The sequence below is a fragment of the Phragmites australis genome, chromosome 20 (assembly GCF_958298935.1).
Source record: "Phragmites australis chromosome 20, lpPhrAust1.1, whole genome shotgun sequence".
Classification (NCBI taxonomy): domain Eukaryota; kingdom Viridiplantae; phylum Streptophyta; class Magnoliopsida; order Poales; family Poaceae; genus Phragmites; species Phragmites australis.
This window is the reverse complement of record NC_084940.1, coordinates 15,709,885-15,781,973: the sequence shown is the minus strand read 5'-3', so window position 1 is coordinate 15,781,973 and position 72,089 is coordinate 15,709,885. Positions and strand designations below refer to the sequence as shown.

At 40.9% G+C, this 72,089-nt stretch overlaps 3 protein-coding genes and 1 long non-coding RNA gene across 4 annotated transcripts in view; 3 read left to right on the top strand and 1 right to left on the bottom strand.

Annotated features, from left to right (window-relative positions):
• The window catches only part of LOC133901504 (uncharacterized), an 8,484-nt gene extending 8,426 nt beyond the window's left edge, over positions 1–58 (bottom strand). The window contains exon 1 of the mRNA XM_062342856.1: positions 1–58. This exon is cut by the window's left edge and continues 62 nt beyond it. Within this exon, the coding sequence (XP_062198840.1) occupies positions 1–58 (58 nt within the window).
• Positions 59–33,212: 33,154 nt separating this feature from the next.
• LOC133901317 (uncharacterized) lies at positions 33,213–33,842 on the top strand. The gene is made up of 2 exons (XM_062342632.1): positions 33,213–33,416; positions 33,563–33,842. The coding sequence occupies exons 1-2, from the start codon at positions 33,218–33,220 to the stop codon at positions 33,748–33,750; spliced, it is 387 nt and encodes a 128-aa protein (XP_062198616.1). The 5' UTR covers positions 33,213–33,217; the 3' UTR covers positions 33,751–33,842.
• Positions 33,843–34,339: 497 nt separating this feature from the next.
• Positions 34,340–40,518, top strand: LOC133901503 (uncharacterized). The gene is made up of 10 exons (XM_062342855.1): positions 34,340–34,400; positions 34,484–34,618; positions 35,386–35,525; positions 37,039–37,119; positions 37,280–37,402; positions 38,419–38,571; positions 38,717–38,818; positions 39,370–39,540; positions 39,629–39,705; positions 40,137–40,518. The coding sequence occupies exons 1-9, from the start codon at positions 34,340–34,342 to the stop codon at positions 39,677–39,679; spliced, it is 1,017 nt and encodes a 338-aa protein (XP_062198839.1). The 3' UTR covers positions 39,680–39,705; positions 40,137–40,518.
• Positions 40,519–56,658: 16,140 nt separating this feature from the next.
• On the top strand, positions 56,659–58,303 carry LOC133901576 (uncharacterized). The gene is made up of 3 exons (XR_009906733.1): positions 56,659–56,791; positions 57,383–57,453; positions 58,007–58,303. It is a non-coding gene; the product is annotated as an uncharacterized LOC133901576 (long non-coding RNA).
• The last annotated feature ends 13,786 nt before the right edge of the window (positions 58,304–72,089 follow it).

Below are 72,089 nucleotides of genomic sequence, written 5' to 3'. Positions count from 1 at the left end.
GAGCAGCCGCCTTGGTGTTCTTGGCGTAACCCTCAGCGTCCTCGATGTAACCCGACATTGTCGCCTCTTGTGTAAACCTAAGTAACTTAAGAGTACACGATTTAGGCAGTATATAATTCTCATTAATATCAAGGTGTAATCGAGAGAGGAAAGTATGCATCTCTTGTTGGAGTAACTTTGCACGGCTGCGTGTAACGGGTCCTTCATAGGCTTGAGCGCGTGTATCCATGGTTTTGCTTGGTGTAACCGGTGTTGCACTTGTCTCTTGAAGTGTAACCTTAGTTGGACTTGGTGTAACTTGTGGCGTAACCGATGGTGTAAGTGACACAGCCGGCGTAACCGATGCACTCGGGTTACGGATGGCTGGGATGTCCTCATTAGCTTGGTTGGTGTGGGCATCTCATAGAGGAAAAGAGAGGGAGGGGTGCCGAGGGAGAGGGAGCGGCCAGAGGGAGTTGGAGGCGGCGCCAGGAGAGAGTGAGCGACCAGAGAAAGATGGCAGCTTGGCCATGGCTCAGATCTGAGTGAGCTCAGCAGCGCGCTGATGGGGGAGGAGAAAAGGGAGTTGGCCGGTGGGAAAGGGAGTCCGATAGGGGGAGAAATATGGGTACTGGCCTGGAGAGGAGGGAGCTGGAGAGGGTTGAGGCGGCGGGCTTCTTCGTGCGTGCATAGGAGAGAGGGAAGGGAGACCGACTGGGGCAGAGAGGATCACCGGTGATGGCTCCATAGTGGTGGAGGCCTGAGCCTTGAGCGAGCACGACGGTAGCACGCGCAAATGCGTGCACGGTGATGACATGCTAGCGACTGGCATGGTGCGATGGGACGGCACGAGCGACAGAGCAGAGGGAGATTGGCTCACGCGTGCTGGCCAGAACAACACCATGGTCTAAGGTGGCGCATGCGCGGGCAGGGGTGGCATGGCGCAGCATGGTGCGAGCGGTTGCATATGCGATGGGGTAGCAGCGGCATGCGCAAGAGGATGTGGAGGCGCGGCAACATTGTAGGCGCAGGAAAAGGCCACAACGCGAAGGCCGGGCGATTCGGTGGTGCTAAACGGAGGGGGAGGAAGGAGCAAAGGACAGGGTGCTCACCGTGGATAGCCAATGGTCCTGGTGACGGTATGCATTGCGATAGTGCGTTGAAGGGCTGGGACGGCACAACAGGAGGCGGTGCGACATAAGCGGGCGGCTGTGCAACCGAACGGTTGGCAGCACGACATGGTGGAGTGCAACCGAGTGGTGGTGCGTGCGGGACGGCATGCAGGCTCCGTTTCTCAGCTCACTAATGGCTACTCAGTGGAGCTCAATGGACAGGGAGCGAGATGGAGGGAGGGCTGCTACTGTTGTGTGGTGCTTGAGCCGTGTGTGCTGTGTGTATGCCCATGTGTAAGTATGGCTGTTCGGTGGTGTTCTAGTTGGCTTTCTGGTGAAGCAAGGGAAAAGAGGAGGAGAATTTGATTTCGGGCTCTCGATGGAAAGATCAGAGGCTGGCATGGGGAGTAGGTGACCGGTGCTGCTGCACGGAGAAAAGATCAGAGAGGGGAGTAAGGGCTTGTGTGAACGCAGGAGAGAAATTGGCGGCGGGGAGTTGATCTTCTGCTGCCTATGTGAGAGAGAGCAGAGGTTGATCGGAGAGATGGGAGAGTGAGAGAGGGGGGAAGGCACATCAGCACATGGGGTGGTGGTGGTATGGGCTTTTGCCAGTGAGGGAGAGAGAATAGTGAGGAAGGAGAGAGTGAAAGATGAAAGATCTCAACAGAGAGAGCATTTGAATGTAACTGAATTTGTAAACTGGATTTGTAATTATTCAAATGAATGTATTTGAAATGAAATGAGATGTGTGATGATTCAATTAAATGACTTAAATTTGAATTGGATTGTATTGAAACGAATTTGCGAAGCGGTTGAGCTGGAAATGAAATGAATATATCTCGTTGGTTCGATGCATTCGAATACATAATCGACGAGGATTTGAATGAGTCTGGATTGGAGCTAATTGGGATTAAATTAAAATAGGACTATTTGAATTTGGATTTGGCATTAATCCAAATAAAAGTATTTGAATTTAGGATTTGAAATTGGAGATTGGCACTAATTCAAATAGAGTATTTGAATTTGGAAAATGAATTCAGACTTGAAGCCTCAGGATTTGAGAGGGGTTTGAATTCAAAAGGATTTAATTGAATTTGGATTTGTGCTAAAAAGAATCTAAGAATCAGATTTGGAATTAAGCGAGGTTTAATTCTGTCACACCCGGTTTTAGCGGCCAAAACCAGATGCGGCTTATGTGTGTCCAGGATGTTCAACACACATAAGGACGTCACAGGTGAAGTAACAAAAGCAATACTTCTATTAAATAACGTTAAACTTTTACAGCAATTGACATATATTATCTTCTATGAAGATATCTGCAGCGGAACAGAAGCACTGGTGCCCAACAACACCGCAGGCAACCGACCGGGAGACACGCGCCTAGATCATCACAACCTCGTCTTGATAGTCTTCAACATCTTCACTCATTGAGCAGCAGCACACATGTCGCATGGGGTAGGGAAAATAGCAAGTGTGAGCACATAGAGTACTCAGCAAGTGTGGAAAAGATAATGATATGCAGGCTTATATCAAGAATAGGCTAACACATGGTATATTTGCGTAAATACGAGTAATGAAAACATATTTGGACTCAAAAGCATTAAGCAATTATTAAGTGAATGTAACCCATACAGTCCAACATGCAGCATACAAGGCTCCCCACCTTGCACACCATAACCGTCTAGTACTACCTGTACTATAACCAAAACCACAATTATCTAGTACTCCCTGTACTAGAACCATAACCACAACCATCTAGTACTCCCTGTACCAGAACCATAACCATAACCATAACCATCTAGTACTCCCTGTACTAGAACCATAACGACAACCAAATCCATAACCACAACCCATAATCACAACCCATTAATCATGTGAGGATCCAAGTCTCTCATAACCGTGAGCACGACAGTTATAACAGTTTTACACTCTACAGAGGTTGTCCATCTTTCCCCACGAGTCAGTGAATTCTATATTGCCGTGTTGCGCAAACACTTAACACACGGCAGTGGTGTGCCGTCAAGAATCACTGCATGATATTTTTCACCAACCAGAGACTAACCCAATATGTGTCTGCCCACTAGGTTTCACCGCCAAGCTTTACATGAGTTCAACTCCTACCCAGAAGCCCCCTTTTGTGCTGACACAACACACACTGGATAGACTCTAATCAGTATCTCACGTCTTACCCATATCAGCCTCGTGGTTGGTACGTTACTTTTTGGGTTATCGCTCCACGAACCGGTCCTTACTTAGGTTACTTGAGCAAACACTAAACCAACATCATAACCATGACAACTATCAAAACCACTTTGCTCAAGGCCTAAGGTTCCATGTTGCTAGACTATTAACACATTAACGACCATTGTTGCATATGTTCATTAGTCAAGATTATGACATTTCTCAACATCCCAAAAGCATGGCTAAGCAATCTACCCATAAAAGACACCTAACCATACACCATCTAGGTTCCAAGGGATGATAAGGGAAAATCTAGGAAAAACCCTAACATGGATGACTACCCATCATAATGACACTGCATGCAATTTGGTAAAATAAAACATTTAAAAATATAGGTTCAAGATGATCAAGGACACTTGCCTTTTTCCCAATACTGCTCAGTGTTGTCTAAATCTTGGTCTTGAAGTCCCTCGAACTGCTTCAGAACGTTATCGACTAATCGCGAGAACTACCGACAAACAACAAAAAGGAAAACACTAAGAACAACATACCAAACATCATTAAAATACTTTAAAAACACTATGGTTGGATAAGGATGATTTTAGAAACATTTAGACGTAAGAATCACCTAAATCAGAGTTAAGATGAAAAGAGAACAGCTTTCGGGAGATGGATTCGACTGAAAAGGAAAAACTAGTTTAGTGGAGTTATCTTCATATAGGAAAAGAGTTTATTGCACAATCACTGTGTTAGGCTTTACAACATTATTGCGCAAGATTCAAGAAGTGTAGGGCGGACCAGACTTCGCTGACTAGGTTAAGGAGAATGATATTGCGCTGACTTGGCATGCTATGCAAGTACCATCTTGGATTAAAGAAAGGATACGCTGAGATCTAGTATCGACCACCTATGATGGATCAAAAAGGTGGAAGGTTGCATTTCTAGGTTTATGATATTACTTGTGACTCTATGTAGCGGTGATGGTTCGGGTTTCGTCGAAGATGGTGATCGGGCATATGGCCACAGACATTGATGTCGAGCTTCAGTGGTGTTTCAGTGAAATGAGGGAAGCATGGCATAGAACGCGGAAAGACTAACTCAGCGGTATGGTTGCTTTTGGAAGGGGTCATCCAAGGTAGTGGCAAAACAGCGATGACTGCTTCTAGGTTTAGTGGTGACCGCGAACAGATGCAAGAACGAAGACGCTCATGTTACAGGAGATTGGCTATGAAATTTGATAAACCGTTTGATGTTCATATATACCAGAAATACAATGCTACATCATAGTTTTGGGTAGATCATCCACTGAGAGGAAGAACGATCAACGGAGATGAGACGGGTGATGGCTGCGACGTGTTGTGGTTGGCAATGGCGTCCTGGTCGTGTCGCTACACAAACGGGGATGGGCTCCTAGGGTCACATAGAAGACTTCATGGGACACGCCATGACGCGGTTGGTGCATCCATACGGCTTTCGGATTGACGGGGAACGTGAATGCAAATCCGGTGCACGCGCAGAACGCGTCTAGAAACCGGACATCGGGTATGTCGACCTTGATATCGATAGTTTGGCTGCTCTACTGGCCGAACTGGTTGGTGAGGGCGTGGGGAACATCATGGGACATGCACTGGTTGGTGAGCTTGGCAATTTGACCACTGGTTGGTCGGAAACGTCGATATCAATCGGCTATAGCGCGGCTATCCCGTGGCTATCCGCGATGGCGACGACCGTGGCGGTGTAGATCGGGCTTTGGCTGGGGCTAAGGCTTGGCTAGGGACTTAGTATGATGCTAAAACAATAGTAAGGGAGGAGAAGAAGAGGTCCTCACCTTGCTTTGATGGTCGAGGAAGGAGGATTCGTGGAGAAGACGACGTAGCGCCAAGGTTCACGTTACCGACCGGAGCTCGGTTACCGAACTCCGGCGGTAACCGAAAATACGCGATAACCGCGGTTACTGGTCAAAAATTCAAAAAAATTCGGAGAAAATTCATTTGGCAAAATTTGAATTTTGGAAAAAAAATCGCGATTTTAGCTGTTCGGTAACCGCTCGGTTTTGGTCGGTTACCGAGCGGTTTGGGTCGGTTACCGAGTGATTTTCTCACATTTTTGAATTGGTCGGTTACCGAGCGGTTTGGGTCGGTAACCGCTCGGTTTTCTCGATTTATCGAGCGGTTTTATCGAATTTCAGCGCAGTTCAACAAAAAACCTAAAAAAGGGCTCAACCTTGTAAAATCAATAACTAATTCATCTGCGCTTCAAATCAAGTGAAACAAATTTTGTTGGCTTCCTTGTAACATGATATACATGATAAAAGTATTTATACTCATAAAAAAGTTCAAAATTTTCTGTGAGAAATTTTATTTGTTAAACCAAGTTAAATGCATAGTTTACTCTTTGCTAATCCAAAAATCATGAAACTAATTTTGTTAGTCTTCTTACATGATCCTATATCTTTTAAAAATACATGAATGCATGAATTAGTTATTATAACATGCATGATTGTGTAAATGTGTTGTGACTAGATTAATTCATAACTGACCCATCACACCTCAAAAATTAGTGAAACCACTTTCATTAGCTTATTTATACTATGATTTATGTAGAAAAATAATAGTAGACATGAAAAAGTTAATTACAATGCTGTTTCTTAACATATTCACTTTATGCTTGTGAACTTTGTAAAAATCATAGAGAATTTAATAAAACTCTAAATAAAGTGAAATCAATTTTAAAGATTCTCTTAAAATACATTTTATACAAGAAAAATATGTGTTTGCATGTTACACTTTTTCTTAATGTGAGTTAATAACTGAGCCGCATGCTTCAATATTTTTCATTTTTTTTTCAAACTTTATCCCTATAGAATATGATGCAAATGACATTATTTTTGAAAACTTTTTTCACAGAAGGTCTTAGAATTGTGTCTAGTTTTTTTTTAAGATTTTGTTTTATTTTGTTTTGATTTTTTTGAATTTTTTGAATTCAAATTTCGGTTACCGTTCGGTTTCTGAAACCGGACCGGACCGAGAAGGTCGGTAACCGTGATTTTTGGGCGGTTACCGACGGTTTTTTGAACCCTGCGTAGTGCATCACGGGCGTCAACGGCGGCGGCGCTCCAGCAATGCACGGACATGGCAACAGTGACTTCTAGGGCTTAGGGGCATGTAATAGGGGTAGGAGAGGGCGTGCAACTCATATTTATAGGGCTAGGGGCAGCTGGTTGAGGTGGAGTCCAAGCCAAACACGAATCGGATTCGAGTTCGAGTCGGTTACGATTTCCTTTTTCGTAGCTCTCTATTCCGATGATGATATATCCCTTGTACGGACTCCAAATTGGACGTTTCTTGATTTTAAATTGTATTAATCGAAAAGATCTACAACTTTGGTAGTCATTGGAACTTCTGAAAACGGCATCTTGATTTCCAAAACTGTGTCATAAGATAAACTGTTTGAACTCGGACTTATCTGCGCAGCACTGATTTCGGGGGTCATAACTCCTAGCTCCATTATACAAAAGACAACTTCCATAGGTTCAAATCGAAGCTCTCGACAAGACCTACAACATTAATTTTGAAAAGATTTGAATTTGAGGCCGTTTTAAACTCCGAAATGTCATGCGAAGATGAGGCTATCCAGGACTTCGTGAAAATTTACAGATTTTGTGGATCCTTTGTTGAGCTATCTAGAAGACTCGACTAAGGGTTTTGACTTGAGCAAGATTGAGCCTAAATACACTTTAGGTATATCTAGGGTTTAGAAAAGAAACTTTTATAGAGAAATTTGAATAGGGTTTGAATTTGAATTGAGCTTGAAGTGAATTTGAGAGAAACCAAAAGATAAGGTTGAACAAGAATAGAAGTAGATGATGAATTTGAATTTAGATTTGGGTAGAATTTCAGAAAGAGAAGAGATTGAATTTAAACAAGGATTTGGATAATATTTGAATTGAACTAGAGAAGGATCAGGTATGATCCAGGATTGAATAGGTGATGAATTCAAAAACTTTGAATTCCAACCATTAAGATCCTTAACTAATTTACTACTGAGTTTTGTAAAAACCTTTTTAAAATCTTTTTCACCCAAAACACCAAAGAGAAAGAAAAAGAAAATGAGCTCTAATGCATTTACCTGGCTCCTAACAAAACTCAGCATGCAATGCACACAAAATAATAACATATATTGATTGATTGATTAAGAAAATAGGTTTTAAACCTATTCTACTGGTGAAGCTATTCAATAATCTTGGAAAATTTTAGAAATTTGAGAAATCTAAAAATCAGGGTGTTACAAAATTCAAAACTCCACTCAAAGAACCATAAAAACAATTAAACCAAAATACATATGATCAATTAATTGCAATGATTAATTTAGGAATTCATTTGGTGCTCTATGGAATACTTAGCCAAAATAATATATTTGAATACATATATACAACTATATACATATTCAAATATATATTTCCTTAATTTTATACGGGTTTAATAATTAAATGTTTTTAATTTAGAGTGAATTTTGCTATGTTTCTGAAATGCTAAAACTCAGGGTGTTACAGATAAGAATGGACAGCATAAGGTACTTCCGCTTAATGAATAGCCATGGAGGAAGGTTGTAGATGGCCAGTACCACTGGCCAAGTGCTATGTGAGGTACTCATGTCACCGAAAGATTCATTCCATCGGTACTCAACGTGAACCGTACATTCCTTGGTTCTTCAGCGAAATCTAGATACGTGTCATCGAACTTTCTCCATTGGCTAGCATCAGCGAGGTGTTACAGCTTAGTTCCATCCTTTTTGCGCTTATCGAAATGCCAATGCATTAGTTCAGAGCCCCTAAGATTTGAGTACAAACACTGCAAGCGAGAGATCACTGGTAGGTACCACATCACCATGGCAAGACTTTTTCTCTTCTTCTTCGCATTGGAAGAAGTGTCTTGTTTGTCACGACCGGCACTACTCTTCTTCTTCTTCTTCACATTGGTGAAAGCATCTTCATCCTCACAATCATCATTCCTCTTGTACCGAGTCACATTGCATATTGGGCATCTATCCATGGGTTCGTACTCTTTACGGTAGAGGATACAGTGGTTCGAACACGCATGTATTTTTTGCACATCCAATGATAACGGCTAGATAAGCTTCTTTGCCTGATAAGTGGTGGTGAGCAAGGAGTTAGGCTTCAGAAGCATGTTTACCAAGAGACTCAACAGATCCGAGAAACTCTTGTCAGACCATCCATTGCTGGCCTTCAACCTTAGAAGTTCAAGCACCGAATGTAACACCGTAAACTCCTTATCACGACCCTTCTATTCCTCATACAAAAGTTCCTTCGATGCCTTCTGTAACGCCTTGAACTTATCTAAACCTCTCGTGTCCCTTAAAATATGCAATTCTGCGTAGCGCAATATTTCCTCCAGATCGAAATCAGTATCATCATCCATCATAACATCAGTGTTGCCTTCGACTCCCTCATCATCACCATTCACTTGATCAGCAGTGATGTTGTCCTTTGGTTCGCTTGTACGTTGTTCACCGTGATTGGACCAACATGTGTAATTCTCGACAAAACCTCTCAAGATCAAGTGTGATTTGATTATGCTTGATTTGACCCATAATTTCTAGTTCTTGTAATCAGAACATGGACAATATATATCCTTTGTCTTCTTAATCAAAGCGTCATTTGCCGTGATGCATATTTCTCCATGTCTGGGCGCATCGTACATCCATGCTCTGTACATCTTTAACTTCAACCACAAAATTAGATTAATTAATTAATTAATTAGAAAATTAAAATAAAAAAGATTTTTTTTAAAAAAGGAACAAATGGTATAGTTATGATTATAATATGTCTACGCAATTGAATCTACATTGGCGCAAATTTATGGCTCAAAATAATGTGGATTCATTACTCTCTCTCTCTCCCTCTGCCTCTAGATCTAGATATATCCAAAAAAATCTCCATTCATGATAAAATATCCTAGAGGCTAAAAAACATCAAATTCTACGTACATTTTTGAAAATAATGCTAGAATCATGTGAATCTACACAATTGAATCAATATTGGCCATAAATTTTAGCTAATTCGATGATCTAAATGGCTAGAACCATGAGCATCTCTAGATCACATATAAACCCTAATTAAGCTGTAAATCTAAATCTAAACTTCAAAAAGATGCTAGCTTGGGATGAGATATCCTTATCTTAGATGGCTCCTCCAAGTAATTCAAAAAACAAAACATTCCCCCTCTATTTTCAAAATCCGCGACCGCCTTTGAGCTATGTTGTTCAAACAGTGAGTTCTTTGTCTGAATGGAGCTCCTTGCTGCGAGGTGCTATTTATGGAGAGATTATCACAGGTTGTTCACATAACGAACCGCTTCTGAAGACTAATTTTCACAGGCGGTTCCTTATGTGAACCGCCTGTGATAATGGACCCTATTTTCACAGGCAGTTCACCTGTGAAAATGGTATTATTTCCATAGACGGTTCACATAAGGAATCGCCTGCGGGACCACAGCCTATTACTCAAGCGGTTTGTCATATGAACCGCATGTAAAAATGATACCTAGGTGTCTCGAAAAATAGCTTTTGTAGTAGTGGTAGCCCACAACATTCAGCGATCACATTGGCCACAACATGATACTTTGCTTCTACACTTGACCGAGAGACTGTAGGCTATTGTTTTGAGGACCATGAAATGAGTGAATCGCCCAAGAACAGACAGAAGCCATAAATGGATCATCTTGTGTCGGGGCATCCCACCCAATCTGCATTGGAATAGGCAACTAACTCCATTGACATCGACTCCTTTTTAGAGGTCGTGGCACGAGCATAACAAAGAATGCACTTCATGAAGCTCCAGTGAACATTTCTCACCTCATGCATATGCAGGCAATTTTTTGCATTGCGTATGTTAGATTGGGCAAAATTAGTGTTAGATATTGCAACACCCCTGTAATGTTACGGTAGGAGGCATCACTCAACAAGCTACCAGTCAAAGAAAAAAAACTTTGGCTTGGTGTCCATTGGTGTTGGAGTAGATTTACAATTTTTCATGCCAGCTCGTTGAAGTACATCCTCTGCATATTGTTCTTGCATTAGAAAGAACCCTTGATGAGATCGGTGCACCTGAATTCCAAGAAAAAATGCAATGGGCCAAGATCTTTCAATGCGAATGCACTATGGAACATGGTGATGATGCGTTGAAGCAGTGTGATCGATGAAGAAGTCAGGACAATGTTGTCAATGTATGATAGCAAAAAAGTTGTCTTGTTGTCGTGTCGAAAGATGAACAGCGATGAATCTGACTTGGAGGAGATAAAGCCATTGCAATGCAGATGTTGAACAAAGCATTGGTACCACATGAGTGGTACTTATTTAAGCCTGTAGAGATAATTTGAGAGAAGGCATACATAGCCTGGATGACTCTTGTCGATGAAGCCCACCGGTTGCTAGCAATAAACTCGTTCAGGGAGCTCTCCATTTCAGTGCACAACCTACTGGAAAGGAAACACGCATTTGTCGATATAAACATGATAAGATGTTAGAACATGATGTGTTGTTGGGTCATAATATATGTATACTTTGGTGTAGGATGGATAACTAATGAAGACGCATGCGGCGGATCATGGTGCCAGTTTATGAGCAGCAGTGGTTGCGGTGTTGGGGTAGCAGAGGCACCCGAAAACACAAAGGTTCTCGTAGTGAGGCGGTTGATCGAGGAGCAAATTGGGAGGTGTGGAGTTTTGACGAGGATGACATGGATGCAGGTTCAAAAGATTGGTGGCCATGGTAAGAGCATCAGGCCAGATGTGGGTGGCGTTGATGCATGAAAAAGCAAAGAGCAAACACTATCATTCAGGGTATGAAGAACTCGTTTGGCTTGACTGTTTTGCTGAGATGTGTATGGACATGTTAGGCGTAGGATGATGCCTTGTGCGAGGAAGATGCAATGACAAACTGTGTTGTCGAATTCCTTTCCGTTGTTAGTTTGAAAATAGTGAATGGGATGCAGGAACTGATTTCCAACATACACATGAAATGCAATAAGTGTTGATAGAACATCATATTTGCATCGCAGAGGAAAGGTCCGTGTGAAACGTGAATAATTATCAAGTAGCACTAAATAATATTGCATCCTAGAATGGCTAATAATTGGATAAGTCCAAACATCACAATGCAAGAGCTCAAAAGGAAACTGAGAAATAGTATTTGAAGATGGAAAGGGAAGGCGTACATGCTTACTGAGATGACATTCATGACATGTGTGATTATTAGACTGTTTACAAGAGTAATTAAAAGAACTTAAAATGCTAGATAGAGAAGCACGACCAGGGTGACTGAGGCGAGCATGCTAAAGATCCACATTAGCAGAGGCATGGAGATTTTGAGCAGACCTGACAACAGATGTGGCATGCAGAGGGTAGAGGTCTCCCATGCTATTACTGCAGAGTATGTATTTCCTTTCGACTATAAAGATCCTTGATTGAAAAATCAAAAGGGTGAAACTCCATGGAAACAGAATTATCCTTTGTAAGGGCATGCATGGAGACCAAGTTCTTAATCAAGGAAGGAGAGATAAAAATTTTATTTAGATGCAAGGGTGATGTAGCAGTAGAAAGGGAAGCGTGACCAGTGTATTGAATAGGAAAAGGAGCTCCATTACCAAGAACAATGCAAGATGAGGAGGAACAGGGAGAGTAGGAAGACATGATACTGGGGGTGGATGCCATGTGCGACGTTGTTATGGGGTTGAGGAACCAGTCACCTACACCAGAGTATGGTGCCATTGCTGACATGCAGTGGTGGGCCGAGATAAGTGTCAAATCGAAAGAAGGCGTAGATGGTGAAGGCAAGAACATGGAACTATATGGCATGTACCTGACCGTCAGAGCTTGCTGATGAGGGGGTACACCAGGATGTGGCCCAAGCACTCTAGCGCCTGGTGGGCACATCTGTGGCATGGGACACGCTTGTACGACGCCAATCCAAGGGTTGTACCTAGGAACCCAGGGTGCCAGCATTACCAGTGGTGTAGCTTGTTGATGAGACGCACCATTGGTGTTGCCAGAGGTGTAGTTGTGCTAGTCCACTGCTTCTTCTTCTTCTTCTTTTTCTTCTTGTTGTGCGATCAAACCATTGGAAGAAGGCGTCGAGGTGGCAAGACCAGGCGATGCAGGAGTGTATCTGGCAGCGAGCAGAGAATCACATACAACATCTTTGTATGGGTGATGTGAGTTTCATCTTGGAGAAGGTAGGAATGTGCATGGATGAACGACATTGGAGGTACCTGTGCGGTGATCATGGAGATTGTGTGACTAAATTTGGCATTCAAACCATGCAAAGTGTTAATGACAAGGGCTTGATTGATGATCAAAGAGTAGACATCGTGCAAGGTGTCAGCGAGCCATTTGAGACAACTGCAACACTATAATTTTCAGATCATCTGTAAAGACTGTGGAATTCCTGTTGGGCGTAGACAGCGTGTTGTATGAGTTGTCCAGGAAGAGCCCAGTGATCATCGTCCAAACACAGTATGCCATGTCCTTTGGCTTGATAATGATGTCGAGAATTTCCTTGGACATGGTCATGTAGAGCTAGGAGATGATACAATAGTCGACTTGCATCCACTCTGCATCATTAAGCTTTTGCTAAGCATCAATAGAGTTGTTGGCGTGGTCACACTATGTAAGAAACCAACAAAGGTAACACATCATTAGTGATGGTTTCTCATTACATGTCATTAATGTCCTATTAGTGATAGGTCACTAATGTCCTATGAGGACACGTTACTAATGTGACCTCAGGGCAGGACCCGTCTCAGACCTGTTAGTAATGACAGCTCATTGGTGATGGGTGAGAAAATCACCCATCACCAATGATAATAGTGACAGGTAACTTTACAGACCATCACTAATGACTTGACAAAGTCATTAGTGACAGTTGTAATGACACCCCATCATTGATGTGTTGCAGCCCACTTTTTACTTTTCGGTCAAACACGCCCAACACCACCAAACCCTAACTGTATAAAAATCAGACCCACGCTGATGCCCAACAAGTCTCGCACGCCTCAACTTCATCCATCCCCGTCCCCTCCACACAGTCTCCACTGCTGAGCCCCTCCAAGCCGCCACCTTGATGCTTTGTCTGAGTGTGTGTGAGGTATGCCAGAGTGTTGCCTGCCTGCATCCTCTTCGGTCGCGGTTGGACCACACCGCCATTCCTGCTGACCGTAGCGCCACTGCTACCTAATCATCCTATCATCCTTCTCCCTTGTGCTCCTCTCCCTCGCCTACCTATCCTTCTCCTCCCACGTCAACCTCCCATTCCATGGTAAGAATCCCAAACAACCAGGCTAAAGATCAACGGTTTTCTCGTTGAGACCTATCTGTTTGCTTGCAAGTTGCAATGTAGTGGTAAATGTGGAACCATCGAGATATTGCAATCCACTCTCGCTATATGTGTGTGGTTGCATCCGCATATTTATCTTCACTCCTTTTAAAAATGATGTTACTATGATATTGTAGAATCGCTTGAGAATCCCCATATGTTTGTAGATGCGTCGTGGTGTTAAATGTATGGTCTATCACCTACAACTTGTAAGTTCCAATTATTAGAGATATAGGCAACGATACTGTCACTTGAAGGGAATAGGCGATTAGGTGCAAGAGAAATATATGTTAGGGAGGTATTTAGTTATAAGAGAACAAAAAAGTTTCCTTTTTTGAGAAAAAAATTCATGTGTTGATTATGTCTCCTATGTATGAAGTTTGATGTTATGCATTGCAGTGATGCGTCATGGCCTGGCTAATAGGGAGAACTATTTGAAGGGAAAGGATCAGGGATACAACCACGGTGATAGTAATATCTCTGTGTGAGTTCAAATCCACATGTATACATACATTCAGTTGCTTGTATTAGTAGATACCTTTGGCTGTCAATAATTATCAGTCATCAGATTTACTTCTTCTGTCAGGACTAAAGCTAAGCTGGAACCCTCCAAAAGTTGAAAGAAATCTCACAAGCGTTGCAAGAGATCTTCTCTTTACACTATCTACATACTGCAGTTCTTAACGATGGACATTTTTAATCTAATACAACAAATAACTTTGATCCAGTTTTTAACTGCAGCCTTCAAGTCTGATCTAGTCTTCTAGCTAATATTTCTACAAGCATAATCCCTTTTTTGTACCTAGGAACAATCATTGGCGTCTCTTTTTTTAGGGAATAGTAGCATGTGTTGTTTTATCAAAACTTAGTAAGTTAGTATCAAACTTGATCCTTAGAAGGCATTCACTAGTTTATTTATATGCTAGACAGTGCATTGCATATAAAGGTATGCAAGAGAAGTTTCTGTTGACTTACAGAATGAAACATTGCAGATGTAATGTGTGAAATTGAATTTTCACCATCAGTTGATGGTCTTGTGGACCTGCTCACTACAACAATTTTACACAGTTCCCTTTGAACTATATATTGAACGATGAAATACTGCATGGTAACGGCCTTTTTAAAGCATTGTTTGGTGGACACCAGAGTCTTCAGAAAAGAGAAGAGACATACCATACAAAAGACCAAACCCTCCACTATGGTTTTGTAAGAGGGCCAGAGGATTACCCTTCTACTAGATTTGATTTGGATGAAAATGATAGAAGGTATATGGCTACCTGTGGTGTTGTTGTGTCATCATGCATTTTGGAAGCTTTGATTATTTAAGGAGAGGACCAACTAAAATAAGGGTGGTTTTCTTATCTCTTTTGTATGCATGAGCTTGATTGTTCATGTGCTATAGCAACTACCTTGTTTTCTAGTAGCAAAATGGCCAAGTATATGGTTTATACTTCTATTTCAGTCTAGTCTCCCTCATTATAGTACATTATTTGTTGGCCTTTACTCCTTATCAGCCTTTTACTTTGACAAATATTTCTTGCTTTTCTTTTTAAACAACATATTGTAAGATAGTTTTGAGGTACTGAGTTCCTCTTTAACAGCATAAGTTGTTATGTTACTTTCTGAGTATATGTAACTAATGCATATTTGCTTGTAACCCATTTTATACTTTTTTGTTTTTCAAAAATACATTAGTGATGGGTCTAGACCCAACCCGTCACTTATCTATAGTCATTAGTGACAGGTCGGGATCTAGACTCGTCACTAATCTAGTGACGGTTCTGAATCCAGACCTATTACTGATGTATAGTCATTAGTAACAGGTAGGGATACAGATCAGCCACTAATCTATAGTCATTGTGATGGATCTAGACCCACCACTAATGTGTCCATATTAGTGACACGTTCGGAGTGATAGGGATTTTACTCATCACTAATGAGGGTTATCATCACTACTATAGAGAAGTGCATCACTACTGGCTCCAAAACCCCCTTCACTGCCGGTTTTGGAGCCAGTAGTGGATAACAGGTAGTGATAGTCCCCGACTATCACTACTGGTCAGGCAGACTAGCAGCGAAAGGGGTTATCACTGCCAACTGTAACCACCAGTCGACAATGATGCATGTGGTATCACTATCGGCTGGTGGTTTCGGCTGGCAGTGATGTCCAAAGCATCACTGCTGGCTGAAGCTTTTAGCCAACAGTGTTTTGCCTCTCCTCCCTCTCCTCTCTGTCCTCTCTATCTCTCTCCTCACTGCATCTCTCTCCCTCTCAATATCTCTATCTCTCTCCTCTCTATCCTCTCCCTCTCTCTTTTTGGTCTCTCCATCTCTCTCCCTCTCAATACATGCATACAATAAGACATATTTATTGTAAATCAATAATAAAGACACATTATTGATACATAATAATTCATGTCCTTCATTAATACATATGATGTCATTTGGTGATATATAAATAGTCTAAACCCCTAGTACACTTCCTCCTTATTGCATACTCTCTACTAGAAGGTACGATTTGATAACATGTTCCAGGAAGAACCCCGTGATCTGTTCTTGAAGGGTATGCATTTCTGCAAGTTATAACATACATGTGCGTAGTTTGGAGCACTGCATTTGAAGAATAGAAAGAATTAGTCCTTCAACAACTATAGAAATTGAAAAGAAGCATCGATATGTAATTTTATACCTCAAGATCATTGTATCTGACAATGTCTCCGTCTACGCTGAATGTGTACATGAAAGTAAGAACATAAAACCCGAAGAGATTTTTGCCGAGTGGCTGCCTCACACACTTCAAGAGGTAAGGATTCGTCAGTGGAATGAATTGAACATTTTTATTTAGTAGGAAATGCAAGTCATGAATATTCCCTAGATACTGAAAAGTTGGTTTTTACATCATACTACTTCCTGAATGGAAAGTGGATAACACTCTTTTTGTGGTATCTTGTGTACGCCCTGTGTAAGACCCGCGTTACCGAGATCTCCTGTGCCTCCTGTATCAGTCCATGGATTACGTAGCTGAAATGCACGGTATAACAGTTGTAGTATCATAGTCAAACTTTGTACATAAACTTAAGGTACTGAGTATAAAAGGTTTACAAACCGAACACATTACAAACCTAGTCTAGCAGCCGTCAAAATACACGGCGAAAACAAAAGCCCAAGCCACAAGTAGCGAGTGTGCGAACATGACACTCAGGACTACTCTTTATCCCCGGCTTCACCTATGGCGAAGTCGGCATCGGCATCTTCTTTTGAATGACAGCAAGAGTGAGTACGGAAGGTACTCAGCAAGCCCTATACTACTTTCAAGGGGTTGATAGATGCATAATGGTGTAATTCAAGGATAAGATTTTACGGTTATAGTTTTAGCGTAAAGCCGTTTTATGCAGGTATTCCATTATATCATCAGCTACTGACTTTAAAACAGTTTCAATAGTTCAAAAACCAGCAACCACCTGTATCTGGGGGGTTTTCGGTTCTGGGAGGGGCTACACCTCTCTCCACAGTCCCTTACTTTCACCTCTGGTGTACCTCTAATACCACACAGCTTCTGGCAGCTCGGGCCAGAAACTTCATCACACGGATATCTAGTCCACACACTCACTCATCAAGACCCACGCACCCAGAGTCTAGTCAAAATGGTTACTGCTATCACATGTCCATAACTGTGAACACGGCTATTCAAATAGGTTTACACTCTGCAGAGGTTGTACAGCTTTACCCACACGATATGCTCAGCCTCCACCGTAGCTAGCGGAGGAGCGAATCATACCGAGACCCTCCATAACACCTTTCCTGCCGAGCTTTTTCACGTGATCCATCAAGTACCAGAGGCCATGTTCCGCAGACCAGTCCCATTTTTAAGCCTAAGCCGGCTATCAACCTCCAAACAACGGGACAACTGGTAACTTGGCTCAAGCGCTACTCTCAGCCTCCTAGTATTATGCCCAACTCAGTCTAGTGAAAGAAAAGTCAAGTCCAACCCATACAGGACGCATGGTTGCACGAGGTGGCTAAGCATGACGGCGTATTGACTCGGTCCTTAAGCGACCAGGGCAGGTATCTTCCAGCAATGAGTACCCCCACGATACCTCACGCCCCTAAGAGCACCCTCCCCGGAGGACTACTCTACCTGCCCCCGCCCAAGCAGTTTTTTTTACCCATTTTTACACACCTCCCACCATATCTCACACCACATCAAGGATTTCACAACCATCACAGAATTCACAACCATCAAGGATCATGGCATATGAGTTGATATTTGTAACAGTAATTCATCATCTCCGAGGAGATGCAGTTTAAAAGCGACTTCTCTAAGAAGACGTATTCAATCCTAAGCATGCTAGATATCAAGGCATCGTCCATCGTTAATATACATAACAACAGGTAATCCTAGGGTGATATGTATTCTAGGTGTGAAGGTAGTTAAGGCACGGCAAGTGTTTGATAGGATTAACTATTACAAGTAGTTTGTAAAGGCGTAATACATAGCACATGCAATACTAAATCTAGTTTTAGTTGATCATGTAGATTATTGTAAAAACATAGGTTCAATATGATCAAGAAGATAGGACTTGCCTTCTCCAGAGGTTTCCTCGAGGTCTTGGTTGAAGTCAGGATCCCCCTTAGTTTTGACACTCCCGGCGCAGAACTCGCAGAACAAGTGCTCTTACTCTTCTGCAATTATAACTATGATCAACTACGAGCTATACTAGAGAGGAACCAATTAACACCAAATGAAAAGCCAAATAAGTCATAAAGGATATGACAACATGACCAATGAGTAGATCTCGATTTTACATGAATTTCGGCGAGAGGATCGCCGAATTCGGAGCCAGAACGGAGAAGTTATGGCTCTCAGAAGATTAAATCTAAATTAATTCAGAAAATTACTATAATACACTATTCATAGGTGGGGTCCACATGAACAGTCCAGTGGGACCCACTTGGGTTCAACCCGGGCCTGGATGGGCTGGGTTCGGGCTTTGAACGGGCTGGGCCCCCACAGTGTAGGCCCGCCCGGTCTCTAGGCTGGTGGCTAACGGGCTCGGGGAGCTGGGCCGGCCCACTGGGCATGGCCCATTAGCGGTTAAGCCGGCTAGGCCGGCTACTGGGCCGAGCCAGGCCTGGTGGCCAAGCCCGAGGCTGTTTCGGCACGGGCACGGCAGAGGGAAAGGGATTAGGTGACGGCGGCGAGTGGCTGTGGCGGCGCAGCGCTGGGAACCTCGCTGGCGGTGCGCTCTAACCGGAACTCCGCGATGACGATAGCATGCCGGACCTCTACATGATGCGGCAGACTCGTCTGGGGGTCCATCAACGGCTGCCGGCGATGGACGCAGCGCCAGGCGACGGCCGGAGGGCAACAGTGGCGTGGCGCAAATCGGGCAGCACCTCCACCTGCAAGAAAACGGAGCTTAAGGCCCCGTGCAGCACGGCACGAAGGCCGGCAGACACATGGAGTGCAAATGCATGCCGACGGACTCAATCACACGGCAGAGCATGGCTATGCGCATGAAATTGCTACGGGGATCGCCTACATGCTAACTACGTGGCTCTAGGAGGGCGAGGGGGCTCACGAGAAGGGCGGATGGCGGCGGGTCGTGGTGGCTGGCGTTTGGTCGAAGGATGACGGCGGAGCGGATCAGCTTCACTGCATGGGCGGCTCGCGTCCGGCTTCTGGCGATCAGGCAGCGGCACGAGGATGGCATCTGACCCCCGGTCCTCCTCGACAACACGTCGGCGGTGGGTCATCGGCAAGTAGCGGTGGCGTGAAATGAAGGCGGCGGCGGTGAGTTTGGTGAAAGGGGGTAAACAAGGGCGCGGCCATACTATTTATAGTGAGAGGGGCACGGGCACGCGGCTCATCGTGCTGTCCTAGACGAGCGGCGGTGGAGGCGCGAGGACGGCAGCGTGGCGGCAGCGTGGCAGCTCCGGTCTATGGCCAGGAGATGCACGGCAAGAGGCTGCTAGCGCGCGGGTACGGCGATGCTGACACAGCTGCTAGGTATGGGCGCGGAAGGGGCTGAGAGAGGGGAAGAGAGAGGAGAGTGAGCGGCGGCCGATGTGAGCTGGCACGCAACGCTTGTGAGAAGAGAAGGGGGAGGAAGGAGACACGCGGGAGGCAGCGATGGCTGACGCATGGCACGAACGGATAGCTCGGACAGAGGCGCACTAGGTGCGGTATCTTCCAGCGCGGGCGCGCGGCAACAGGCCGAGGCCGAGGGGATGGTGAAGTGGGCCGGGGCAACGCAGTTGTGGCCCTGCGTGGAGGAGAAGGCAACGGCCGAACGGGCCGGGAAGCTGGGCTGCGCAAGGGAGAAAGAAAAGGGGGCTGGCTAGGCTAAGAAGAGAGAGGGAAGGAGAGAAGACGGCCCACTTGGAATATGAAGGAGAAAAATAAAGAGAGAATCAATTGGAGTTTTGGGATAATTCAATTTGGAAATTTGAATTTGGATTAAGATCAAGTTCCTTTGAAATTTTGGATTTGGATCTTGAGACTTTGAAGATGATTTGAATCCATCAATTTGAATTCAAATTAGATTTGAGCTAAGCAAAGACTAAGAGTAAGTTTGAACTTGAGAGACATTCAATTTCAAACCTCCACACAAAGATCCATGAAAATCTCCAGCAATGCATATAAACCAACTTGATGCAGTGACTATATCAGAACTACTTCTAGTACATTTTGGAATACCTACTCAACTCAACAACTCCAACACATATGAGTGTGCATATACTGACATATACACACATCCATGCACCTATCTTAGTTAACTTATCTAATCCTAAAAAGTTTTAATTTGGAGCTAACTTTGTAATTAACAACATGCCTAACTCAGGATGTTACACCCTGTACATGAATATGAATACCAACTAAACTTAGATGCAATCGTTCGAGAAGATTAAATGATTGAGTTTACCTGTTTAGCATGTCAATGAGGTCTTAGTAAGTCATGTTATCTCTCTTTTGTGAGCCCAAGACAATGATCTTGCTCAAGTCTGGGTGGATGACAAGGAAGATCCAATGAAAACTATAGCAATATTATGACACCATAGCAAATTAATACTAGAATCAAGTTACGCATAAAAGCATAACGCTCTGGCATGCAAACACGCACTCAAAGCTATAGGGTAAGAGTACAAATTTCTTATATTGGTGGTGAAGCAGACACTTTAATAAGTAGTCATCGGTGAAGTCTGGACGCTCCCTTACAAGTTCCTCGTTCACAAACCCAGGATTGATGAATCCTACTTTATTATCTAATTCTTGTCTGCATGCACAGCTCTCCATTCTACAAAAGAGAGAAGTTAGCTATACAATTTCAAGGTACAAGATCATATAACGTGAATTATATACATAAGTCACTTACAGAGTCCACACTCTAACTATAGCCACGTCGAGGGCATCTTCCTTGTACAGTTCATATAGGTACAAGAATTGCACCCAAAAGGAGCCATCCCCGTTGAGAAAATATTCATCTGTGTATCTTACGGGGAACGCCTGAAAGCCCTACCTGGACTGCTCTAAGTACCATTGATGTAATCGACACATTTGAGTTATAAGGTTTCTTTCTATATCTGGTTCGACCAAATGATTGCCCAACTCAAATGGCCATGTAACATCCAACTTTGCAATATTCGCTCCCATAGTAAGTCAAGCTAGTTCTTCTGCTGTTAATCTAGACGAAGCCAGGAGGTACCCAATGCTTGGAGCATCCTGAATGATTGGACCTGGTTTGCTCTTGGCGCGTTTCTTACTAATATGTTCATAGCCAGTCAGTGGCTTACTTGAAGCAACCCCCCGTATGTTTAGCTTTGGCCATATTCATGAAAAAAATTATGGTATCTTTAGGTACAACAGGCTTCGGTGGAGGTGGTGGAGGATGGAAATGTCTAGTTACACTGGCGTCCACAATCTTTTTGGTTTCCTCAGCAGTGAGCGAATACACATCCTTCGGTTCCAAAACCATTTTAGATGGCATCGACTTCTTAGATGATGTTGTTTGCTTGGATGCTATGGAACCTAATATTGTTTTCCGAGCTGATGGTTGGCTTCTTGATGACGCTGGCTTCTTGAGCGGTGGATTTCTTTGAGGCGATGGCTGTGGAGGTGGACTTCTTTTAGGAGATGGCTGAGTAGAGGGAGATCTTCGAGGTGATGGCAGCCCGGGGTGTCATGGAGAGAAGAGGTTCTTAGGAGGAGTCCCTTTTGGAAATACTATATAGACCTTCTCCCACATGATGAATGTGTGCTCGCTCTCTCCTATAGTGTTCGCCCCCTCCTCTGCGGGGTAGTCCACCTCAATATGATAGTACTGGTCAATTGCCTCATCTACTTCAACCATGGTGTAGCCCTCTGGTATCAAACGTCCGTGCAAATATTCATGGGAGCCACGGGGATAAGCCACACCGGAAGCCACATTGATGGTAATGTTCCTAGCACCAATGTGTGATTCACACGGTGTCCATGTTATGATGAGGTCCATGGGATAAGTGATGGGGTCAGCTCCTGAAACTCTCGTGGATGCACAACTACTCCAACGACCACCAGGGCTGGACCGCACAAAATTAGGAGACGCTGCTGGCAATTCCTGGGAATTGAAGAAGGTTGCCTATGCACCTATGTGTGAACTTGGCACCGTTATCTTTACTCTTTTCTTTTCTTATTTCTATTTTATGAGCACCTAAAGGAATTGATCATTTCATCAATTCGCTCGAGCCTGGTGCCACTTCATATTTCTTGCTCCGTCACGCATTAATACAATAACACGCAGCCGTTTTCTTGCTGGGGCGGACATGGATTTTTCCCAAGTGTGAAAAGCCAGTACTAGATAGACGGTTTAGATATGTCACTGAGTGTCCATCTCTCCTACATAATCTTCTTATTGACTAGAAACTGAGTGAATAGTACTTGTGTGCTGATGGTAGGATTTTGACTGGCCTCTGAATCTCCTTTGGTTTCACCTTTGTGAGCGTCTAAACGTGCAAATGTTGTCACAGGAGCAGTGTCGGTCAAATCATCCACAGGCTCTCAATCAAAAGGTTGATAGGGCTTTTCTCACTTGTTTGACCCAACAACATTCATGAGTCGCTCGTTCAACTGTCCGTCCACAGGTTGACATCTGATCCAACCTAGTAGTAAGCAATCTGCCAAAAGCGACCGAACCCAATAGACTTAATTAGTCCTTCTACCTATCCGCCCTTTCGTATAGATTGAGACGCAGTACTTTCATCTTGCCTTCCTATTCCCTTGCCATTGAACGAGAAAGAAATCATCCACAGATAATGAAAGTATCGTATGCCTTGGAAGTAATATGAGGTGCTCAAAAATGGTTGTTCGCTCACAATGGTGCCCTGTTCATGCATGAGCTTACTGTACTGCTTGTGCTATCTTTTCCTCTGTATGTTCTCTCTCCTTTTGTAGCGCTTGTTGAAGCATTTTCATCATCCTAGCTTGTTGTACCTCTTGTTAAGCTTGGGATCTCTTTCGACTCTTGTAACTGTTGATGTCGCCTAGGAATCCATATTTCGAACCCATCACCCTAATGCCTTGTGTACGGCCACCGTTCTCCTTTTGTTCCAGTGCCAAGGTGAGCTTGTCGCTATCCCTGTCTGGCTTGAAAGAGACTTGTGCAGACTGCTCGTGGACTTCCGCAAGATTTTTTTTGCAAGAGTTTGCATCACTTCCTGGTCTTTAGAGGTCGTAAAGCATAAGCTTCCATCAGACGAGTAAGAAGCACCCCTCCCAAGAAGGAAGTGTGTCGATCGTTCGCTCTTTCCCTCCATCTCAGGTGTGACACCTTTCTCTCGTGGTTCATATAGCTATTGTTTCACTGCCATTCTTTCCTCAGGTACCTATGACTACCGACTTTGTGGGGGTAGAGGTTCTTCTTTGAGTTTGCTTTGTTCACCTCACTCAACCTCTATGCTTCTTCTGATAACTTTTACTCTGTAAAGGCTTAGCAATGATCCTCCAGTTGTGGCAATTTGCGGAAATCTAGCGTTGTACCTTTCTACACATAGGTCCTGTTCAGTGTGCCCTTCCAATTCTAAAACGAAAGACCAATGATCATTAGCATCTTACGCTTAACTACTTCCATATATGTTTCTTCAGGGAAGTCAAATTTCTCTAATATCTTGGGCCATAAGATGTCGTTCTTGATTGAATCAGGAACCACATGCAGATTACCTCGTTCGCTAGTCCATAATCTGTAGCTGATGGGCACGTGATCCTTAACAGCAATCCTATAGACTGACTTGTAAGGCCCTAGAATTCTTTCTGTTGCAGTTGGCTCCCCAGCTGGTGAGACCTCCGTGATCACAAATCATCCCGTAGGCATTTTCGAGGGACCTCGGACATGATGCCACTCCTGGGATTGCTCATTGACATGACCCTCCGAAGCATCAAGCATATGTGCATAAGTGAAAAAAACTATTGAGAACCTATACAATAATATGTAGAATAGATGCATTCATCTACTTGCGAATTACCTCATCGCCTCCACAGGCGTCTATTTAGTCCATGTTGAGGTAGTGGCTCAAGCTAACTTCTTCCATGTTTGACAGCGGCACTACATCTCCTTCTGGCATCTGAGTCGGATCGATGGTTGGTGGTGTCATCCCTTCCTATGAGTTCTGTATACGATGATGACGAGTGATTGAGTATTCGACATATAGAGAGTTGATGAAGGACGAAGATAGAGATAAAGCCAACGAGGGAGGGAGAGAGACTATCGAAAGAGTGAGATAACAATGAAGGAGTCGATAGATAAAATGCATACACATACAATATTGTAATTGAGTACATTACAACCACATTTAACAAAAAAGTCACATCTTACGTAGCAAAATAGGCACAAATATGCATAAATGTACTGACAAGTGACACATTGACCTTACAAGTCACATCATCTCACATAGCAAAATAATGATTACAACAAGAACTAGGATTATGAGATCTTTACACATGAAATCAAAATTTTCCTCCTTATTTTCAAAGGTAGCCAATTTTAGCTCAGCCTGGATGATTTGACTATTGTATGCCGCAATAGCTTCCTATTTGGACTTGTATCCTTTGTAACATGCTCCTTTGAATCCATTAACTCCAAACAATAATATACTACAAACCACAGTAACACCAAAAAATATGTAAAACAAGTATGAAAACAACATTAGCATTGGATTATGGAGATAATTATATATGACTACAAGTTCAATTGGGATAGTGAAAAGACGTACAAGGTGCATGTGTAATAACTATACCAGTCGAGCTTTACAGTCATATGTATGGTCTCCAATTTCATCATTTGCAAAAAAACAAGTATGAAAATAGTACAATACGTAACAGAAGTAAAAAAATAAATACATAGCAAATGGTCATATTAGGCACATATAATAGGGAGGATGAAGGACATTGACCGCAGTTTGGACAAATCCTTCTTGTTCCACTATTATGTGAACCTAATAAGGCCAAGGTGTGATTGTTGTAAATAATAATGCTATAATCAAGAATTTCCGATGACATATGTACAGCAAGAACTGGACAGTAGGTATATAGAAGTGCTCTCAGGAAATTAATAGCAATTGGCCTTTAGGACAATCAAGGTCCTGCCCTCTAATTGTTCTATTGAGTACATCAATGACTGGGCAATCTACTAAGTTCTCATATAGTTATTAGAACCTGAACAAAATTCTCAAAAATCACACAATATCATCATGGACAGTGTTGTTGTACCAAATCAGAGAGCACAGATTCTGAAAGGACAAGTAATTTCCTACCGAGATAGAAATAGAGACTGAACAACAGGATTCAAACAAGTAATGACAGAACAAAAAGAATGAATCAACTACTTATCTAGAATATGATATGCTAATCAATCTCTAAACTTATAGCAGCACACCATTCAGGGATCAAATTATAATAGGTAGTCTACTGCAGAGACAACACAAGAAATATGTCTCGGTATACAAGTACAAACCAGCAAGGACCAAGGCAACATTTGTTCTTATCATTTGAATACACAAAAGGACCACAAGAGAGAATCTATTCTTATCATTTGAACACACAAAAAGATCGAGGCAACATTCGTTCTTATCAATTGAACACACAAAAGGATCAAGGCAGCATCTGTTCTTATCATTTGAACACACAAAAAGACCACAAGTAACATCTATTCTTATCATTTGAACACACAAAAGGACCAAGGCGGCATCTGTTCTTATCATTTGAATACACAAAAGAATTGAGGCATCATATCTATTCTTATCATTTCAACACACAAAGGGACCACAAGCAGTATCTGTTCTTATCATTTGAATACACAAAAGAACTACAAGCAGCATCGGTTCTTATCATTTTAACACACAAAAGGACCAACACACAAGCATCTATTCTTATCATTTGAACACATAAGCAGCTGGCCATGAATCAGTATGAACTTATGCTTAAACCCTAGGAATCGGAGGGGAGAAGGAGACGGAGGGGGAGCAGGGAGTCTCAACATTAGGGTGCTCGTCGGGGTGGAGGTGGCGTGCTCCTCAGCATCGGGGTGGTGGTCCTCGGCGATGGACGAGGGCGTAGTCAACAACATCACGGGCTCCTCGACATCAGGGAGGAGGCAGCGAGGTCCTCGGCGTCAGAGTGGTGGTCCTTGGCGATGGCGGCGGTGGACGACGGCACAGGACACGGGCGTCTAGCACTTTTATAGGGGAGAACTTTCACTACCGGCTCAAGATGATGACCGGTAGTGAAAAGGGATCTTCACTGCCAGCTTAATAGGATAACTGGCAGTGATATTTCACTGTCGGCCTAATAAGTCCACCGGCAGTGAAACAACTTTTACTGCCGGTCGAATACACGCACGCTGAGACTCGAACCCACGACCTGTGCCAAGTAAGACCACACAATATAACTGCTGCGCTTCTCAAGTATTTTTAGTTTAGTTGAGTTTGAACTATCTATAATTATAACATTCTGTTAACCTAAAATCCTAATACATATTTATTTAAATTTGAACTTCCTATATACCAAATTAAGTTTTGTATATACCTAAATTTCATGGTTCAATTTTCTAATTAAATAAAAATTTAAAATAAATATGTTCATACATAAGTTTTATATTGGAGCTTGTTGTATATCTTAATTTCATCGATAAATATTTTAAATCATTAAAAATTGAAAATAAATATGCTCATAACTATAGCTAATGTAAGTCATGTAATATGCAAATAGCAATATGCTAGTTCTATTGCTAATTAAATAAAAATAAAAAATCAATATGCTCAATAATAAAGACATCTTCCACCGTAAACTACAAATTGAAGCTTCCATAAGTAAGGTATAATTGCATCTAAAACAAATTCATACAAAGTTATTAATACAATTTAGCTACTTTGTCTTAACGATTCGCCCTTCAATATTATCACGACGTACATATGGAGGTTCGTCAGTGTCTTCCATGGGACCTAGGTCGATGTCCTCTCTGAAAGGAGGTAGTGCGTCAGTTGATTGTAGTCTTCCTCGTCAACGACATTCTTCACTGTGACCATCCTTCTTTTTCCTTAAAGAACCATGTGGCACTTCTCCTTGTTAGCCAGGTCTGGGTCCTTAACATAGAGATTCTCAAGTACAAATGATTCTTCTCTGTATCCAACGAGTTTTTGGTCCACTATAGTCATACCGTACTTGTCGATCTTCACACCCCTTGGGAGTCTAACCCTTTGGCACTAAAAAAGAGGAACCTTTAACACTCCATAGTCGAGCTCCCAGATCTCCTCTATGAATCCGTAGTAGCTGTCCCTATTTCCATTGCAGTCGTAGGCATCTATATAGACATCGCTATTTTGGTTGGTGCTCTTATTATCCTGAGCTCTCGTATAAAATGTATATCCATTTATGTCATCCTTGGAATGTGAGGATTGTAGTTAACAGTTTGTGAGCTAACACATTCAACTGAGCACACTCTATCTGCTTATCCATCACCTATCTACATAACTAGACGCCAAAATAGTCTCGGTGCTCTTGTGATCCAAACATCGGACTTCTGTGGGTTTCTGGTGCGTAGCATCTTCTAGTGTTCTTCAACATAGGGGTCCACTACAACTGATTATTGTAGAACTGTGAAATGTGCTTACGTGAATAAAATGGGGTTGTTAGTGTGTAATGAGTTTGCACATATCGTCCCTTTCCCCTGTAGCCTCTCGTCATGGCGAGATACAGGCACACTAATCGATTTGAGATTTATGAAGTCGACGCAGAAATCAATGACCTCCTCAGTTCCCTAGCCCTTAGCCATACAGTCTTCCAGCCAATTTTTAGTTACGAATATTTCTTCATAACTCTCATAAACCTCTCGAAATGGTACATCTAGTGCAGAAACACGGGGCCAAGAATCCATATCCCTTTCACAATATAAATAATGAGGTGCACCATGATATAAAAAACGATAGAGGTGCACCATGATATAGAAAACGATATAGGGAACAACGCCTCAAGCTGGGATAGAGTCTCAACCATGTTTTCCTGAAGCTTATCTAGCTTGGTCGGATCGATGACCTTCTGTGATATCGCATTGAAGAATGAACATAACTTTATGATTGGCTTTCGAAACTTCGGTAGTAGAATACCTTTAATTGCAATTGAAAGCATTTGTGTTATCATCACATGACAATCATGAGTCTTCATGCCAGTTAATTTCAAGGCTTTCATGTTTACTAGTATCTATATGTTGGCGAAGTAACCGGATGGAACTTTGATTTGATGCAAGCACTTGCACATTGCAATTTTCTTCGCCTTGCTCAGATTGTAGCTAGTGGGGCTAAGATATTTGTTGCCTTCTTCCATCTCTTTGAGATGTAGATCCTATCTGAGTTTTAAACATTTCAAGTCCTTCCGTGCTTGGAGTGTATCCTTTGTTTTGCCAGATATGTCTAGTAATGTACTAATCAAGCTATCATACACGTTCTTCTTAATGTGCATGACATCTATTGCATGTTGAACTACTAAATCTGGCCAATAAGCTAAGTCATAAAAAATAGATTTCTTTTTGAACATAAGAGCTCTGAGATTAGATTTCGGAACCAGTGTACTCCCGTGTCCCTTTCCAAGGATAACCCTAAGTCCCTTTACCATCTCATGTACCTATCTCCTAGTGCGATGCTTAGGAGCTGACCGAGTCTCAACTTTCTAACTAAAAACTCTCCTATTGATGTGGTATGAGTGATCCTTGCAAAGAAATTTACGATGACCTAGGTATACCATTTTTTGGATGTTCTTCAGCCACAAGCTCTCTGTTTCCTCCAAGCAATGCACACATGCACAATAGCCTTTGATAGTCTGGCTCGATAGGTTGTCAAGGACTGGCCAATCCTAGGTTGTTATGAACAACACCGCGCGTAGGGTGAAGTTTTCTCATTTGTATGTATCCCATATCTGCACACCATCATTCCATAGTACTACAAGATCTTCCATTAATGGTTTTAGCTACACATCGATATCATTGCCAGGTTGCTTCGACCCTGATATCAGCACCGATATCATAATGTACTTCCGCTTCATACACAACCAAGGAGGAAGGTTGCAGATACATAGAGTCACAAGCCAAGTGCTATGACTACTGTTCATGTGGTCGAATGAATTCATCATATCCGTAATCACATCTTCTGCAAAGAGCTTCTTATATTTCCTATCAATATTTCTCCACTGTGTAATCAGTGGAGTGTCTCAACATTCCATCATTCTTATGCTCCTCAACGTGCCATCGTATCAATTCGACATGCCTTTTGTTAGCGAATAAACGCTTCAAACTGGGGACTATAGGAAAATACCACATCACCTTGATGGAAGGCCTTTTCTTCTTTCCTTCACCATTGATATCATCACTGTCGTGCTTGTACCGTGCTGCACCACAGACGAGACACGCTTCCAAGTTTGTATGCTCTCCGTGATACAACATGCAATCATTTGGACATGTATGTATTTTTTGCACTTTCAACCCCAATGGGCACACAACATACTTGGCCTGATACGTGTTTTCTGGTATCACATTTCTCTTTGGAAGCAATTTCTTCAAGAATAGTAACAACTCTATGAAGCTTGTATCAAACCACCCATTACTTGCCTTCAATTATAGCAGTGAAAGCACAATATGCAACTTTGTGTGCTCGTTCTCACAGCCCGAGAACAACGATGTTTTAGAGTCCTCTGCCATACGTTGGAACTTTTGAAACTCTCTTTCATTGGTGAAGTTATCCTCCCCATCGCGCAACATCTGCTCCAGATCATCGGCGTCAACATCGGCCAACATCTTCTCTAGATCATCATCGACCAACGTATCTCCAGCAAAAAGCATATCGGTGTATTCGTCGGCCGTTATATCGGTGCACAAGTCTTCGTCTTCTCTGCCAATGTATTGTGCTTCTTGTACGATCTCAGCTTCACCGTGCTCGGTTCAATGGGTATAGCCAGGCATAAAGCCCATTGGCATCAAGTGGGAATGTATCTGCTGTGTGGTAAAAAACTACTTCTTGTCTCGCAATCGATGCATGGACAACGCATGTATTAAGATTGTGTATTTGACTTGTGTGCTACGGCTGCTACCAGGAAACACTTCACACCATTCTTGTACTCTGCGCTCACACAGCTCGTATCGTACATCCATCTTCTGTCCATCTACAGTTATATCATTATTGTAAATCCAAATTCATAGCATATAGAAGATTTTGCAATCACCAACAAATAAATTACCTCGCTATCTCCTACCGGCAATTGGCCTGGGTTGGAGGAGCCGTCTTTTGTATGCTTTCACGTCTACTTCTGATGAGTGTTTGTTGGTACCATCCTTAGAAATTTTTATTATTATTCAACTCTTGTGTAGGAATAATTTAGTAAAAGTGAAAAATGAATACACTCATACATAAAATTTCTATATTGGAGTTTTCTAATTAAATAAAATATAAAAAATATAATTATATCTTGCTTACATACCTAAATATCGGGGCAAAATTTTCTAATTCATTAAAAATCAAAATAAATATGCTCATACCTAATGTTTCCATATTGGAGCATGCTAATTAATTAAAATATAAAAAATATAATTGGAACTTACTACATACCTAAATATCATGGCTAGTTTTTCTAATTCATTAAAAATCAACCATAATTATACTCATACCTAAAGTTTCTATATTGGAGGTTGCTAATTAATTAAAATATAAAAAATATAATTGAAGTTTGCTATATACCTTAATATCATGACTATATTTTCTAATTCATTAAAAAATAAAAATAAATATGCTCATACATACAGCTAATGTAAATCAATAATAAAGACACTTTATACTATAAGCTACTAATTGAAGCTTTTATATCATAAATAAGGTATAATTGCATCTAGATTATCTCAAAACATCATGACCATAAGTTTATCTCCATCATTTCAAAATCTAGAGCAATTTAGCACATAAAATTCAACTAGAAATGGATTGAAGATGAAGTCGCATACCTTGAAACACCTAGGGCATGAGGATTCCTCAAAATTTTGAAGCCACCAAGAACTTGGTGACAAAAAATGACCGCTACTGAGCAAGAACAAAGCTTCTCTTTATTATGCTCGAGCTTGGGGAAGGAGAATACAACTTTTATATAGCCAAGATATCACTGCTAGCTCATATAACCGGCTGGCAATGATGTCATGCTATCACTGTCGAACAGTGGCTTAAACCGACAGTGATGAGGAAGCTAAGCATCACTGCAGACTCAAACCATCGGCCGGTAGTGATAAAATGCACCTTATTACTACTGGTTCACGAGCCATGATGACTGATTCTTCCCGCGCGACTTATGAACCGACACTGATGCCCCATCACTATAAGCCTATTAGGAGCCGGAAGTGATGAACGGACATAAAATGCTAGTTACGTAGTAGTGCATCCGTCACTGAAAAGCTATTCTAACATAGTGTCGAGTAGTCCAAACTTGAGGAATACGTTGTTGAAGAACATACTCTGTGCTGTTTAGTTTGATTTGGTGAAATCCAAATCAACCGGCACGTGAACACGGATGTTGATGAGAGGGACATAAGCGGCAGCAATGGGAATGGGAGCGGCCGGTTGTGGAAGAAATGGGTTCGAGAGATTGGCGGAGGAGCCAGCTAAGGATGTCGGGCTTGATACCATGAAGAACCGAGAGAAGGCTGATACCATGTATGAGAATGAAATACAACATGAATTGTATTGAGCGTCTTAATGGGTACTTATACAAGAGTACAGGCGTTGAGCATAACAAAACGATCGAGCTACAAATATGCTAACGTGCAACAAGAGAAAAGGGAGGTGGCGCAAGAAGAGGGTCATGCTAACAAACTAACAGTAACAAGAGTCAGCTATTTCTACAGTACTGGAGTAAGGTATATCAGTATATGGATTCTTATGACCAGCTTAATTAGTGGATCCAAATAGTTACAATGCAAGCAATTATGCGGTGTTCAGAGCCATGAAACCATTCCTAGATCCGCCTCTAAGGAGCTAGCTACCTGCGTGACGGCTTGTGCACGGACAATGCAAGCGAAAATACCCTGATATTGCTGTGCCGTTGTCTTGTCGGCGTACGCGTACCCATCGAATAACGGGAAACGCATCCTGTGGTGCAATTCATGAGGGTGCCCACCGACGGTGCCAATAGGAAGCACAACGCGGAAGTTCCGGAGCCGTTGACTCGACGATTTGAGTAACATGGTATGAAATGGATATTCCAACGTTAAACATATAACATGTAGCAAGATTGCCAATCTGATCCGATTCAGAAAGATGCTTAAGAGATATGCTATTTTACGACCAGCTTAAATGCCAACTCGTATAAATAACAGCAAGCAAGTGGTCGATCGATCCAATCTGATGTAACCTAGATGGCGCTGCTTAACTATAAAGACATTCCTCTGTTAAAAAAACACTAAAAAATATACAGATAATTCCTTATGCTACTGAATATTAACTTAGATTTTAATTTGTCATTAAAAAATTATATCAATTTAGTTTTTTTATCCCTTAAGTATTGTTGCCGTCATCACAGCATAATACAGCGCAACAAAAAAAGTGCAAACTTAACACGTAGCATCTCTAACGAATATTTTAAAAATTTATCTCCTATAACACTATTACAACCTATTTTATTTTTTTATTTCTAACCACTATCATATTTTCTATTTTTTATTATTTTTTATCTCTCTAGTTAATCCACCATCATCTCCTATAAATAATATAGTAATACGCCCTCCTGTCTACTCCCCCATCTTCGCCGCCTCTGTCCTCTCCCGCTTCCTTTTAACACCCGAATCAGTCTCTGCTAGAGAGCGATACAGACAGGAAGAGGAGCAAAAGTACGGCAGCGGTGCGGCAGAGGCGCTGCTGGAGACGGGCTAACGGCCCATAAAGCACATAGGCCCAGTAGCTTCTGCCGTACGGAAGCGCCGCCCGCCGACTCACGCACGCTTCCCGCCCTTTTTCATTCTCTCTCTCTCCTCTCTCTCCGCCACGAACCTTCCAGAGCCCTCTCCATGGACTCGTCATCCTCCCACTCCCCCTCCCCCTCCTCCTCCCGACGGCCTCCCTCGCATCAGCGGCTGGTCCGGGCGCCAGTGCTTCATCTTGCGCTCGGATTCGGAAACCCTAGCGCCGGTGCCAACCTCTCCGTCGACGATAGGGTGGCCCTGCTCCTCCGCGCCGCGTACGAAGGCTATGCCCCCAAAGTCAAGAGTGAGCTCTCGAAACGCCGCAATTTCGGTTTCGCGCTGGACTCCAGATGACTGATTCTGATTTTTGCTTATGCGTGCCCGTGCGGCGGATGGCGGGGTTTTGGTTTCGGGGAATCGGGGGTTGAATTGTTGTGAGTTATTGCGCAGGGCTGGCGAAGCGGCTGGAGGAGAAGGCGGGGATGAGCGTGGATGAGGCGGTGGCGGGGGTCGAGGCCCCGTGGAGCAAGGGTCACGGGCCGCTGCACATGGCGGCGTCGGCCGGGAAGGTGAAGGTGTGCAAGTTCCTGATCGAGGATCTCAAGCTTAACGTCAACGCGACTGGCACCGATGGTTAGTAACTTGTTGCTATTTTTGCTTTTGCGTGGCGCTCGTCGGGTGAGCGCTGGGAGGGATGGGTTTGTTGTATCATGTTTTTTAGCATGGGAAGGAAGGCTTTGCTCTGATTTGTGGGATAGATCAATGGCTAATTTTGTTGATGTTAAGAAATCCCACATCAATGTAACTTATTTGTTTGTGAGAAATTGTTGGAAGCTGGTTGCTTCAACTGGTGTGACACAACCTGTGTATAATAGCATACGAAATGTGGTAATCTGTGACCAGTGCTCCTGTCTTCCAGTATATTAGAGTGCAGTTGGTATTTTATTCAGAGGTTGCCCAGGCTGGAATTCACCAGTGCCTCCCAAGTTCCATCAAGAAATAGAATCCTCTGAGGTTGAAGGATGGTTCCTGCAGAGATGATATGCGATCGTCAGTTCCTTATGCATTGATGTGATTGTGATTCTCCGTCCTTTTGTTATTTTTGGAGTAAAGGAGGAAACCTTTGTCTGCTTGAGAAAAGTTTTGCAAATATTTGGTTTCTGTGGAATCAATGCATGTTGAGTCATGGATCTGAAATATGATCTATCAAGGTAGCATTATGCAGTGATGGCATTATGTGTCATGGATCTTGCCCATATTCCATTTAATCTTATGCCACAATACACCTGTAATACTGCTATATATCTTTCTTGATTATATAACATGTTGATCCTTCTGATTGCCATTTATCGCGTCCTTGCCACTTGCCAGGTGCGACACCTCTAATTTTTGCAATATATGGTAGTGGATGTACAGCTGTTGCAAAGCTTCTTCTCGATGGTGGTGCTGATCCAAACAAAGCATGCAGTAACGGGATTACTCCTCTCCATATTGCAACAATTCGAGGTTTTCTGCACCCTTGAATATGTGTGTTTTGGATTTTATTTAGCTGTTCTTCGATCTTTACTTTAGGCTTATCATGCCAAATGTTTTCTGTCTCAGATGTAAGGTAAATTTTAGCACTTATGTTTATTATTGCCTAATGCCTATTAGTTGCTCATTGTGGTTTTCTACTGAGTAGAGTTGTTTACTAGAACATAACATTTATTTAGTAGTCCAATTTTCGGATTTATATCCATTGTAGTCAATATAAACAATTTTTACACAGTGTGTTCATTATTCAGATACATGAGTGAACTTGAGAATTAAGAATGTAAGACAGCGCTGTGCAGGGGCAGATCCAAGAAAAAAATGTTATTGGTGTCATTCCCGTTAGAACATAGGGTCATTACTTATTTATAAGTGTATTTTTTTTAATTATCCTTAGAGTTTTACCGTATGTTACCAAGTCATTGGTGTCACTTGACACCAATGATTACATGCTGGATCCACCCATGCCGCTGTGCATAAAGTAAAAACTGAGACCTGTTTTGGTTGGTTGAACCTGCATGCCACTAGCACTCCTTGAGTGGGCAGCAGCTATTTATGACCCAGTTTGCTTACCGCTTTTTCAAAACCATCTTTACCGTTCTTAACATGTTACCTTAGTTTATAGGTCCATGAAAGTTTTTTATAAACATAAATTTGAAATATTTTATTTATGAAACACATAATTCATTTAATATATCCATAAATGTAATGTGGCATGATTAGTGTTCTTGTGTTTGATCCAGGTACCTATGAAATAGCAGAGTTGTTATTGTCCAAAGAAGCTGATGTTAACCTTGTGTGGGAATATAAAACTCCACTATATATTGCTTCCCAACGTGGAAATGCAAGAATGATGGAATTATTGTTGCGGCATGAGGCAAAGGTAACAATTTCTGTCTGTCCAGCTCTAGTTTGCTCTTCTTACCAATATATGATGTCCAAAGAAGTTGATGTTAACCAAAGAATAAGCTCCTGTATGATGGAGCTTGCCTGTTGTTCCCTCTCTTTGCCGCCTAGTCCACACAAATACTTATTTGTTAAGCCCCATTCCTAGTATGGATACTAGGTAGTCTATACATGAGCTTACTCATATCTTAGTGAGCATGGAGCGTGGGTGAGAATGGGAAACACCATAAAACGTTATTACCCTAATTTTGTTGCCATGCTGTTTGAGTGTTCATTTGATCGGTGCAGTGAGACAGTGGCATAAGGGTCTTTGTTGATGAATGCTGGATTTTACTTAAAAGTGTTGGGGTATAATTTTGTTGTAAATTAACAGGGCACAAGATTAATTTGATTCCTAAAGGGTGAAAAACTTTATAATAGATCTACTAGCAGCGCAAACATATGCTAGATAGACAAAGCACATAATACATGTATCATCACTGCACATGGACGAACTTACAGCAGATCCTGCTAGGTGGAAGACGAACGAACAAAGAAGTCGATGTAGATGTTGCAGAGGAAGTCGTAGAGCGGTCTCGCGGCTACACTTCCCAGAAACCTTATCGCCGGTCCCTCATGCAGGTCTCAGATCATTGGCGTCGACTCGGAGACACCGCTCACCCTTGATCTATTGCACAACAGAGATAGGGGTGGCAGAACTTGGAAGCGGCAAGCGCAGCGGAAACCAGAGAACGTGGTTCTGGTTTCTATTGATCTCCCCTCATTCACAAGATGTCTCCTAATTTATAGAAGAGGATATATTCCCACACGATTTTGAACTGTCAGATATCTAAGAACCGCCCCCTAGTATCTCTCAAATGTGGAACCGACAGATTCATCGCACGCGAACATGCTCATCCCACTCTGCAGTCCCACGTGGCGGCCTAAGTGTTGATGATGTGGTGTGCTCGAGCAAAAAAGGAGCCGCCCAACTAGACACAACTTATCACGATGTGATCGCACATCATCGCAAGTCACACATTAATCGCGCGAAAAAACGCAAAACATGCGTGTGTTACTATAGCCATAAGTCCCCTCTCTCTCCACCCATGTGCCTCAACTACAAGCCTCACATGGGATTTTTATTTAAGCTAGACTACCCCACCATGGCTAGACAATATGAGACTAAATCCTCCATGTCTCTCCCACACCACCTTGACTTTTTCAAATGAGTTTGGACCACAGCAAAGGCCCATTTGGGCTGAGCCTCAAATTCCAACAAATTTACGTCCAATGATACATTGGAAAATTTTGTTATAGGTCGTTGTGGTTTCCCACCTGCATGTTTAGTATTCTGCAAAGAAAATTGAATAACATTGTCAAATCACAGATGGTCTTTTTGGTTATTTCTTTTACTTGTTATACTAATAAGTCAGTATGGCACTACTTGACTTGTTTCCCCAGTACCCTTGTCATTGTTTTTGTCCAAGTAATGTGTTTTTTTTCTCCAGCCTAACATTTATATCATAGATACACCACTGAAAGCGGCAATCTTCGCTCGTTCATTGGCAGGCGTGGAACTACTTATTAAGGTGCCCTAACTTGTCCTGTTAGAGTTGCTATTGATTCCCTGCAGATATCTTGCCAAAGGAACTGGACAAATTTAATGTGTCATTCCTAGGATGAGCACAAGTTAAAGCTTTAACAAAAAGGTTGTGTTCAAGGTTCTGTAATATATATTCTATGTTGCAGGCTGGTGCTCATGTTAATACTGGTCTGCCTGAAACTCCACTGATAGCAGCTGCATCTGCTGGCTTAACTGACATCATCAAGTGTTTGTTGAAAGCTGGTGCCGATGCAAATATACCTAATGATGTGAGTTTTATTCTATGACTTAGCTTGTTTATTGTCACTCTTGTAGGGCTTCTAGGCTGTCTATCTATTGCACTTCCAAAATAATCATCTAATTTCTTTCCATAATGAATGGCTTTGCTGTAACATTCTAAGATCTTCTATTTTTTAATAATTTTTTCATAATGAATATGGCACTTATCCATGTTCTTTATTCCAGTAAAATAGTTGAATCATATGCTCACGAGCTTAACTAATGTGAAACTCGGTTGTAACATTTGGTGTTTGTTCATAACTAGAAGCAGTTTAGGGTAAAATGCCACACTTTGAAGTCCTATGTTATTGCTATAAAAGAAAGAAAGAAATTTGTTATCTTGCCAATACTGAAGTTGCTATGATCCCTCCTTGGCACTAGAAAAGAGCAAAGGAACTGAAAAAACCTGGTCTAAAGTCTAAACTTCTTGCACCTGTTTTTTCTTTACACATGTCCAAGGGATAATAGAAATCTCAGTACATATATCATTGTTCAGTAAGTAGAAATGTGGAGCATATTAACCATTCTCTCTCAGTTGGGCAGTAAGTGTCGGAGAAGGGTAACCACTTGTTCTTAAAACCAGGGTTCTTAAGTGGAAATCCAATAGTCAGTCAGAAAAATGGGAGAGCTCCCCTTTCCTGGTTCTCCAGTAGCTAAATTTCCCAGAACCACAAGAATCCTTACGATGAGATTCCAAATCAGCACCTTTTGTTTTGAGGTTTTGAGAAGTGTTGCTCTCTGGATAGCACAGTACATCAAAACTTGTAAGCTGTATTGTCTAGACTTCGTTATATTCTGGTACACAATACATGGCAATGAGTCAATGACAAACCCTCGACAGTCGCCTCTAATTCCTTACAGTCATTTTTTATCTTAATTCTCTTAGAGTATAATGCCTTCCCACATTCTTTTCTTACTCTTTGCGCTACATAAAGCCTATCTTTGTTATACCCTAAGCTCTCCTATGTTTGTTTGTCAAATTTCTCCTTGATGTCCCTCTTAACAGAGTGGTAGAATACCAGTAGAAATTGCTGCAATCCAAGGATGGCAGGAATGTGTTGAGGTTCTTTTCCCTGTCACGACCCCTTTGGCTAGAGTTGCAGACTGGAGCATTGATGGAGTAATTCAACATGCAAAATTTGCAAGTTCAGAGCCACTAGTATGGATTAAACGTGCAGATTGCTAAATTTGATGTCATATCCTTTTATTCGAAAAATTCTTATCATTTCAGTTCATCTTAGATTTCACATTCTATGTCGTAGATGTCATATTCTATTTGACTTTCAGTTGTCCATGTTATTTAGGATCATCTGCTCCATGAGGATGATGAATCTGATTTCGAGGCAGAAGGCGATGCTGCATTCTCAGAAAGGGATTATGCTCATGCATTGACTCTCTACACTATGGTAGATTCTTGTATTATACATCTCGTTTGATTTAAGCTGCACTTCTATTTGCTGATATCAATTCATGTTCTGACTTACACCTACTAAGTACTGCAACACATTGGATGCAGTACTGCAACATATCGGTGCATCCTGATCAATCCAATACACTAGTATCAGAGTCCCTTAACACGTAGCCATTGCCTTTTATTTTAACGCACTCATATTAAAGTTCCAAGAAAGCAAATCTGGTCATATATCCTGCAGAACTGGGTGATGTAAGTATTGAACTTTTATTTACCACCTTCTTAGTCCCTTCTTTTTGTGAGGGTTCTCGATGTAAATTTTGTTGTTAGAAGGATCAATACATTGAGCTGTACATGCCTAACATATGATTCTTGTGAATTGGGTGTCTGCATATTTGTTAATGTCTGCATATTTTTTGTAAGACAAAAAGTCTGTCAATATCTACAGGAAATATATTTGCATATGTTATGATTGACAATAAATAGTGCTATTTATGGATTAACTTGTTCTTTGGTTAAATAATTAATATCATTTGACGGATGCAGGCATTGGAGATTGACCCTCATGATTCAACCTTGTATGCAAAGAGAAGCCTTTGCTTTCTGCATATAGGTGATAAAGGCAAGGCTATGGAGGATGCTGAAACCTACAAAGATATGCAGCCAGATTTATCAAAATCTTTCTACGCACAAGGAGCAGCTCTAATTCTGGTGAAGGTGGACTTTATACCTAGTAGCAATGACATTTGGTTTTCCATAATCTGTGACATATTTCATGGTCATGTATTGGCTTTTTTGTCTTTAGGAGTTTGGCAGAGCGTGCGAAGCACTCATGTCTGGTCTGAACTTGGATTGAAGCAAACCAACTGACAAAGCATGTTGGTAATCTCCACTGTTTTCTTTAGTTCTTTGGTTGGGAATATTTGTTACAGATAGAGGTCGCTATTTTAATAAATCGTTCCAATATTCTAAGACTGATATCTTCACAATATTTTATACTGTTCCCTGATAGAAAGAAATAAAGGTTATACTGTGACATATCAGTACAAGTGTACAACATAATCCCTAGTATTCAACGCCACCATAAGTTTATGTACTTTTATCCCATGTTGGCAATCTTGTGCTCCAAAGGAGCATGCTAGCCTTGATAGTGGCTCTGTTATCTACTTTCTGGCATTTGTTTTCCGGTTTAGTTTGGGAGATTTAGCTACACAGGAAGTCCATGCCAGTGTGTTTATCTGCTCATGTTCCTTCTTATACTGGGATTTACATTTTAATGATATTAATATAACTTGAAATAACCATATTTGCAGAGAGGACCATCCGTGAAGACAGGTTGTTACTGCACAGACAAGAAAGGTTGTTAGCTGTTACTGCACAGACAAGAAAGGTTGTTAGCTGTTACTGCACAGGCAAGAGTAAAGGTTGTTACTTGTTAATACTGCAGTCAAGAAGAAATGTTTCCGTTACTGCACAGGCTAGAAGAGAGGGTGTTATCTGTTACTACTGCACAGGCAAGATACTACGTACTGACTGGTGAAAAACATCCTTCGAGAGCTTCGGGGTTGTGCTTTTTGACCTTTTGTTGGATCCTGCATTTTGCGAAGAACATGTCCATGTTTTGTGAAGAAAACCAAAGCTGGATATTATATTGAGAGTTTTTAGGGTACATTGACCATCCATTGTGAGTTAATCAAGGGCAGTCATTTCTCTAAAATCATCTCCAACGGTTTCTATTCAGGGGCTAGAATTTCTTCACGACAGGATTTTTTTTCCTTCAGCGCTCCAACGATTTTCCTTCACGATTTCCTTCATAAAAGGTTTCTTAAGATTATTTCCTTTAAGGCGGGATTCTCTCTCTTTTTCCTTCATGATTCCTCTCGGAGGGAAGTTATTGGAAATAAGAGAAAATAAAGAGAATGGGAACGAGGAAGTGAATCAAGAAGGGAACGAAATGAAGAGAATATGGTTGGAGATGGTCTTATCTCATGGGAGGTAATACGCACTAAAATCTATGGTTACACAATATTTAAGGAAACATTTTTTTTTATTGCCTGCTATTTTGAGTACGGCTCTTAGTCTAAATTTTAATGGAGTGAATGCATTTGATATTGTATTTCACAAACACTCGATCTAACGGCTCATATTTGTTTGATGGTCCGTCATCAAATCCAATCTAGGGACTAACAAGTTTAATGAGATTATGAACAAGTATTAATCTCTTTGAAGAAGTTAAACGATGTTAGCATTCTCCAAAAAGAAAAGAGAAGCAGCATATGGTTAATAAATAGGTTTTAATTGATTTTATTTTTGAATTTGAGTATATGTATGTCATACTATCAAGAGGGATGGGTTTAGATTGACTTGAAGATATCTTAGTGCTTAAAGTACACTTTTAACTTAAACATGAGAGACACAAAACACCCTACGAACGCAGGGAAATTCTAAGTTGCTCTGTGTATCCGAAAGTTCCAGGTGCAACCCAAAAGTTTCGGGTAGTCGGAACCTCCAGGTGGGGCTCCGAGTAGGGTGTCCGGTTTGGTTCTTCAATCCAACCTGGAAGTTCCAGGTTTACCTGGAAATTTCGAGTAGCCGGAACCTTCAAGTAAGGCTTCATGTAGGGTGCTCAGTTTGGTTTCTCAGACTAACCTGGAAGTTCCAAGTTGACCCGGAAGTTTCGGGTGTCAGAACCTCCGGATTCTTTTCGAGCAGGGTTTTCGATTACTAAGTCTCGAGCTAACCCGAAAGTTCCGGATTAAAGTTCCAGATTAGTCCAAAAAGTGTTGTAACAACTAGTTTTTGAGGATTGGGTATAAATACCCCCTCACCCCCTCCTTTCATTTGCAACGAAGACAAAAGCATTTATAGCCATTAAATAGCACTCCCACTCACTTAGGCATTCAATCTTGCAAGATTTTGAGAGTTAGGTTGAGTGATTGAGTGCTAGCGAGCTCCATTCAAACCTTTGAGCACTCAAGTTTGTCGTCAAGCCGGTCGATTTCGCGTTCATTAAGCCTTGAGCTCCTAGACGGCTAAGTATCGCCCACCGAGCATCTAAGCTTGTGGAGTGCCGCGGGACATTTGTGAAGGTTCATCCTCGTCTCTGCAAACAAAGAGGACTTTGAGTAAGCCCAAACTCGATCTTCATGGTCGCTTAGTGAGGAATAGGGTTGAAAGAGATCCAGCTTTGTCTCCTTTGTTGTCTTTGTGTCCTTTGTTGCTCTAGTTGACTTTTGGGTGATTTGCCCCGATCTACGTATTTGTGAGTTTATGGCTGCAGGTGAAAGATGGAAAATACTATACACTTACTTTGGAACCTATGGTAACAACTAGATTTAACTAGAAGTACCTAGGCGTTGTTCGTTTTCGATTTCGTTTTGTTTAGTTAGAAAGTCCAGGTTGAACTTGGAACTTCTGGCACCCGAAAGTTCCAGACTGAACCCAAAAATTTTAGATTCTGTTAATCCACTATGAAGTTTTATTTTGTAGGAACGCCTATTCACTCATATCTAGAAGATATCTTGACCTTTCAATACAAAACTTCACCGCTTAGAGAATTAGAAGATGTCAACATCTGGGGAGAAGAGTCCGAAAAGCCTGAAAAGTCCTAAGGATGATACATCAGGCGACAACAAGAACAAGGGAGTTGAGATCAGTTTCAATTATGATAAATTAAATGCATCTCATTCTTACTATTTTATACCGTCCGGGCGTGCACTATACTATAGCCGCTCTTCTTCATGAATTTCTTGAACTTTCTTACAAAGAAGACAATTTGTTTATCATCAAAGCTCTTTTCTTCACTTGAGCTTGATTCTTCATTTTGCTTGATCTTGCTTGCCTTCAATGCAATATCTTTGGTCCTAGAGGTTGAGTTTTGCTTGACGAAGTTCTTACTTCATTGGTTTCCTCCTCCATAAGCTCATGAGCAGGAATTCTACCAAGCACGTCACTTGGTGTGAGTCTCTTGAAGTTTCTTCTTTCGCGGATGATAGTTACCAATGTGGGATTCCTCGATGTGAAAGCTCTCAATAATCTTCTCACCACCTTGTGGTCATCTAGTTCTTCACTTCTAAACCCTCTAATCTTGTTCTCTAGCACCATAATGTGGTCATACATTGCTTGAGAGGTTTCATCGTCTTTCATCATGAATCTTCCCAATTTCCCTACAAGCAACTCTATCTTTGATTCTCTTACACTTGTGGTGCCTTCATGTGTGACTTGAAGTGTGTCCCATATCATTTTGGTCTCTTCAATCCCATTCACCTTGTTTAACTCCTTATGGCTCAAAGCACCAAGTAATACGCTTGAGGCTTCAGCATTTCAGTGGAGATTTTGCTTTGTTCTGAGGTGAGTTCCATGTCTTCATCCGGCAACACAAAATCTGTGCAAACAATCTTCTAATACTTGAATGAAGAGATATTAGATGCAATTTTATTTTTTGCCTCTAAGCGGCATAATATGTGCCATCAAAGTACAAGAAAGACAAGTCCAAAATAAGACCATCTAAGAGGACTTGTTATGAGTGACGAGGTTGGGCACTTTATCACCGAATGTCCTAACAAAAAGAATAACAAGGATAAGGAAGAGAAGAAGAGCAAGTCTTACAAGAAGGACAAGTACAAGACCTACAAGAAGATCTATTAAGGTCAAGCTCACATCGGTGAGAAGTGGGACTTCAACTCCGACTCTGATGATGAAGAGGTCACCATCATCGCCATTTGTTCCTCTCCACCGATAAAGTCACTCTTTTGTGATATGAGCGACGACGACGATACTCCCAAGTGTCTCATGGCAAAAGGGTGCAAGGTAAAATCACTACCCAAGCTCGTAGATAGCGATAGCGATAGTGATAGTTGTTGTGAATCATTGCTAAAAGGTCTAAGTAAAAATGTCATGTCTAAAATAAAAAAACTAATGAAAACAATAGAGAGTCAAGAGGAGATTCTCGAGAAGCAAGAGGACTTGCTCATCCTTAAAAAGGAGAGAAATCTTGAAGTCGAGAAGATTCTTGCTAAAGAGAAGGGGAAAGTTGATGAGTTGACTAAGCAATTAAGTTTGGCCAATGAATCTATTGCTAGTCTAGAGGGTAGCAATATTACACTTTAAGAGAATTTTAATTATTTGGATGAAACTCATAAAACTCTTAAAGTGCAATTTGATGCCCTTAGGAATATTACCTCTTCCTCCAATAATGCAACATTACTCTCTATTGTGTCCACTAGTAAAGGTGCTCTCGTTGATATAATATTAACATAAATGCTTGAGCTACTAATGCTCAATCTTTGCAAGCATTACAAAAGGAAAATGAGAGGTTAAATGTCTTGGTCGAGTATGGGTGTATCAAGACATACAAATCTAAAGATGCCTTATACAAGACTATGGAGGTCAGGGGCAACAAGCAAAAGAGAGGGATTGGGTTTGATATGCATGCGAGCAAACCGAGTTAGCGTATTGTGGTGAATGGCAAGTAATGCCTAAAGTTTATCAAGGAAAGTGGGAAACCACATGCTCACACAACACAAGTCAAGCAACCCAAAGGACATACACCTTAAGCTACCTTTTATACTTCTTATGTTTTGAAGATAAACCATCGTGATAAAGTGGTTGTTCTATATGTTGGTACCCGCACAAAGGATCATATTATAAAAAGAAATATGTGGGTATCAAAAGTTCTTGTGACTAACGTGAGAGGACCTAAATAAATTTGGGTACTTAAAACAAAAGTCTAGTTTGTTTTGTAGGTATACTCCTCCAGTGGATCAAGTTGGGTACTTGATAGTGGATGCACCGATTACATGACCGGATAGAAGAGCATATTCTCATCATTTGAAGAAAATAGAGGACCACATGAAAATATCATTTTTGGTGATGATGGAAAATAAGAGATAATTGGTTTAGGTAAAATTGCTATCTCAAATGATCATTCTATCTCAAATGTATTGTTAGTCAAATTTCTTAGCTACAATTTATTTCCCGTGTTACAACTTTGTGAGATGGGCTACCATTGCTTATTTACTAATAAGGGTGTGACCATCTCTAGAAGGGATGACTCATCAATAGCTTTCATCGGTTACTTGAAGGACATGCTTTATCTTTTTAATTTTTCAATGATGAATTGAGGCATAAGACTTGTTTGATTGCTAACTCTAGCATGGGTTAGCTATGGCACCACCAACTAGCCCATGCTGGCATGATAAATTTGTCTAAAATTTTAAAGGGGGAGCATATCTTAGGACTAATAAATGTTTCTTTTGAGAAAGATAGAATTTTTAGTGCATGTCAAGCGGGAAAATAAATTGGAGCTCCTTACTCCGTCAAGAATGTGATGATAACCACAAGACCATTGAAACTTCTTCACATGAATCTATTTGGACCCATTGCCTATATAAGCATTGGCGGTAACAAAATATGGCTTAGTTATTGTTGATGATTTTTCTCATTTCACTTGGGTATTCTTTTTGCATGACAAGAGTAAAACACAAGCCATATTCAAGAAATTTGTGAGAAGAGCTCAAAATGAATTTGATATCAAGATAAAAAGGGTGAGAAACGACAATGAAAATGAGTTTAAAAATATTCAAATTGAAGACTTTCTTGATGAGGAAGACATCAAGCATGAATTCTCGACATCCTACTCCTCTCAACAAAATAGGGTCGTCGAGAGGAAGAATATGACTTTCATAGAGTCAGCAAGGATCATGCTTGATGAGTACAAGATTTCGAATTAATTTTGGGGGGAGACCAACAACACCGTGTGCCATGCCATCAATTAGTTGTATCTCCACAAGATCTTGAAGAAGACTGCATACGAGCTACTCACCGGTAACAAACCCAATGTATCTTACTTTAGAGTTTTTGGAAGTAAATGTTTTATACTAAATAAGAATGCTAAAAGTTCTACATTTGCACCAAAGGTTGATGAAGGTTTTATGCTTAGTTATGGATCAAATGCCTACGTCTACCGTATTTTCAACAAGACCACCGGTTATGTTGAAATCACGCATGATGTAACATTGATGAATCTAACGGCTCTCAAGTAGAGCAAGTTGATCTAAATGTTTTAGAGGATGAAAAAAAATTCCAAATGACGATCAAGAATATGAAAATTGGTGAAATCAAGCCTCATCAATCCCAAAAGTTGCATATGGACAAAAGTAATTAAGATCAACCCTCTTCATCAACTCAAGTGGAGCCACCTATATCAACTCAACATTAAGACCAAAGTCAAATCAAGCTTATGGTGACTCCAATGAATTCCTTGATGATGATGATGAAGTGGAAGATATTCAACCTCAATCCCAAGTGCCACATCCAAGAGTTCATCAAAGCATCCAAAGAGATCACCCGGTTGATAACATTCTTGGTGATATACATAAGGGGGTAACCACTCGTTTAAGAATTGCAAATTTTTGTGAATATTACTTTTTTGTTTCCTCTTTGGAACCTTTGAAGGTAGATGATGCACTTGGAGATCTGGATTGGGTGATGACCATGCAAGAAGAGCTCAATAACTTCAAGAGGAATGAAGTCTGGTCCTTGGTGGAAAGACCAATCAAAATATGATTGGCACCAAATGGGTCTTCCCCATAACAAGTAAGATGAAAACGGGATCATGACAAGAAATAAGGTATGGTTGGTTGCTCAAGGCTTTACACAAATAGAAGGTTAGGATTTTGGTGAGACTTATGCTCTTGTAGCTAGGTTTGAGTCAATTCGCATATTATTTGCCTATGCTACTCACCATGATTTCAAGCTATACCAAATGGATATGAAGAGTTCTTTTCTCAATAGACCAATCTCTGAATTGATGTATGTGGAGCAACCACTCTGGATTTGAAGATCCCAAGTTCCCTAACCACATGTATAAACTCCATAAAATGCTCTAGGGGCTTAAGCAAGCACCTAAAGTATGGTATGAATGTCTTAGGGACTTCCTCATCAAAAAGGTCTTTGAAATAGGTAAAGCTGATTATACTCTCTTCACTAAAAATATTGATAATGATTTATTTATTTGCCAAATATATGTCAATAACATTATATTTGATTCTACTAATAAATTTTTTTGTGAAGAGTTTTAGTAGGATTATGACGAAGAGGTTTGAGATATCAATGACGGGGGAGTTGAAGTTCTTCCTAGGATTTTAAATCAAACAACTCAAGGAAAAGGACATTCATATGTCAAACCAAGTACATCAAGAATATGCTAAAGAAATTTGATATGGAGAATGCCAAGCCTATCAAGACTCTCATGTAAGCAAATGGACATCTTGATCTCAATGAAGAAGACAATGTTGTGAATCAAAAGATATATCACTCCATGTTTGGATCGTACTTTACCTTTGTGCATCTAGGCCTGATATTATGCTTAGTGTGTGCATGTGTGAAAAATTTTAAGCCGCTCCAAAAGAGTGTCATCTAATGGCCGGTAAGAGAATTTTTAGATATTTGGTTCATACCTCTTACCTTGGATTATAATATCCTAAAGGTTCAACCTTTGACCGTTGTAAAGTGGATAGGAATAGTATCTTAGGGACTTACCAATTCTTGGGTAGGTCTTTGGTCTCTTAGTCCTTAAAGAAATAAAATTCAGTATCCCTATCCACTGCCGAAATCGAGTATATTCCCATGGTTCTTGTTGCGCTCAACTACTTTGGATGAGGCAAACCTTGAGAGACTATGGCTATAACATGACCAAAGTTCTACTTTTGTATGACAATGAAGGTGCCATAAAGATAGACAATAATCCCGTGCAATATTCAAGAACCAAACATATTGATATCTGGCACAATTTCTTGAGATACCACTCAACAAAAGAAGATATTGATATTCACCATGTGAGAACCAAAAAATAATTAGCCGATATCCTCACCAAGCCATTAGACAAGCAAATGTTTTGCGAGTTGAGAAGTGAGTTAAATATCCTAGATTCTTGCAACATGGCTTGATATGTTGAATACAATTAATTATCTTGGTCTAGTAGCTTTGATAGCTAGAAGTTTGTAAAAATATCTTTTTGGTGCTATTTTTAAAAAGATTTGATTTTTTGATCTTATGATCATATTTTTCTACTTGTGATCATTGTTATGTATTATTGTTTGTTGGCTGATCACAAGTGGTAAAAGTTTCTTATATGTCCAACTCACAAATCTCTCAAAAATTCGGATCGAATCTCAGCTCAAAATCTATTTCTATCATCTTCCAGAACCCGGAAGTTCCGGACTTTGGAAGCCACTGGCTCTCCAGCTATCTCTATCAAGTTGACAGAACCCAAAAGTTCCGGGTCCACCCAAAAGTTCTAGATTTTGTCAATCCACCCGAAAGTTCCGAGCTTCCCTCCAGGTGCCCTCTTGGCTTCCTTCTTTGTCTTAACCCGGATGTTCCAGGTTCCACCGGGAAGTTCCGGGTCCAGGGTTCTTTTACCTCTACCCGGGAGTTACCCCTTCATTTTCCTTCAACCTCTCTCACACCCCCTCGCCTCCTTTGGAGCTCTCCAGCGATTTCAAGGATTCACCATTGAAATTCTAAGTTTTCACCAAGTTGATCCCTCCCTTGGTTGAAATCTTCGACTTTCCCTCCGAATTGACTCCAGGTTCATCGGTTCATCCTCAAGGTATACCTAAACACCGATCTTCCTGATCTCTCAATGTCGTGCGTTAGAGTCAATTTTCTTTGGTATATTAGCTCCTTATCCATCATATAATCTTATCTCTTAAGGGTTTGCAACTCTGTTGGATCAATCTCTCTCGGCCCTAACTTCTTGCCCTAGGTTGGGCAACCTGGAAGTTCCAAGTTGTCCAACACCTGCTCTTTTGGATCATGTTATATCATTCCAAAATTCTTACTCAATCTTTTCCCTACCTCATCATATCATCCTTATGTATCCCAGGACAGTGTGAGATGGGGCGTGAGAGGTTTGTTGGTCTGTCTTACCAAAGAAGAACAAAGGCTCGACATGATCCCTTATTTGAAGCACCAAGCGATTCAGAAGGAAATGGCAATGGCAGTGGCAGTGATGGTGATAGTGAGCATGCATAGCATGGGGCCCACAAGGCCATTCGAAAAGTTCCACTGTCTTGGTCTAGCGGTATTCACATTGACGAGACGGCTCAAACTGTGAATGTGGGTCATGGTGGTACTTTTCCACCTAGAAGAGGAAAAGGTGTAGGTAGAGGAAAAGGAAAGACAGTAGCCTCTAGCTCTCGAGCTCAAGATGAAGAGATGGAAGAGGATATGGGGGAACAAGAAGAAAGGACTGTGTTGTCACCCTTTTCACAAACCTTACCATGAAGGTGTGCATCTTGGTTAGATACCCAGAAGAGTGGTCAATTACATGAACAAGTCCGGCAAATGCAAGAAGGAAAGATATGAATATCCTTTTGTGTATGAGAAGAATGCATCAGATCCTCGGTTTTGGAATGACTTCCAATCTGACTTCTATGAAACCGTAATCTTCCCAAAGAAGAAGCATGTCACTCTCATGCAGTGGATAGATTGGGATTATATGGCAAATAAGAATGATCCTTTCTTCAATGAAGTCATAGCCGCTTGTGAGTACAAGAGAGTCAAGAAAATCATGGGTTTCAAGTATGATTGGAGTATTAAGGTGATTGTACAGTTTTATGCTACTTTCCATTATGATCATGAAGAAAACCGAACCATGCATTGGATGATTGAAGGCAAAAGGTACAAAATCAAATAAAATACTTTTGGTCGCTTGTTTGGATTTGACATTCGTGACACTAGCAAGTCCAAGATTCATATTGAGTAAGAACTTTCCACCGATGAAATGGATTTCATGTATGATGATAATCTTGGTGAAGTGAAATATGGAACAACTAAAGGCATGGTGTCATTTTACAAATATCTAAATCTCTTGTTCCGCACCACTCTTACTCCAAAAAGTGGTGATTCTACTAATGTGCAATCAATCACAAGAAATTTGCTTGCAAGGATGTTAAATGAAGGTGATCCCTTTAGTGTGGTTGATTTCATTTAGGAAGAGATTCTCACCACACCTTACACCCTAAACAAGAGTAGTGCTTATGCTCCTTACATCATGTTCATGATTGAGAAAGTGACAAAGAAAGCATTCTTCAAGGAAGTAAAGCATGAACCTTTAAGGATTAGGTTGATGGACACCAAATCAACCACTATGCCATCTTCTCCTCCTAGAGCAGCACCTAGGCGTGCCTCTCCCTCTCATGGATCATCGTCTTTTATCAAGCCATTTTTCAAGTGTGTACATAATGCCATGAAAATCAAAGAGCACAAGGATCGCACCAACATGAGATTGAGAAAGCTAGAAAAGAGGCAAAAAGCAATTCATGGACATTTGAGGATTGAGCCTCCTTGCTCTTCGGTGGCTTCCGAGGAAGAAGTTAGTGAGCCTGAGGTTTTTGAGGACCCATGGGCTTGGTATGATGCTACTCAAACTACTGTCGGTGCCAGATCATCTCATGCTTAAGCAAATGTTGAGAAAGAATTAGAAGAAGAAGATGTTGGAGGTGTCGAGGACAGCTCCAATGCCAAGGACAATTATGAAGATGGAAATAGAGATGAGGACTATGAGGAGGACAATAATTGAGCTTTCTTTTTTAACTTCTCTTTCCTTTTCGGTGACTTGATGCCAAAGGGGGAGAGAACATATCTTTCTGCTGTTTGTTCTTTCTGCATGAACCTGAAAGTTTCGGAAGTTTCAGGTTCACCCGAAAGTTCTGGGTTCACCCAGAAGTTCCGGGTTCTGTGGCAGTTCCTGTTTTAGCTAAAATCTTTATCTTTTCTGATGTTGGACATGTAAGAATATTTATTGTAATGGTGTGATGAACTACGTGGTATGCTAGATATTGAACTTTAAATTTGTAAGAACTTATTTATGTTAGTGTGAGATATTTGTGATGATAAGCCATGTGATGTTTTGGTGTAATGTTGTTTCTATCTTCTTTGTGTGATATATCTTGACATATGCATCACGATTATATGTTCACTCACATTTGTTGCACCCACTAATGCTAAGACATAGGGGGAGCTATTGCAAAATCTTCTTAAATATGTGCATTCGATGTCAAAATATTTTAATCAATGCACATATTTAGGGGGAGGTCACCATACGCCTTAGGATTCAAATTCTTTATTTCAATTATCTTTTGTAAACTTTAATCATATTGTCATCAATCACCAAAAAGGGAGAAATTGAAAATGCATCTAGGTCACCTATGTGGGTTTTTGATAATTGATGATAAATGGTTAAGGGACTAACGAGTTTAATGAGGTGATGAACTGGTATTAGTCCTTTTGAAGAAGTTATATGACATTGGTATTACTAAAAAAGAAAAGAGAAGCGGCATGTGGTTAATCAATGGGCTTTAATTGATTTTATTTTTCAATTTGAGTATAGGTATGCCATACTATCAAGAGAAATGCATTTAGATTGATTTGAAGATATCTCAGTGCTCAAAGTACACTTTCAACCTAAAATATGAGAGACACAAAACACCTCACGAACACCGAAAAATTCTAAGTTACTTTGTGTACCCGGAAGTTCCGGGTAGCCGGAACCTTTGGGTGGGGCTTCGAGTAAGGTGTTCGTTTTGGTTCTTCAATCCAACCTGGAAGTTTTGGGTTGACCTGGAAGTTCTAAGTAGCCAGAACCTCTGGGTGAGGCTTCGTGTAGGGTGTTTGGTCAACCTGGAAGTTCCGGTTTAACCGGATGTTCCAGGTGCCAGAACCTCCATATTCTTTCTGAGCAGGGTCCTCGATTACTAAGTGTCAAGCTAACCCAGAAGTTCCAGGTTAATATAGAAAGTGTTGTGATGGCTAGTTTTTAAGAGTTGTGTATAAATACCCCCTCACCCCCTCCTTTGATTTGCTGCTTAGCAACCACGAAGACAAAATCATTCATATCCATTAAAATAGCACTTCCACTCTCTTAGGTATTGAATCTTGCAAGATTTTGAGAGTTGGATTGAGTGATTGAGTGCTAGCGAGCTCCATTCAAACCTTTGAGCGCTCGAGTTCATCGTAAAGTCAGTCGATTTCTTGTTCATTACTCTTGGAGCCTTGAGCTCCTAGATGGCTAGGCGTCGCCCGCCGAGCACCCAGGCTTGTGGAGTATCGCGTGACTTTTGTGAAGGTTCATCCTTGCCTCCACAAGGAAAGAGGACTTTGAGTAAGCCTAAGCTCGATCTTCGTGTTCGCTTGGTGAGGAATAGGGCTCTTTGTGAGCACCTCAATGGAGACGTAGGATTATTAGATTCGAACTTCGGGATACAAATTCTTATCTCCTTTATTGTCTCTGTGTTCTTTGTTGCTCTAGTTGACTTTTAGGCGATTTGCCCCGATGTACGTGTTTGTGAGTTTGTGGCTGCAGGTGAAAGGTGGAAAACACTATACTCTTACTTTGGAACCTATGGTAACAACTAGATTCAACTAGAAGTACATAGGCATTGTTTGTTTTCGATTTTATTCTGTTTAGTGAGAATGTCCGAGTTGAACTCGGAACTTCCGGTACCCAAAAGTTCTGAACTAAACCCGGAAGTTCTGGATTCTGTTAATTTTGTAGGAACACCTATTCACCAACCCTCTAGATGACATCTCAACCTTTCAAGATGCGCAGATGGCACCTTCCCCTAGCTCATCCACCTCAATCATTTTAGAAACCTTCAATCAGTTTGTATATGCAATCAATTAACAGAAGCTATCAACATTAAATATCCTTAATACACTATTATTTCATTCCATCTATATCCAAAATCAATTAATCTCCTTTCAAAATACTACCCAAATCAATTAATCTCCTTCCAAAATATCACCCAAATCAATTAATACCCTTCCAAAATATTGCCCCGATCAATAAGTAATGATAAATTTGGAAACCTCCTCTGAAATCTTTTTCGCATGTCACAATTCTCTCAACACCTCCTCACATATGCGCATATGCAGATCTCCCACTTCACTCCATCTGTACCACCTCCAGGAGGGCCACGATCATTCAATGCCGTCATTGCGCATCCACAGTTGTCCCATGCCGCAATCCTATGCTGACACCCACTTCCTTACCACGTTGCGAGGTGAGATATCCATTACGCCATTCGATTTATGATTTGCAAGATTGCTTGTGTTCCTGTGTACCATGCTATTTTCCCCTGTGTTTTGTTGGGTCCAACTTCCATGGACTCTCATGCACTATCTTGTTTATTGAAATGTCACAATGACAAGTCCATATGTCAAACATAATATATGTGAAAAAACTTTGTTATTTGCTATGTTATATTTAAGTGGGTCATGCATCAGACACTTTCATTTTTTTGTTACAATAGAAGATTGAAATTGAAGAATAATGATGAATCTATGAAAGAGAGTGAAAGATCCTAGATAGCACTTGGCACAAAATTTCGTTAGGAGTTGCTTGAACTTTTCAAGTATGGAATCATTTAGGGCATGTTTGTTTCTGATTATGGATTGTGGATTATGTTCCACAATCCAGATTGTGCAAACAAATGGCCAGATTGTGGAAGTAGATTCTCACAATCTAGGTCCGGGTTATGGCACAATCTACAATCCACTTTGGAGGAGCTTCTACAATCCAGAATCCAAAATTTAGATTCTCACAATCTAGGGGAAACAAACAGGCCCTTAGACTCGCATGATATGCACTTGACTTCTGACTATTGTGGAGTGGTTCTTCCGTGTAGGATTGTCTAAAAGTTGTTAAATATCACAGCTATGCTACGGATTTAATGCATGCGTGAACAACATACACAAGAGGAATCATATTTTAATTAATAAGTATTTTTTACTTTTTCATATTTTATATCCTTCATTGATTTTCTAAGGTATATGATTTTATTAAAAAATTGTTTTACCAGTAAATCGTGCTATAATTTTTTGTCCTAGTGACTGTAACATTCAATAGCAACCACACATGCGGAATCAATAAATACTGTAATGATAGTCAAAAAAATATTGATTTGATACATTACACAATCACGGTTACAAATTTTTTGGCTCCCATTATTGATTGCACATGTTTGTAACATGTGTGCGGTTGCTAGTAAGGTAAAAGTAGTGAAATAAAATCTCACTTGCCACAGATAAATTCTCACCAAGCATTTTAAATTCATAATATAATAAAATATCAAATTTTACTATCTATTTTAGAATTTGACATGAAATTCAATACTCAGACCATGAAAAGAATAGAGTGAAATGCACCTAAGGTCCTTAAACTTTCCTCGAGTTCTCACTTAGGTCCACAAACTTTGAAAGTGGGAATCTGTGTCCACGATCTTTTTAAGTATGTCAGCCTTTGTCCATACCCCTCCACCTAGGCTCCCAGTGCCAACTTGGCATTTCCAGTGTGTTTACATAGTCACATGAGCCGAATGCGAGATGGGGGTGGTTGGGGGTAAATAAGCACTCTGACCTCTGAGCTCTCCCCCTTTATAACTTGAGTTCTGATGGTTGGGAGATGAAGAGAAGGGTGAGCAAGGTGACGATGATTGGAGGCTGGCGAAGTCGATCAAAGACCATTTGGTTGTCGTAGAGGGGTGAGGAGTCGTAGGCGATTCCAACGGCCCATGGAGATCTCAACGACGGGCCAGCATGGCCCCGATTTTAAGCAAGGAAGGGGAACCACCACCGTTGTATGGCAAGTGCCCCTGTGCCCTTGTGGCCTAACTTATATAGTTCAGTATAAGACAAGCAGATTGTGCCATAAGGTTTTGTTGAAATCGAGTTGAAATTTAGGGTTGATTTCTTGATGTAGGGCCTGATTGTACTGAGTTCATGCTAGAGGTGCATCATGGTGGATGCGAAACTTGGTGTTATATGTGGGTTGAGGACATTGTGATGCTGCTAAATTATGGGTATGACAGAACAAGAATTCAAGCACATTGTCCATATGGTTGCCCTTGGAATTTATATGCTTCTCATGATAGTAGGCTGAAGTGTTTCTTGGTGAAGACCTATGCTGTAAAGCTTAATTATCAAAAGCAGTGTGTGCGCAAAAGGTGCACAACCAAGAGGCTTAGTGAGAAATATATTGACACCTTTGGAGTAGATGACAAGATGACACTCACTAATTTTTCTAGGACAGTTCAATTGGAGTGGAATCTGGCATCTTCAAGGACCTATCTTGCTAGAGCTAGGAGACTAGCAATGAAGACCATCTACGGAGATGAGGTTCAACAGTTCAATCTGCTATGGGACTATGGCCATGAGTTGAGGAGGTCCAATCCAGATATCTCTTTCTATTTGAACCGCAATGAGGGATGTTTCAGTACTCTGTATATGCCACTAGATGCCTACAAGAGGGGTTTTCTCACTGGATGTAGACCACTAATTTGCTTGCATGGATGCCACATCAAGACCAAGTTTGGTGGCCAGCTACTGTCTGCTGTGGGAAGTGGTCCAAACAACTGCATTTTTTCCAATTGTTATGGCTATGGTAGAGGTTAAATCACTAGTAACCTGGAAGTGGTTCTTGGAGACATTGAAGGATGGTTTGGGCATTGACAATACCTACCCATGGATCATCATGACAGACAAGCAAAAGGTAACACTTGATCTGTCATATACTGCATCATACCACATCTGTCTAATTATGTATTTTATAACTTGTGTCATTTGTTTTTGGACAGGGTCTAATTCCAGCTATGCAACAAGTCTTTCGAGACTCAGAGCATATATTTTGTATGAGGAACCTATACTCTTAACTTTCAAATTCACTTCAAAGGAGAGAACCTGAAGAATCAGCTATGGGCATGTACCAGATCAAGTTCTATAACTGATGGAATCATAACATGGAAGAGATGAAGCCACTCGACAATGATGCATATGAATAGTTGGAGAAGATGCCCCAAATATATGGGTTAGGGCTTTTTCCAGTGAATTCCCCAAATGTGCTAGAGAATTTCCCATGCTTAGTATATTGTAGAGGATTAAGGGCCAGCTAGTGACTAGGCACTACAACAAACAGAAAGAGGTGTCTAAAAAGTGGCAAGGACTCATCTGCCCTAAGATTAGGAAGAAGGTAGCAAACAAAGCTATATGGCCAACACTTGTTATGCCTTGCGAGCTAGTAATGGAATTTTTCAGGTTCAGGATAGAGATAGACAATATATTGTAGACATTAATGCTAAGCACCATGACTACAAGAGGTGGGGTATGAAAGGGCTACCATGTAGTCATGCAATATCATGTTTAAGACATGAAAGAATCCCACAAGAATCAGTTCTTCTTGATTGCTACTCCATTGAAGCATTCTCCAAAGCATATAGTTGTAACATTTGACAATGCACTGACAAGAGCAAAGAATATGTGAAGATCAGAAGTTCTAACACTAGTATATGAAAAGAGGATTAGTAAGCCATCAAAATCTAATTTTACCAATCTTTCGGTTTTACCAGTAGGGACCGGTAAAAAACCAAACCTGTGAAAAACCGGTCAAAAAATTTCAGCTAAATTTAAAAACATGACAAAAAAAACCGCCCACCTTACCCAGGTGGCCAGGCGCCCACACATCCTCAAAATTTCCCCATCTCAACTGGCGGCGGCGGCGGTGCTCCGGATGTCCGCCTGGTCGCGAACCTCCTCCATGGCTCCACGCGGGCGCACGACTCTCCCCGCCGAGCAAGCTTGCAGCCGAGTCCGACTCGTCACGAGATTGCCCGTTGCCTAGGCCGAGGTCTCCCTGCGGGCGCGTGACTCCTCAGTCCTCCCCGCCGAGCGCCGAGTCCGACGTCGCGAGGTCTCGAACAGGCTTGCCCTGGCTGAGGTCTCTAGCAGCGGAGCAGCTTCAAGAGGCAGTGTCAAGTGTGAACCTGTGAGGTGCTCCGGGCCTCCGGCGGACACGGCACAAGAAGCCCATCGGCCAGCTCTGCGCCATGGTGACAGGGGGAGGTGGGGACCGTCCTCCCGTGGGTGGCGGCTAGGATAATGGCCGCGCCTACGGTGATCACGAAGACAGGTGAATCAAAGAGACTTTTGTGGATATGCATTTGCACGTAGCTCAACATATGATAGCTTAGAGCCTTAGTCCTTAGATCACCGATGCAACAGAGAAGCACTGATTTACTGAAGCAACAGATTTGTATTTTGTTGTTATGCATTCACTGAAGCAACATATTTGTATTTGTTGATATGCATTCACTGATGCAAAATGTGCATTAATTCAGAGTTTGGATTCACTGATGCAAAGCAACATCAGAGACCTGTATAAGATACAAGAGATAGTCCATTAATTCAGAGTTCAGATTTGTATTTGACCATACTGGTGCATTTTTCTTCAAGAAAAACTATTGATGTGTCGTGTATCAGCACCAGATCTGCAGCTCCACATGCACATCATGGAACTATATGTGATCTTGTCCGTCCCTCACTGTGTTACAATCTTTTTCCTGATATATTCATATCCTAAATACATGCTAGCTTCTATCAATTGTCCTTTTTTCAGAGGAGAACAATGGACTTAATAAAAAAAAAAACAGAATAGTTCTGGACTTTTATTTCATTATCTTTTTAAAAGGTGTGTTTGTTGTATTTTGGTGCAAGGAAACAGATACTACTACAAGGACCAATTGAGAAAACATGGAGCCATGGTCAACCATAGGGTAATGGCTTCAAGTGCGGGTATTGTTCTTATTTCTTTGTTGTTATATACAATTTATGATATTGTCTTATTTCTTTATTTTTATATGCAATTTGTGGTGATTAATTGATTAGGGACAATTTCTAGCAAACTCATGCTAATTTTTTTTAATTCGTTTGAATTTGATTCCAATAAATCCGATATAGCACATGAATTTTGGGGGCTGTTTGAAACACATAATTTCAATAACAACTTAGCTGGGTAGAATATGTTGCTACTAGCAAGGTCTTATCATGTAAAATTTGTGAGATTTTTATACACCATAATTTTGCCATGTCCTTATGACAACACAAATCGTGGTTTTGTCTATTCTGTTTGCATGTCCTTCTGCATCATTTTGCCATGTGCTAGCTAGCAAAATGAGGGAGCCGAATGTACGCATTGGAACCTGCACATTGCAAAAATCCAATGCTACAATTCAGGGATAGAAGATGGATAGTACTGTAATGAGAAATTCATCTTATTTTTTATTATGTTACTCTTCAGACCATAATAATTCTGTCAGCATTCTTGCTGCAATTGTTATATATGCAGGATATAGACATTACAGAGGCCATCCTACCAGAACCCTTCAATCCAAAGCTAAAACAAACAAGCCTTGACTAATGGAGATTCTGCTGAGCCACCTCCACAGAATTCCACTAGAAAAGGATTTTCAAGTGCTTCCCACTTCCCGCAATCATTTCAAAACCTCATGTCCCAGAAAGTCATTACTGATGGAACTAACAAGACTCTGTTGCTATCTGCTCTAGCAGAACTGAGCTCTCTTAGTGCTCATGACACAGAAGGGCCAAACAGAAGCCCTAAAAAGCATTTGGATGTTCATTTTCAACAGGCATTTTGGTGTGATCAATAGAAGATCAAGAGAAAGATCATAGGGAGTATTGTGTACATGTATGTAAAGATTTATGGATCACAATTATAAAGATTTATGGATCATAGGTTCTGATTGACATGTTGTCTAGTCGATCCAAAATATCTTGAGATGTAACATTAGGAGACAATCCAATTTGAATGAACTTGTGTATCTCATTCCATATTATTGTTAGTGTTGTCATATTCACAGGTTTCACCTACTGATAGTTGCGCTTTGTCTGAATCTTCTTTCCAAAAACAAAAGATGTGACTGTTATGTTGGCTTTACTCCAAATTTGGCTTCAGTATAAAGGAAAAAATGCCAGTTGGATATCAATCTGGACTATACTTGTGGAGTGAATGAACAATTTCAATTTCAATGATTGTCTAAGGCTAAAATCTAATTTATTCATGAAACGTCTGTATTGTTAGTCATGAAAACAGTGCAAGTGAACAATTAAAATTTCAAGGTTGCATCAAAATTTATTGAAGAATGCCTACTCCTTAATTGTTACATGATTTGGTATTTCGTCAAAATGTAATTTTCTAGCAGTGGATTACGCTTTGGCATCTTGATCAACTCCAAGTAAAAGATTGTATATCCTCCTTGGATCAAAGGAGCAACCATGGTCGAAGAATCCCCATACGTATTGGCTGGAAAGTTTAATATTGTAATACTAGTACTAGTGCTTGCATCAAATGATCCTTGTATTAAACAAATACAAAATTATTCATAACAAAATAGATGCAAGTTAATAAGTGTTGTAAGACAATAACGGGTATAGTTGATGTTTGTCACAATCAATTGCTTTTGATCTTCTCCTCCTTGTATCTTATTTGTGGCATTCCTTTGATTTTATCCTACAATTTAGACATGTCAAACGAAGCAAAATTACTAGTTTTTCTCCTAAAATTATTACGATGGAAAATAATATTTTAAACAGGTTGCACTAGCTTTTTTCTTAGTAGCTTTTGTATTGCTCCCTTTTTTCTTTTCAAGTACATTCCTTATCTTTTAGTGTTTGGACCTTTTATCACCTGAGGAACGCTAATTGATACTTTACATGTCTTGTGGAGTGGTTGTCTTCCATGGCTCTTTTACTGCTGATATGAACTCAACTCAACGGAGTGAAGGCATGAATAATGTTTTCAAGAAAAAGTTTCGTAGAAAACTCTGTGGTTCAGAACTCCTAGTAGAATATGAGAAGTGTGCTACTAGTCTCCAAGAAAATGAGTAAGATGCAGTCTATAAGTCATGGCACACTATCCTGCTTACTTATATCCGATATTTACCTATGTTGAAGGCCGCAACTAAGTAATATATAAGGAGGCTTTATTCAGATTTTGAGGAGCAATTTAAAGAGCAATTTTCTTTCTCATGCAAGCTATTACAAACTGAGGGTACACTCATGACTTACAAGGTTATGCCTATGGAATTTCGAGATGAAGCAATTGTTGTATTTAACTCGGAGGATATGACCATAACATGTTCTTGCAGAAAGTATGAATCCATTGGTATGTATACACATTTTAAAACTATATTAGTTCACAATACATCTTGCTAAAAATTATTTTGCTTGACTTACAAGTTTATTGTTACATTCTTGCTCACAAAGCTTGCGGCCGCTCCACAAACTTCTCGAAGAGTCTCTCAAGACAAGAACACCGCCAAGCCATCTAGGTGGCGGCAAGCACCAAGAGTAACAAGTGTGGATCACTCACTGGATTCAACCCTAGGCTAATCACCTAGCTCGATACACACTAGGCCTAAACTAGCAGTAATCAAGTCATTAATCTTGTGATGATTGCCTTGGTCTTCAATGTACTTAACTTTGGTGGCAAGAACTCCTTAGCACTGGAATATTCGGTGAGTGCAATAGAAACTAGGCGTTTGTATCCACTGCCACATCATCGGATCATCTGATGGTCTTCAACCTTCATCACTGAAACATCCAATAAGTGTATCTCGCAAACTCCAAGCCAAGCAACCTTACTGTATAAACTTTCTGTTGAATCCTCCAGTGTGCTTATCAGAACATCCGATGAGTGTACTGTTCATCTTCCGATGAGAACAACGGATCATTTGATGAGTGTTGGCGTCTAGACTTCTTCACTTCATCCCTCTCTGGAAACTTGTTCCGGTATAACCTTCCGGTGCACATCGGAACTTCCGATGAACCTTTTGGTGTTCACATCGGATCATCCGATGAGTGTAATACAATAGGGACTTTGTCCAATTCAATCCAACTTTTTCTGGCTTTGATTGCTTTTCTTTCTTTATGTCTTGGGTCTTTCTCTAGTATATTAGGACTAGCTAAGAATAGTGTGCATTACTACTAGGTAACTAATCTAAAGACACTAGATCAAGTTACTAAATCGAAACATCTTTCTGCAGTACAACCAAATAAAACAAGCCAATTTGTACAAGTGATGCTCAAAACTATGATCACTTATCTAAACAAGGTCTTTATATCTTTATGTAGCTTTTATTTGAACTTGAATTGTAGCTCCTTTGAAGTGTTTGATATCCCAAGCACATCACATAGCATCCATGAGACTAAACCTTGCATACTCACAAACTAAGTTAGTCACATTGACTATGTTGATATTAATCGCTAAAACCCACTAACCCTATACAAGGGTCATTGATCTTTTAGAAGGGACAACAAGTTTTTTAGTGGTAACCATGGGATTTCGTTATGTTTTAATGGCACGTGGGGAATTCTCTCATCTTTTTGCTATTGTTGTAAAACAACCACACATCAAGGTTCAACACCAAGCATTAATTGCAACACGAGTTATGTGAACCACCAACTAGCAAATCTGTTATGAAAATCACACCTCTCAGCATTCAACATGGGAAATCAACATTTTACTTGATAAGTTTTTAAAAGGTTTTTTTCTTAGCAGCCTTTCTTAGACTTCATTGGGGCAATGGCTGCACCTCACTGGTGGTGGTAATGGTGTTGCTCAACTCTAGGAGCTTTGCATGCTAGTGGCAAACACAACGGAGGTTGGTAGGGGGGTTCATCCACCTTTCTCTCCCTCTTCTTCTTACCCTTCCTCCTCATCCTCTTCTTCCTCTCTCTCTTCTTCTCACTCTCCCTCATCTATGGCAAAAAAAAAAATTGTTGAGTAAGGGGGCTAGGGGGCTTTCATTGACTGCGAAATTGGGGGTTCAGAGGCTCCCAGCCCCTAGATCCATCCCTATTGCATGACATGCATGACTGAGATAACGCAGTGATCATTCTTGTAGGGGTGCACACAAGAAAGATTGGTGGATTCGACATGGGCGCAGTACGACATGATGACATTAGCAACACCATGAGAAAGAAGAGATGAACATGAAGAGGAATGACATTAAAGGGTGAAAAAGAGGCATTAGTGTAGAGATCAGTAATGTCCTAAGAGTGGGAGGGGGTGAATTATGACACTTAAAACTAATTGGCTTCAAAAACTTCACAAGATAAACCTATATAAATTTTTATCTAAATGTACTCTAGGTTCATCTAGTGTGTCTACTCTACCGTTCAAAGGTTTGTAACATATAGCCAATCCTAGCAAACTACTATATAAAGGTAAATATACAAGGATGGATTGCAAGAAGTAAATGAGGAAACATAAAGATGGTGGAGATAGCAAACTCGGAACAAGGGATTTTTATCCCATGGTATTGATGGCATAAACGTTACCCCTAGTCCACGTTAGAGCAACCACCTAGGCTATAGCTCCCAGACGGCACCGATCATGACCCTTGAGCCACCAAGGCCTCAAGTGGGTAGAACCACCAAGCCACCAAGGCAAGGCCTCACAATAAGCCTCTCTTCTAGTCATTTTCCACTATCTTCACTTTGGAGCTTAAGCCACCAAGGCAACGATCTTCATGTCCCCTTATAAGAGTCTTGCCACTGCTCCACACCAAGTCGGAGGGTCAATAAGCTTGAGCCATCAAGAGCCAAGGTATCGGTGAGTCACTAAGACTTCAAGGTGTCAGCGTACCACTTGGTACAAGCTATGATCACTTTTTGATCCCCTCTCTAGGCAGCAACACCTAGGCATAACTTTCTCTAAGCTGATTAGCACTATCACTCTCCAATAATGTGCTTAATTTCCTTGGATGATAACTTTAAATACTTTGGTGGCTTGAATGTTTTCTCAAGTGTATGTGAGCTTCTTTGAACTCCAGAACCTTCAAATGATCGAGTGGAGGGGTATTTATAACATCAACCCTACGGACTAGTCGTTACCCTAACAACTTAATTTTATTGTATACACTGGATGATCCGGTGTAAGCAGCATTGTACTCACCGGACCACCCAATGTGTATATCCTTAAAAAAAACTAGCCGTTGGAATCCCACTCAAACCCTATGTGAACAACGGATGTTCCGGCGTGTTCACCACCTCCATCGCCGGGCCATCCGGCATGTACACTGCTTCTGCAACCGAGCCACTTTCTTCTCTGCATAAAATACTCTGGTGTGTATATCATCAATGCGCCAGACTATCCGGCGTGTTGATATTCACTCTTCAACAATTGCAACATTCTCTGCAAGAAATACTCCAGCGTATTCAACTATCGCTGGACCATCCGGCGTGCTTCAGCTTTTCTCCCCCATTGTCAAAAACACTCCGGTGTGTACTAGCTTCATGCACCAGATCTTCCGGCGTGTACAGTTGCCATGAGCTAAAATGCTCCAGCATGTACAATCTCCTCTGCGTCGAACCTTCTGGCGTGTACACTTTCTCTAGGACTTCTCCAATTTGATCAATCTTCGTCCCAGCTTTATTGGCTTCTTTATGTATTGCATCTATGAGACCTATTAAGGCATATACTTGACAAACATATTAGTCCCACTGACTATATTGTCATTAATCACCAAAATCAAATGCATACCCTAAATATGGTCACTACAATCTCCCTAAGAGGATGTTTGCTATAATATCCTTTTTTTGGTGATTGATAACAACACAACCAAAGAAAATGGCAAATACATAGTACCAAAAGTAAATGACATAAATAATGAACAATACCCTACCACTTTGCTTGGATGCATGGTAAGAACAACAAACGATATCAATTGTGAGGAAACTATTATTTGTTCTTACATTTACTTTGTATTCACTTTGTCCCGGTTTTGTTGTGGCTCCCTCTTTCTCCATCGCTACTATCTCCCTTGACCTATGTAAGAGTTCTCCCCTTTGTCAACCTTGGTATCCTTAGGCATCTTGCTTCCTTGCTTGTTCTCTACTAGCCATGCCATCTTACACTTCCTTTGGTCATCAAAATTCTCCCCCTTTATCAACAATCTTCAAAAAGGACTACATATACATGTTGAACTCAAGGAAAAAACGTTAAATCACTCGAGAGAGAGCTTTATGAACAATGATCCAATGAAATGATACCAATTGAAGGGGTTTAAGTCAAGGATATGGTACCAATTAAAATAAAAACACATGGATCATAATTCATGAAACTCACATAATATTATATAAACTCTTCCTATATGTATGCATATATATGATAAGATAGAAACATATGCACAACTAGATAATTTGTCAAGATAAAAAGCTTAAACCATATTATGTATGGAGGTAGCTTAAATGAACAAATGAATTGATAGTGATATCAATTGACAAATAAGCATTCCATACATTCGAGGACTTGTAGATTACTCAATGAGACTACAAAAGATATCACTTGCGACATATGTTAGTCTCAAAATCACAATCCATAGGACATGCTCTCCTAAATGAGTGCATACAAGTGTTGAATACTTGTGAGAGATATGCACTTATCATTGATAACAATGGAAAATTTATCCTATAGATTGAACTCATGGCACATAAAGAATATCAATTGAAGAAATATGCCATGTAAAGAATCTATAACTAATAAATCATGTAGGTTGCTCATAGATTAGAGAGAAACACAAGCAATCTACCATAAGAAAAACCTACACTACGTATTGCAATAAATTAAAATATGCATATGCAATCCTAGACACGACAAAGGTATACATCAAATGAAAGGATTTTTCATCTAGTACAATTACTTCTTTTACCTTTAGATGAGGATTTAAATATATGATGTTCATGATCAACACGTCCAATCTTGTACACTTGCTTCTTTGCTTGAATTTTCACTTCATCTTGTGAGCCAAGTCACTAAATCTCTGAGTCCACTGATAGATTTCAAGTCTTCTTTGAAACCCAAACTAATTGGGGCCCCTTCATGTTGGTGATGACTTACTTGGGCACCCAAATAGTTGGTTCCACCTCCGGTCCTTTCTCCCAACCATACGTGCAACCATCTTGCCATTGCCCTTCTTCTTGAGCTTGTAGTGTTTGCTCTTGGTCTTAATCTTATAGTTGAGCTTGGTGTAGAAGTTAGAGGTCTTGTTGGAGAGGTTCTGATAGATGCGCTGGTCCCGAACTTTCGATGAGAGGGGTAGATGTCAATTTAGGTGGAATAGACGTTGAGATCTGACTACACCGTCCAAGAATGTTGTGCCTTAGCGATCGATACACCAACTCCAGAAGTTGTTCGTGATCTTTCGGAGCACGATCAACCTAACTACGAGGGCATTTGTTCCTGCAAGCAATCGAAGAACGAGCAAGAACAAGATGAACAAGCAACTTCATTGCGAATATAGATGAAGAGCACAATCTGAAAACAGAAGTGGCGGGGTTCCGAAAATAAGTAATCGGGCGGTTTAGCCGACACGCGTGTTTACAAGGCGAAGTAGCAAAAGCTAGATCTATTCTATCAAAACCCAAACCCTAGAAGAGGGTGCGGCTATCTATTTATGAGATAGAAGAGAAGTTTCGGCCAAAACACAGGAAGCCGAATTGTACTCTAATACAAGACCCAAGTTTGATTCAGACTGGAAAATGGACGCGACTCTCTTTAACGATTCTGGATAGCTCGGGAGGAATTTTGAGATGAGGCCAGATCCATCTGAAAGTAGACGAAATTATCTTTCCATCAAGTACTCATGGGCCCCGAGAATCCTCCAAAATCAACAGTTATGGCCTTTATCATTTGTTGCTGTCAGGAGGGCCGAATCCAAATTAAACTTGCCTCCACTTATATACTTGGGCTTGTGTGGTTCTTCTCCCTGGTTCCTAAGGATAATAAAATCATCACAATAGTTAAATAGTAATCCATTCTTGTAAACATTTGTGGGCAGCTTTAGGAACAAGTTCACCTGATGATTAAGTTGGCGTGCTCGTGCTCATGTTATTGGTCCTTCTATCACCTGTTTAGCGTGTTGTGTGGTAGGAGGAATGCGTGTATCCGTAGAAAGTATGTCCTCATCATCCTCCCCTTCTTGCATTTGAGTCATCCTCGACTCAAGCTCATCCTCTTCTCCCAAGTATGGCTTCAAATCTGCAATGTTAAAGGTGGGACTAACCCCAAAATCTGCAGGCAACTCCAGCTTATATGCATTATCATTAATCTTTTATAACACTTTGAAAGGACCATCAGCTCTAGGCATAAACTTTGATTTCCTCAATGCAGGAAATTGATCTTTTCTCAAATGCAACCAAACCAAATCTTCAGGTTCAAAAGTTAAAAGCTTCCTCCCTTTACTGCCAGTAATTTTATACTTAGCATTCATGTGCTCTATGTTTTGTTTAGTGGTTTCATGAATTTTCAACATAAATTCAGCACATTGTTCCGCATCAAAATCAGATTTTCTGAAGATGGGAGAGATAACAAATCAATAGGAGCACGAGGAACAAAGCCATAAAAATTTGAAAAGGGCAAAGCTCTGTAGTAGAATGCATTGAACGATTATAAGAAAATTCAATATGAGGCAAGTATTCTTCCACATCTTTATACTCTATGTCAAAACAGCCCTAAGCATGGTAGACAAAGTTCTATTAACAACTTCAGTTTGCCCATCAGTTTAGAGATGACAAGTAGTCGAGAATAAAAGTTTAGTCCCCAATTTTCCCCATAATATTCTCCAAAAGTGGCTAAGGAACTTAGTGTCACAATCAGAAACAATTGTGTTTGGCACACCATGCAAGCGAACAATTTCACGAAAAACTAAATTAGCAATATGGGTAGCATCATCACTCTTATGACATGGTATAAAGTGTGCCATCTTAGAGAACCTATCCACAACAACAAAATTGATGTCCCTCCCCTTCTTTGTTCTAGGCAGTCCTAAAACAAAGTCCATAGAAATATCTTCCCAAGGGACATTAGGAACAGGTAGGGGCATATACAAACCATGAGGATTAAGTCGTGACTTAGCCTTTTGACATGTAGTGCAGCGAGCAATGAATCGTTCCACATCTCTTCTCATCTTTGGCCAAAAGAAATGACCAGCAAGGATGTCCTTTGTTTTCTTCACACCAAAGTGTCCCATCAGCCCACCTCCGTGAGCTTCCTGTAACAACAACAAACGAACAGAGCTAGCTGGAATGCATAGCTTGTTAGCTATAAACACAAAACCATCACTGATGACAAATTTATTCCACGAGTTTCCCTCTTTACAATTCAGCAACACATCCTTAAAATCAGCATCATGCTCATATCGCTCTTTAATCGTTTCTAATCCAAAAATTTTGAAGTCAAGTTGTGAAAGCACAGCATATCGCCTAGATAAAGCATCAACGATAACACTCTCCTTTCCATTTTTGTGTTTATGACATAAGGAAAAGACTCAATGAACTCAACCCACTTCGCATGTCTACGGTTCAATTTTCCTTGACTATGAATATGCTTTAAAGATTCGTGATCAGAGTGTATGACAAATTCTTTGGGCCATAAATAATGTTGCCATGTCTCTAAAGTTCGAACTAGAGCATACAATTCTTTATCATAAGTAGAATAGTTCAAACTAGGCCCACTCAACTTCTCACTAAAATATGCAACAGGTTTTCCTTCTGCAACAACACGCCACCCAAACCAATTCCACTAGCATCACATTCTAGTTCGAAAGTCTTTCAAAAATCTGGAAGTTGGAGTAGTGGTGCATGTGTTAACTTATCTTTCAACATGTTGAAGGCGTTCTCCTGTGCATTGCTCCAAGCAAACGGTACACCCTTTTTAGTGAGCTCATTCAATGGTGCAGCGATGGTGCTGAAATCCTTCACAAAGCGGCGATAGAATCCAGCAAGTCCTAAAAAACTTCGCACTTGTGTGACCGTTGTAGGAATCGGCCAATTGTGTATCGCTTCAACCTTGGCTTGATCAACATCAATTCCCTGTGGAGTAACAACATAGCTAAGAAAAGAGACTCGATCCGTGCAAAAGGTGCACTTCTCAAGGTTACCAAATAAGCATGCAACACGTAAAGCATAAAAAACAGCACGTAAATGGCCAAGATGTTCTTGTAATGATCTGCTATATATCAGAATGTCATCAAAATATACCACCACAAATTTACCAATGAAAGTGCGCAAAACCTCGTTCATTAATCTCATGAATGTGCTAGGAGCATTAGTTAAACCAAACGGCATTATGTCGCTGACTCCAAGCTTGATGATGTGGATGCACGTGATCGACGTCGATTACATTTCAATCACATCGGCATGGGTCCTATACTCCCACGCCGCGAGGTACATGACAATGATGAATCACTAGGAAAGATTAAATTCACTATGCCACATTTTGATGGGAAATATGATCCTGATGCTTACCTCACATGGAAACTAGCTGTTGATCAAAAATTTGATTGTCATGATTTTTCGGAAGGTAAAAGGGTTAGGGCTGCCACTAGTGAATTTACTGATTTTGCTTCTGTTTGGTGGAATGAATATCGTCGAAAGAATCCAAATAATACACCACAAACTTGGGATGCTTTAAAACGAATCATGCGAGCTAGATTTGTTCCTTCATATTATGCGCGTGATCTGTTACATAAATTGCAACAATTGAGACAAGGTAGTAAAAGTGTAGAAGAATACTATCAAGAGCTGCAAGTAGGTATGTTGCGTTGTGGTTTAGAGGAGGGAGACGAGGCTACTATGTCTAGATTTATGGGTGGTTTGAATCATGAAATTCAGGACATTTTAGCTTACAAGGAATACAATTCTGTCACTCGATTATTTCATTTTGCTTGTAAGGCTGAAAGAGAAGTGCAGGGACGTTGCAGCAGTGCTAGGGCTAATGTTTATGCATGTCGAGCAAGTTCATGGCAGCCGCGTATAAGTGCTGCTCCAACCAGTCGTTCTTCTACGCCTTCTCCTACCAACAGCAAGCCACACTCTTCTACAACCAATTCTGCCTCTCGGGCAATCGAGGCTACAAAGAGTGCTGCACCAATACCAGCAAAGAGCGCTACTTCTATTGCATCTACAGGGCGAATGAGGGATATTCAATATGATCAATGCAAGGGTTTTGGACATGTGAAGAGGGAATGTCCAAGCAAGCGCATCTTGATTGTGCAGGATGATGGTGAGTTTTCTTCTGCTAGTGATTTGGATGAAGATACATATGCTATGCTTGCAGGTGACCATGCAGGGAGTGGAGATGGTCATGATCAAGACGAAGAGCACATTGGTGCTGAAGATGCAGACCGCTATGAGAGCCTCATTGTGATGCAGACCGCTATGAGAGCCTCATTGTGCACAAATGGAGAAGGCGGAACAGAATCAGTGACATACTTTGTTCCACACTAAGTGTGTGATCAAGGAACGTTCATGTCGCATCATCATTGATGGGGGAAGCTACAACAATTTAGCAAGCTCCAAGATGGTTGAAAAGCTTGTATTGAACACCAAACTGCACCCGCAGCCATATTACATTCAATGGTTCAACAACAGCGGCAAGGTAAAGGTAACACTGTTGGTGAGAGTACACTTTGCTATTAGTTTGTATCATGATTCTATTGACTGCGATGTTGTGCCTATGCAAGCATGTTCTATGTTGTTAGGTAGGCCCTGGCAGTATGATAAATATTATTTGCATCATGGTAGAACTAATCAATATTCTTTCGTGCATAAAGAAAAGAAAATTGTATTACATCCTATGTCTCCTAGTGCTATTTTAAAGGATGAAGTTGCTAGAGCTAGTAAAGAGAACAATCAAAAGCATGCTAAGAGTGACAGTCAGATTGTAGCAAAGGAATTGGAGCAACATAAAACGGGAAAGCCTAAATCTATTCATGAGAAGAAAAATGAGATTAAATTGAAAGGTGCTTGTTTTCTTGCTACCAAGTTTGATATGAATGAATTTGATGCTAGTACTTCTGTTTGCTATGCATTAGTTTGCAAAGAAGCTTTGTTTTCACTTGAGGATATATCTTCTTCTTTGCCTGTTGCTGTTGCTAATCTATTGCAGGAGTTCAATGACGTCTTTCCAAAGGAAGTGCCACCGAGGCTGCCACCAATCCGTGGGATTGAGCATCAAATTGACCTAATTCCCGGGGCCTCCTTACCGAATCGTGCGCCGTACAGAACCAACCCGGAAGAAACAAAGGAGATATAATGCCAAGTGCAAGAACTGCTTGATAAAGGGTATGTGCATGAGTCTCTTAGTCCTTGTGTTGTTCCGGTCCTTTTAGTGCCTAAGAAAGATGAAACATGGCGCATGTGTGTGGATTGTAGAGCGATTAATAACATTACCATCAGATATCGTCATCCTATCCCTAGGTTACATGATACGCTTGATGAATTAAGTGGTTCTATTGTGTTTTCAAAGATTGATTTGCGTAGTGGATACCACCAGATTCGCATGAAGTTAGGAGATGAATGGAAAACAGCGTTTAAACTAATTTTGGACTATATGAGTGGTTATTAATGCCGTTTGGTTTAACTAATGCTCTTAGCACATTCATGAGATTAATGAACGAGGTTTTGTGCACTTTCATTGGTAAATTCGTGGTGGTATATTTTGATGGCATTCTGATATATAGCAGATCATTAGAAGAACATCTTAGCATGCTCGTGCTCACGTTATTGGTCCTTCTATCACCTGTTCAGTGTGTTGTGTGGTAGGAGGAATGCGTGTATCCGTGGAAAGTATGTCCTCATCAGGTTCATTGTCTTCTTCTTCTCTTTGGTCTCCTTCTTAACTTGCTTGCATTGGAAAGACTTGTGACCTTCTTAATAGCACTTTAAGCATGTCACGATGGACCCCTTCGCAAGCTTATTCACCATATTGGCACGATTATCTTGAGGAGGTTTGACATATTCTTTGCACTTTAATCTTACCAAGTCCTTTATGAGCCTTTCCATTTCTTACTTGAGCTCATTATTTTTCTTATGCAATGAGTTTGTTAGATGGTTCTACAACAACATTCTCAATACATGTCTTATTGCAAAAGGGTGAGCTAGATAAATCAATTAAATAATTACAAGATATGAAAACATCTACCTCAAGATTGAAATTAAAGAGAGATGTAGGTTGCTTCAAAGGGACCTTAGATTGAGATTCAATGCCCTCAAATTTTTCCTTAAGCTCTTCATGCTCCTTGTTTAGCAATTCAAATTTGCTCAATAATTATTTATAATTAGAAACAAAGATATCATGAATGTCATTAAGGGCATTGAATTTCTTAAGTTCTTTAGCTTGTTTCTTTAAGATCATTTGTTAGTTATTGATCAATTCAAGAAGTTCTTCTTGGGAGAGAGAATCTTTATTGGATTCATCATCATGCACATTGCTTTCTATACTTTTAGACATAAGGCACATGTGAGATGATGGCTTGCATGATTATGACCTTGAGGAAGAGCTTCTCTTGGAGGAGTGGATGATGATGCTCTCATCGCTTGACTCTTCATCTTCACTCGCCCATCTTCCTATGATAAATTGTGTTGATCATGTCTTCAATGGAGATTGGGTAATCAATATTGGCGCTAATTCTCTTCATGTTCTACTCCACTTGTGAGATGAGCTTGACGACCTTGTGATCCATCTCTTCATCACTTGAGATGCTTTGCTCATCATCTTCGTAGCTCCCTTCATCTTCATCTCCATCATCTTCATCACTTGAACTTGACAATTGCTCTTGCCTCCTCATCTTCTCTTTCATGTGTGGACATGGAGCTTGCTTGCTTGTGAGAGCAAAGTTCTTGACGTTGGATGAGGAAGAAGCTTCCACCCCCATGTTCATTGTCATTTCATAGGTGGTGATCTTGCTAATTACTTGGCTTGGAGTAATCTTCTTGATGTCACTCTTGTTGTAAATGATGGAGACTATTAACTTGTATTTTGGAAGAAGAGCTTGAAATATCATTCTCACCACTTGATCGTCTCCAATTTATGTCAAACCTAGACCATTGATCTCACTGACAAGAATATTCAAGTACATGTCATTAGCACTTTCATGGGTAAGTTGTTTAATGTTATTGAGCTTGAAGACTAGCACATGATATTTCTCATTGTGCACATTCTTTGTGTCTTTATGTATTTCAATGAGACTAGTCCGAATATCATGTGCATCGGTGGGAGAATAAACACGATTAAAAGCATCAGTACATAGAGATGATAGAAGGATACTCTTCGCCATATGATCGCATTGTCTCTCCTTTTTTGTGAGATGTGGTCTCATCCCCTCTTCGGTAACCTTCCAAACATCTGAACCTTTGGCTTCCAAATGATAAGTCATTAGAGTTTTTCAACGGGAGAAATTAGTGTCATTGAAAAGTGGAGCCCTATCGATATCCATCTCAACCTTGGATGTCACAACTCTAGACGGTTAAACCAATCAAGAGCATGAGGCTCTGATACCAATTATAGGAATCAATGATGTCCTAAGAGGGGGTGTGAATTAGGACACTTAAAATTAATTGGCTCCAAA

What these genes read in the sequence shown, in the direction of transcription:
- LOC133901317 (XM_062342632.1), top strand. Translation starts at nt 33,218, where the DNA reads ATGGACTCGTCATCCTCCCACTCCCCCTCCCCCTCCTCCTCCCGACGG. An exon ending in CTATGCCCCCAAAGTCAAGA is followed by an intron (nt 33,417 to 33,562) that starts GTGAGCTCTCGA and finishes GTTATTGCGCAG; the next exon opens with GGCTGGCGAAGCGGCTGGAG.
- LOC133901503 (XM_062342855.1), top strand. Translation starts at nt 34,340, where the DNA reads ATGGCATTATGTGTCATGGATCTTGCCCATATTCCATTTAATCTTATG. An exon ending in GCGTGGAACTACTTATTAAG is followed by an intron (nt 37,120 to 37,279) that starts GTGCCCTAACTT and finishes TCTATGTTGCAG; the next exon opens with GCTGGTGCTCATGTTAATAC. An exon ending in TTGCAAGTTCAGAGCCACTA is followed by an intron (nt 38,572 to 38,716) that starts GTATGGATTAAA and finishes CATGTTATTTAG; the next exon opens with GATCATCTGCTCCATGAGGA.